The sequence below is a fragment of the Gymnoscopelus microlampas genome (genome assembly GCF_963454915.1).
Source record: "Gymnoscopelus microlampas genome assembly, chromosome: 17".
Taxonomy (NCBI): domain Eukaryota; kingdom Metazoa; phylum Chordata; class Actinopteri; order Myctophiformes; family Myctophidae; genus Gymnoscopelus; species Gymnoscopelus microlampas.
The window spans coordinates 25032900-25104988 of NC_139954.1; the positions used below are offsets into that span (position 1 = coordinate 25032900).

The 72089-nt window shown below is 42.6% G+C and overlaps 1 protein-coding gene across 1 annotated transcript; it reads left to right on the forward strand.

Annotated features, from left to right (window-relative positions):
• Window positions 1-33401: 33401 nt before the first annotated feature.
• ccdc80 (coiled-coil domain containing 80) lies at window positions 33402-56528 on the forward strand. The gene is made up of 11 exons (XM_084084829.1): window positions 33402-34065; window positions 34529-34937; window positions 35347-35544; window positions 36216-36757; window positions 37826-38164; window positions 40120-40276; window positions 47369-47505; window positions 50498-50649; window positions 51307-51410; window positions 54099-54182; window positions 55039-56528. Exons 1-11 carry the CDS (start codon window positions 33769-33771, stop codon window positions 55359-55361), a joined length of 2742 nt encoding a protein of 913 aa, XP_083940955.1. The 5' UTR covers window positions 33402-33768; the 3' UTR covers window positions 55362-56528.
• The last annotated feature ends 15561 nt before the right edge of the window (window positions 56529-72089 follow it).

Below are 72089 nucleotides of genomic sequence, written 5' to 3' on the forward strand. Positions count from 1 at the left end.
TGTCTACAAAGTCTTTCGAAGAGCCGCTGTCTACGTTGTCTTTCGAAGAGCCGCTGTCTACAAAATCTTTCGAGCAGGAGCCGCTGTCTACAAAGTCTTTTGAAGAGGAGCTTCTGTCTGCAAAGTCTTTTGAAGAGGAGCTACTGTCTGTAGACAGAGGATCCTCTTCAAAAGACTTTGTAGACAGAGGATCCTCTTCAAAAAAGTCTTGTGAAGAGCCTCTGTCTACAGTGTAGACAGAGGCTCTTCACAAGACTTTGTAGACAGCGGCTCTTCACAAGACTTACCTTAGTGTAGACTCTACACTAAGGTAAGTCTTGTGAAGAGCCGCTGTCTACAAAATCTTTCGAGGAGGAGCCGCTGTCTACAAAGTCTTTCGAAGAGCCGCTGTCTACGTTGTCTTTCGAAGAGCCGCTGTCTACAAAGTCTTTCGAAGAGCCGTTGTCTACGTTGTCTTTCGAAGAGCCTCTGTGTACACCTCCTGTGACTCTATCTATCCATGGATTTAGCTGCATGGGGGTTTCCTCTGAAGACGCCTTAAGGTAGGAACCTCTTTAGGGCTGTCACGATTATGACATTTAACTTGACGCTTGATTGATTGTCGCTCAAATAGTTGCGATTAACTATTTTAATTGCGTCATATAGCATTTTGAATAAAACTTTGTCCGGCTTTTTTAGGCTTCGTAAACAAAAGCCGAACTACAAGCTCAAAACTACAAGCTTTGAGCGTGTAGGTCGGCTATTTCCACAATGATTGGAAAATGTTTGAAATTGTATGAACATTTTTCAACATGGAAACGATTATGACTTATCTCCAAAAAAGTATTGCGATTATCTCAAATACTTGCGATTATGTAATAATTGTGACGGTCCTAAAGACAATGACAATTTTCCTTTTCCTTTGCTGGACGCTGCAGTTGCTTCATGCTGCAGTTTGTAATGGATGATGCTTGTGGTGTATTTCATAATGGATGATGCTTGTGGTGTATTTCATACTGGTTGGATGTATGAAATACGAATTGTCGGATGTCTGTTGATGTGGTTAAAGATGTGTGCTCTTTTTTTCAGATTTCAAGGCTGACGTTGAATTTAAGACTATGTTGGTAGTGTAGTTTGTTTAGTTTGCATTCAATATTTATTTTGATGTGGCAAATCCAGGATTTTGACCTGGTGGTCCATAAGACCAAAGGTCACTTTTTGGTAGGTACCAAAAGGACACTGTTTGGTAGGTCCCAAAAGTCACTTTTTGGTCGGTACCAAAGGTCACCTTTTTCTGGCTGGGATGGGGGGGAACTGTATAAATCCGGGCCTGGACCTGGTCATCTTAAAGATCACGTTGTTCAATTTCTAACCAATGCCACTCGCCCACCCGTGGAGTGAAATCACAGCAAGGTAACTATACACACACACACACACACACACACACACACACACACACACACACACACACACACACACACACACACACACACACACTCTAATAATGAGCATTTTTCTTTTTTATGTTTGGTAGCTTTCTTTCAGACGAAGAAGCCATTCCTGCACCCTCCTGTGAACCGACCCAGGCTGCACCCTCCTGTGAAACTACCGCTGGCTCCGCCAAAGACCTCGGCCCACGGGGGGTTTCCTCTGAAGACTGCTCAAAGTAGGAACCTCTTTAGGGCTGTCACGATTATGATTAACTTGACGCTTGATTAATTGTCGCTCAAATAGTTGCGATTAGCGTTTTTAATTGCGTTGTGGTAACATTTTGAACTTTTTTCTGAATTCGTAAACAAAAGCCGAATTACAAGCTCGACGCTTGATTAATTGTCGCTCAAATAGTTGCGATTAGCGTTTTTAATTGCGTTGTGGTAACATTTTGAACTTTTTTCTGAATTCGTAAACAAAAGCCGAATTACAAGCTTGAGCATGTAGTTTGGCTATTTCCACAATATTTTGAAAATATATCAAAATGTTTTTCAACATGGAAACGATTATGACAATTATAACTATTATCCCCAAAAAAGTATTGCGATTATCTGAAATACTTGCGATTATGTAATAATTATTTGTGACGGTCCTAATTTTTCCTTTTCCTTTGATGTATGCTGCAGTTGCTTCATGCTGCAGCATACAGCAAAGGATGAAGTGTTTGTGTTGGATGCTACTTGTGGCGTATGCTGTTCTAACCCTAACCTGCTGGGGTTTTTTTTCAGGTTTTTAGACATAGGCCTTTGTAAATCCGGGCCCCTACCTGGTCATTTGAAAAGGTCCAAAAGACCTGGTCATTTGAAAAGTCACTTTTTTTGGGTGTTAACTCACTGAGTGCCATTAACGTGTTTCACGTGTTTTTAGCGCTATGGCTCAACGTGCCATTAACGTGTTTCACGTGTTTTTGAAAAATTAGCATAAGTAAACAAAAAAATATTTTTTTTTTTTTCTTTTTTTTTTTTTGAAAAACATGTTCAGAACCCAAGATATCATCATCTGAAGGTGTGCAGCTCCATCCACTCCTTGTTTAACTTAGAACTGAAAAAGGCTGTATCTCGCTTCCTAAGCACTTTTTGTTTTCTGTGAAAAAAACTCTGGCACTGGGACAACATCATTTTTAAATATTTTTTGTTTATTCGTTTCTGTTCTTTTACATACTCATAGGTAGTAAAATTGAGTGCCAGAATTGCCAAACGTTTAAATAAAATAAAAAATTCTGGCACTCAATGAGTTAAGTCGCGGTGGGGGGGAACTGTCTAATTTCTTGCCCAAAGAAGAACAAGAATCACATGAAGCTGCTACATTTTATTTCTTGCCCAAAGAAGAACAAGAATCACATGAAGCTGCTACATTTTAATCAAGATGATCTACGTTTTTCCATTTAAAAGTTTTAATTTCTTGCCCGAAGAAGAACAAGATCAAGATCAAGAACATCATGTCGATGTGTCCCAACATACCTGAACTGAGTCAACGAGATGTACATTTTGAATGACAAATGTCTAACCAATGGAGCAACTATTTTGTATTTCTTGCCCACCTTTGGAGTTACATCATCGCAAGGTAGCTATACAATCCAATAGCAATACAAGTGATCAGCAGTTTGCACAAGCATACTGTGCTGTCTACCAGGCCCACTTCTTCATGTATGTTTTGAAGTGTCCAACCCCAGTACGCAGTCTGTTCAGCTAGGTCAATTTCCAGCATAGCAGATCTCCCTCCTTTGATGCCGTCTCCTGGGTCCCAGTGTAGCGGCGACAACGTGTGGGCCCATGCAGAAGACTCCCACTCCTGCTTCCAGGATGCCTCCATCCATGCCTTTGTAGGCAGGTCCTCAGGGATAGAACTGAGCATCTCTTGTTGTATGGGTGGCGGGACTTGAGTCTGTTTTGAAGGCAATGCTGTCATAGTGTTGTCATGCAGGATATGCCAGTCATCTTTCTGGTCTATCCTTGGGGCGAGGATGTGAGAGTAGCAGCCTCTCGTTAGAGGCCGGTTGAGGCAATTCCTGCTAGCATTGGGAAGTAGAATATAGGGGTGGGATTCAGGCAACCAGTTATAATCCGGAGAACATTGTTAATGGCAGCATCAACTTTTTTGGCATGTGGGCTTCTACACCAAGCTGAGGCACAGTGTTTGGCTGCAGCAAAGACCAGGGCTTGCGTGGGGATTCGTAGTACTTTGGCAGAGGAATCTCAGGACGTACCAGCGAGACATCAGATTGGCGAGACCTTTGATGACACTTTGGCCTCTGGGTGTTGCTTAGAAGACGGTGTCCTATCCAGGTACCTTGGGGCTTGCTGGAACTCCAAGTGATTGTGGTCCATGAACACGTCCAGTTCCCGTTTTGCTTCGCTGTTATTGACGTGATATGCTGCCAACACTGTCCTCCCAATGCTGAGCTGCAGGCGCCACCTACGAAGGTAGGCTCCTAAGATGTCCATGTGGACATGATGGAAGTCATTTGGGGTAGAGCGGCTGAGTTGGATTTTACAGACCAGGAGTGTTGGTATAGGTAGAGGCATGGCCGAAGAGCTTTGCCCATCACTCACTTCTTGCTGATGCCGAAGTCAAAACACAGTATTTCCCTCATTGTGATAGCTCTAAGTCTGCAGTACACCTGACTGGTGGCAATAGCCTGGTTGTGATGTGTATATGTGATCAAAATATTTAAAAAGACCACAAATGCCGCAACAAATATCTCAACTGTGGTGAGGTTTTAAAGGGTTTAAGGTTTTAAAGGTTTAAGGTTTTTAAAGGTCTAAGGTTTTTAAAGGTCTAAGGTTTTTAAAGGTCTAAGGTTTTTAAAGGTCTAAGGTTTTTTAAGGTTTTAAAAGGTTTAAGTTTTAAAAGGTTTAAGGTTTAAAAGGTCTAAGGTTTTTAAAGGTCTAAGGTTTTTAAAGGTTTAAGGTTTTTTAAGGTTTTAAAAGGTTTAAGGTTTTAGAGGTTCTAAAGGTTTGAAACATGTAAAAGGTTTAAGAGGTTCTAAAGGTTTGAAACATGTAAAGGTTTGAAAGGTTCAAAAGGTTTAAAAGTACAAATGATTTCAAAAATTCAAATGGTAGCCGACATGTCCTAAGTAGGCCAAACGTTGTAGAGTTGGAACAGAGTTTGTAGCTAAAATAATTAAGGGCTAGTTTGCCGTCAAAGAAACTGATGGAACGGGTGGAAAATCCTATTAATTTCAATGGTAAAATTCAAAGTGAAATATCTCTAAAAAATGCAACAACAAATTAGCTTATATCCACTGCAACGGCCAAAGAGCTTACCCTGATTGATCACATCTACGCATCACAACCAGGCAATTGCCACCAGTGAGGTGTACTGCAGACATACAGCTATCACAATGAGGTATATACTGTGTTTTGACTTCGGCATCAGCAAGAAGTGAGTGATGTGCAAAGCTCTTCAGCCATGCCTCTCCCTATACTAACACTCCTGGTCTGTAAAATCCAACTAAGCCGCTCTACCCCAATGACCTCCATCATGTCCACATGGACATCTTGGCAGCCTACTTTTGCTGGTGGCGCCTGCAGCTCAGCATTGGCAAGACGGTGTTGGCAGCATATCACCTCAACAACAGTGAAGCAGAAAGGGAACCGGATGTGTTCATGGACAACAACCAGCTGGAGTTCCAGCAAGCCCCAAGGTATCTGGATAGGACACTGTCTTTTAAGCAACACCCAGAGGCCAAAGTGTCATCAAGGGTCTCGCCAATCTGATGTCTCGCTGGTACGTCCTGAGATTCCTCTGCCAAGGTACTACGAATCCCCACGCAAGCCCTGGTCTTCGCTGCAGCCAAACACTGTGCCTCAGCCTGGTGTAGGAGCCCACATGCCAAAAAGGTTGATGCTGCCATTTAGCTACGTTCTCCGGATCATAACTGGTTGCCTGAATCCCGCCTGAATGTTCTACTTCCCAATCCTAGCAGGAATTGCCTCAACCGGACTCCAACGAGAGGCTGCTGCCCTCACATCCTCGCCCCAAGGAAAGCCCAGAAACATGATTGGCATATCCTGCATGACACCTCTATGACAGCGTTGCCTCCAAACAGACTCAAGTCCCGCCGCCCATTCAACAAGAGATTCTCCGTTCTGTCCCTGAGGACCTGTCTACAAAGGCATGGATGGGAGGCATCCTGGAAGCAGGAGTGGGGAGTCTTCTGCATGGGCCCACACGTTGTCACCGCTAGATCTGAGACCCAGGAGACGGCATCAAAGGAGGAAGATCTGCCACGCCGGCAATTGACCTAGCTGAACCGACTGCGTACTGGGGTTCGACACTTCAAAACGTGCATGAAGATGTTGGGCCGGCAGCACAGTATGCTTTAGCAGACGGCTGATCACATAATCACCTCTCTGTGTCCTCTACAGATCACCATCGGAGGCCTCTTTGATGTGGGACCTGAGACGAGAGCGTTGCTGCACGTCATTGAGCTGGACATCTGATGATGATACACGAAAGAAGAAGACGCCCAAGTCTCATACAATTATGAAATATCTGTTTGCTACGTTTGTAATAAATGTTTCATGTTGTCTCGTCCCAATTGTTGATCGCCCCCCTCCCCCCCCACTCTCGGCCTGCACCTTGTCGTGGTGAGTGGGCTTTAAACCAAGACAGGCCATTTAACCACAGTTGTAAGGTAACTAAGTACATTTACTCAAGTACTGTCTTTAAGTAAAATTGAGTTATTTTTTTTACTTTACTGGAGCATTTCCAATTTTCACTATTTTTTCTTCTACTCCACTACATCTCAAATGTAAATATTATATTTTTACTCCACTGCAATTATTTGAAAGCTTTAGATACTTGTTAATTTGTAGATTTTGATCATTACAAAACATACATTAACCACTTCAGCCCTATATACATTTTGGCCATTTGAAAATAGACGATCTAACACGCTCACAATATGCATTGTGAGCTTGTAGATCCACTATTTCCAAAATTATTTATATATTTCATACATTTGAAAACTTGTGACATTCTGCATAAATATTTTCAATAATTTCTATTTTTGGTACTTTGAGTAGATTTTTATACCAATACTTTTCTACTTTTACTCAAGTAAATGTTGAATTCCGGGACTTTTACTTGTAACAGTATTTCTGCATTGCAGTATTGATACTTTTATTTCAGTAAACAATCTGAGTAATGGGCACTTAACACATCTCTTCTGGGTGGAGCTCACTACAAGCTCACAACGCGTCGCGAGCTTGTAGATCAGCTATAGCCAAATAGGGCTGAAGTGGATAATGTACGTTTTGTAATGATGATCAAAATCTACAATGATAATCAAAATCTACAAAGTAACTAGTAACTAAAAAATGTAAATGATTGCAGTGGAGTAAAAGTATAATATTTGCCTCTGAGATGTAGGGAATATAAGTAAAGTATTGAAAATTGGAAATACTCCACAAGTAAAAAATACCTCAACATTGTAGGCCTACTTAAAGGAGGAGTTCACCCAAATAAATGACTTATTTTCTATCAATTGCACACCCCATGAAGCCTTGAATTCATGGATTTATTTATTTTTGGCATTCCTAAGCCAATACTTTGATGACCGGGTGTGTATCTGGTAGGAGACGCAAATAATCTACTTTGTGTCTCCTACCGGATACATTAGCCGGTAGGAGACGGGAATCAAATTATTGGCTTAGGAATGCCACAAAAACAATCATGGGGTGTGCAATTGATAGAAAATAAGTCATTTTTGGGTGAACTACTCCTACTCCTTTAAGAGAAGTTCCACTGCTCCTCAAAAGGACAACTTTATTTTCCATCCTCGATGACGAGCCTACTATTATTATTGCATGTGGAATAACTGCAAGCCAATGTTCAGAGGCATTGTCAGTATTTGTCTTAATTTCTTGAGTTCCTATTTATTTTATTGCCAATAATTCAACTGTAAGCCAGTGTTTTTGAGACATATTGTCTTTTATTGCTATGCAATAAATAGTAAAAAGAAATTCTACATGCATAAATAATAATACAAAAGCTAATAATAAAATCAAATGAAAATAGAAAAGTTAATGTTGAGACCTGTCTTGTTTTAGTAGTGCTGATGATGTCATGATAAACTGTATTTTGTTAGGTCAAAGCTATGCTAAATTCACCCTTGCCCACTATTAGCTAATATCCGATGACTAGTTCACTTGTGTTGCGCCATAAAAAAACAAACGCAACAAACCAAAACAACACAAAAGGCACTGGTCTGGTTCTCCTGGTTTTACTAAGACAGGGTTCAAATCCCTGTGGTGCCCTGCTCATGGTTTGCGTTGCATTTCCATTTCCATGGTGGATTAGAAGCGACTATAGTCCACATAGCACTTCAAACCTATTTGAGAATAGCCGATCTGTAAATCGGCTAGCTATTTTCACACAGCAATGCAGCTCTCCGGGGAAAAGCTCATTGTGCGTATATGAGCATGAGTGCGAGAAATGTGTTTGGATTAGGGGTTGTAATATTATTAATCTTAAATTGTATTTCCATATGCTGTATTTATTATGCAGGCAATTTAGAGTTGATTGGTAGTACCATTTGTAGTGACTTTTTTTGGTCCCTAACATTCATCGAGCTCTGGACTTAGTCAATTTATTTTTTCACCATTGGGTCACTACCGAAACGAAAGTTGGTCACTACCGAAACGAAAGTTAAATCCGAAAAAATCACTAAGTGTGGAGGCCAAAATCGTCCCCCCAAAAGCCTGTTAGGAGTACGTTCCAGGCAATTTAGAGTTGATTGGTAGTACCATTTGTAGTGACTTTTTTTGGTCCCTAACATTCATCGAGCTCTGGACTTAGTCAATTTATTTTTTCACCATTGGGTCACTACCGAAACAAAAGTTGGTCACTACCGAAACGAAAGTTAAATCTGAAAAAATCACTAAGTGTGGAGGCCAAAATCATCCCCCCAAAAACCTGTTAGGAGTATGTTTCAGGCAATTTAGAGTTGATTGGTAGTACCATTTGTAGTGACTTTTTTTGGTCTGTGGTCTGGTCATATGAATGACTTCTTAGTCTATTTTTAGAGGTAAGAAAAATAAAAGCACCTAATAACAACATATTCATTTTTATTAAGCAAAAAGGTAGGCAGAAGTATAATGTGTCATGACGTTAGCACGGAATAGCTGGTGTACAATTTATGGTACAGTTCTGTGGTAATGAGAGGTAATTTGTTCCTAATAACAACAAAATATTTTTTATTAAGCAAAAAGGTAGGCAGAAGTATAATGGGTCATGAAGTTAGCCCAGAATGGCTGATGTACAATTTACAGTACAGTTCTGTTGAAATTAGATGTAAAGTAACTTGAAGTAAGTGGAAATAACATTAAATAAAGGCCTAATAAAGAACACATTGTTCTAACGAAACCCTTATAGTACACTAGCCTAACATCACATCGTGTAGTTAGTAGTTGCGGGGTTGTAATGTGACGGTCAAGTAAGTGGAAATAACATCTTAATAGGCTTTGTTAGGTCTTATTATGCTTATTATGCTCTAGGAATTATGTTCCATAATTAGCGTATACCTGTGTTTGTTTGTTTCTGTCTAATAGCAGAGAACACCATTTCTAATAACGCCTTTTGTTACGTTTCATTCAATTTCTAATTAAAACAATTAAGGGATAATAGTGGAAAATAAGGGTATAACAACGTTTGTTTCTTTCTAATAAAAAAACATTATTGCTAATAAGAAACACATTATTTGTAATAACGGCTTATTATGTCAAATTAGTGTACCGTAAATTGTGCTGCGACCCTTTTTGTTTTGTTTATTTGAGCCATCTAGCCAAGGTACACTGTAGGCATAGGTTTTAACATTTATCCATATTGGCATATTTTAACTGTTTCTCTCCTCTGTTCTGTTAGTTTAATTCGTGTAACCCTGTTCAAGGTCGGGTCCGCCCTGCTGCACACGGCTTTCCTCTCAGCTTGGGACTGCACTGGGGACCCCTTTGGTTTTTATTGGTGTGTATTGATATAACCTGGCACTGCATGTTTTGTATTCGAATTTTGTATTATATTTCATGATATCTTTGAGGCCAGGCCTGTCCCCTTTTCTTTTCCCCTAGTTATTTTGGTATTCACTGTGTGCACGGGCCGACCCGCCCTTCCTTAGACTGCGAGAGGCAACTGTTGGATTGCCATTTTAATACTAAATACCTTGCCTTAAGGACCTTAATTGTCGTGCTAGTTTGTAATAGACAACAGTGATGTGTTTTGTAATTTCATGGTAATAAAGTTGTTATATTTTTCCACAAACTGCCTCTAGTAAAGTAATTGTTCCTGTTTAAGGGAAGTTGAACAGTGTAAGGTTTAGGGGTTCCTCCTGCCCCCTCCACAAGCGGGAGGTGGCGTAGTCAGGCATATTACAGTATTACTACTCAGTTACTACACATATATGATACATAAAACCATATTGACAACATTAAAGTCACAGCGCTCGCTACTGTTATGGTAAACTGAGAACACGATGAACTCTTGCTGCTCCATAGACTTCCATTCAAATTGTCTCTCCTATCTTTAACAGGGGATGATTGATGGTTATTCTGACCACCGATTGTCCAATAGGACAATCGGTGGTCAGAATAAAAATAATGACCTCCTGCACATCCAAATAAATAAGGAGAATTCAGTGATATAAGAGGGAGAAGCATTTAATAAAGTGTAAAATAGTTGAACAAATGTATTATTTTAAAAACCTTGGACTGAGAGTGCAGCACATTATTTGAATTCATTGTTAATGTATTATATTTCATTTTAACTAGAAGGAAAGATACATGACTATTTCGGTCCCCTACACCATATGTCATGGACCCCCAAATTGACTTTCATGGCCACCCATATACAAAGATTGTATGATACGCAAATATTGTTTGCTTAAATTAGATAACATTATGTAAATGCCATAACTGTACATGAGAAATGTTCTGAGTAAATCTCCTGTATCTGTAGTATGAAGCGGCTTGATGTGCAAGTACATCCCCCAGCCATGATGAACAAGTACACCCCCCTGGACATGATGCTAGTATGTCGCAGGTGCTTACCCCCGATCCAACCCTTGATGCTGAGTGCTAAGCAGGGTGGCATTGGGGCCCATTTTTATAGTCTTTGGTATGACCCGTCCGGGAAATGAAACCCTGACTTCCCAATCTCGGGGCGGACACTCTAAACACAAGGCCACTGAGCTCGTTAACGTAATGTTCAGAGCCACGCTGTAAAATGTGTAGGTATATTGAGGAGGTACTTCTGTGGCCTATTGGTAGTGTGCGCAAGAAAAGAAATGTGGCTTTTTGATCGATCCAGCGATTTGTGAGATTAGCTCTGGATGTATACACAGACAGACAGATCCTCTTATAGACAGCTCGCCTCTGTGGAGCCATGCTGTAAAAAATATCTCTCCCGTCCTCCACAATTTTCTAACTGAGCAGACACCACTGAAGTACTTAGTGTGAGTGTGTGTGTGTGTGTGTGTGTGTGTGTGTGTGTGTGTGTGTGTGTGTGTGTGTGTGTGTGTGTGTGAGTATGTGTTCATGTACGTACGTGCGTGCGTGCGTGCGTGTCCTGTCCAGATTTTTGTAGGCTTTACACCATAGTATAGTCCAGGTTATGTTGATTCTGGCCTCGTTCATATTTAGCTCATATGGTCTTTGAAGACATGGGTGTTGCATAAATAGTGTTCACATGGCAAAACAGAGCCCAAACCACTGCACACTGCAGAACTAACAGGTTACATTGAATGCATGTCTTTACCAGTTCAAGGAGTTTATTTCCAAAACCATTTATTTTCAAAACATTACCTAATGTTAACATTCAATTTGCAGTACTGTATATAAATGAGATAAGTTACTGACTGCCAATAAAAAGTACTGTGTAAAACAATCCATCATATTGTTTTGCTCTCAACTTTGTCAAATGATGAATTTCTCATTTTGGAGCACAACTTTTGCCATTAGACAAAATAGTGAAAAAAACACTGCTCATCTGCCAGTAGACTTGGATGAGGTGCTGGAGCCAAAAGGATACCAAATGAACACTAAAGGCAGCCTCTACAAAACAGCATATAGCAAGCTTTCGGTCATAGACCTTCTTCGATTACTTTTTGCCCAAAAACAGTGGATGCATTCTCGGTTTATATAGCAGTTTTTAAGGTCTACATTTGGAACTCTCTATATTTCACCCTGGCAACAAGTGGGCGGCTCCATCTGTGCCTGGGAATCTGGACAGCAGGACAGAGATGGAGCAGAAAACGGCAGAGTCCTTCTCCACCTCTCCTCAATCTGTCAGCCCACAACACACAGGCTCATTACTGAACAAGTCCACAAGATGCACATTTGCCAAAACAGCTGTGGAGCTGGCTCTCATTGTTCACCACGGTTTGAGTTACACACAGATGTCCATAGAAAAACACCCGGACCTGGTCGTGCAACATAACGCTACAAACTGAGCAGTGATTATAAAACTGACCCACAGTATTCCTAGTTAGCATTTCCGGCCTGTTCGTTCATACGCCTAATTGTCCGGGGGAAGAATCTATTTAGAAGAAGAAGGTGTCTTCTTATTTCTGAGACCAAACTCAACAATTTCATGCATACTAGTCACTACAGTGGAAAAGCCATTTTCGGTTATATGAGTTGCACTTGCACATTAGCCACCACAGTGGACGCTCAAAAATTGGTGTTTTGAAAAAACAATTTTTGAAATAGTTTTTGAAATAGACAAAGTTCCGTGTCTAAAGACAAATAAAAACAAATCCTGACTCAGGATCATAATTCATGCATTAAAGGGTAAAAAAACAACAGTGAGCATCCAGGCTTCATATACTGTACATCTCAGGACTTCTTGGCGTTTTAATATAGGCTATTCAAGTGCAAATGTTTGTCATTTCATCCTAGACTTTTTTTCATGACTGACAACTCCATGGTACTGTTCATTGTGTCAATAAGGTACTGGTAATTGTGTCAGCATTATGTCATTATCATGTCTGTATCATGTGACCATGATGTGGAGACACAATAAATATATTAAACTGGCATATAAGAAATAACAAGAAAGTAACTCAAACCCCCCCAACGCCCATGGGGGTTGGTACCAACCCAGATGAGAAACACTGCTCTGATGACATCAGAACTTGTGTTTACTGTGATGCTGATTAACAGTCCCATGGCTGCAGTGTATGGCTGTAGTGGCTACGATATCGCTTAACTTCCTCTCATGTTGAAGGTCTTAGCGTATATTGGCGGACACCCTGTTGCCCCTTTTCCTCCTCTCTTTACTCTATTTCTCTCACATTTGAAATTTCTCTCTCTCTCACACACACACACACACACACACACACACACACACACACACACACACACACACACACACACACACACACACACACACACACACACACACAGGCAATGCATGTTTTGTACAGTATGTTTGTTATGATCACAGGAGCAGCTGTGTGCTGTACTGACTGGCTTTCAAGGCTTTAGAGTACATGCTCCCATAGCCTGCCATTCCAATTCCAGCTTCCTCACTCGTGTTTTGATATTCTGATTAATTTCCGATGTTAATGTACCAAAAACATTACACACAAACACAACAGCATATAAAATTAAGTCTCTTCACTTCAGTTTAGTATCTGGACAGTCATGGAGGATAAAGGTCATTCTGACTGGCTGAGCCCAGGCTTCTCACACAATTCTGCCCCAGGAAAGAAGCACCCTGGGGCAAAGTATAACAGTGTCCCTGTAAAACTCTGTTAAAATTCCTGTCTTCATTCTATGTTCCCTCTTCTCTGCCTGTGTCCACACTGGACAGGTTGATTTCCGAGTGTGGGGGGGATGAAGGGGGGGGGGGGGGTACATCACTCCATGGAGTAGCAAGTGAATCAGAATCAACTTAATTGTCACATCACAGGTTTACAGCATAGACTGTAAAATATATGGACAAAGCGAGCCCCTTTGGTTTCTACAGACCGTTTTGAAGCCACTTAAATGTTTTAATTAATGGGACCATAATTAAACTATCTTTAAACTAGTGATTGAAAACATAAAGTGTTAACTACAGAGATAAGATGTACCGAATTGCGTGAGGTTTGTACAAAATCTGTAGGAATAGTAGCAAGAAATGTGTTTTGCAAATATCTGCCTCATGGTGACTCTCTGACTATAACAGGATGATTTGAAAAATTTGGGGTGGAGGTTCACCGAGCGGTGTGGCATTTTGTGCAAAATGCGCCACTCCCGCAAACTTTGAAAGCTAATTGTAGTCAATCGGAATGGAATCGAAAAATCTGACAAATACATCTTGATCACAGGACTATAGAGATATGGTGTAGCAATTTAGGTGAGGTTTGGACAAAATCGGTTGGAGTAGTAGCAAAACACAACATGGCGGAAAACTGGGCATGGCTTATTTGGGGAGTTGCGTAATGATCCAAGGTATCCAAGGGGAACATCATTTTGATTGTATGACCTATGGGTGAAGAGATGAAAAAAAAGAAAAATGAAGGGCATTTCGGGCTTCCTAGTGGGAAAGTGCGTGCAAAGTTTCACAATAATCGGACGCTGCAAAGCAGCATTTTGTTCCAAACGGGGCACTCCTGCAAACTTTGGAAGCCAGTCTTTGCCAATCAGGATGGAATATGAAAAATCTGACAGATCCGTTTTGATCACATGACTGTAGAGGGATAATCTGTACCGATTTGCGTGATGTTTGAACAAATTCTGTTGGAGTAACACAAAAATAAATAAAAAAGTGTATACCCTCATGTCATCAATGGCAATGGGAATAGTGTGTGCACACTGCACACTGTATTTATACAAACGCTAAAGCAGGTACTGTATAGGTGTACAGTAAGTATAAAGGTTTTGTGTGTGTTTCTGGCAGTCATGGGAAGTACCTAGAGGCATCCAAGCACTTCCCATGTCTGCAGCATGCCATGCTGCAGACATGGTAAAATAGGACTTCAATACCCAAGTTAAAACACACTCTAGAGTTGTAACTGTGTTTGGTGTTTTTTCACCCTACAGAAAATATCTTCTCCAAAAAATAGCCGATCTTCAGGCTCACAACATGTGAGCTTTTGGTCTGCTATCTTTGGCCAACGTTCCCCCAGAATACTAGCAATACTGGGGTTCAAGTGCTAAATCCTCTCAAGGATAAACTTGACTGTTAGCTTTGCCCACACCTCAGGTCATTCTGCACCAGACAGGATGTTCCTGTCCTGTGTAACTTCCTGAGATATGGAGCTTACAGTGTGTGCTTTAATGTCTTATCAGAAAGACTTCTAATTTGAGAACAGACTTGGAGCCAGACTTGTTATTCTATTTTTTTTGGGATAAAGGACAAGGTGCATGGCCAGGAGAAAGCATTCTGTTTCTGATATTCCTTTCATCTCGTGTCAACATCTGTAGTGTAAATAAATACAGTTATTTCCCTTGTGAATGAGCATGTATGTTTCAGGGTTACAAAGGTATTATTGTCACTTGTGTGTGTGCGTGCGTGCGTGCATGCGTGTGTGGCTGTGCGTGTTTGTGTGTGTTTGTGTGCATAATTCGGCAAAGTGATTAGAGTATGGTAACAAAAATGGACCCATACATCATGGCCACCTCTGCTAGCCTTCTTCAGATTCAAAGCGCTGCTGGCCTGCTCCTTTAAGTGACCTGGACAATAGGAGACACAGGAGAACGCTGAGGTCAAGAGCAGAGCCGCTGACAGCCAGGCATCATAGAGGAAATCTTACTCGAAGAGGTCCAGGACAGGAACGCAGAGGGCAACTCTGAGGTTCATGCACCTTTTCCTAAACCACAGTCAGGTACATATCAACCTTTCGTCAAACTGTCAGCAGTCAGCACGTGAGAAAACATACGAGTACTCCCTTCAACTGGGTACCCAAAGACAGAGAGAGTGAATAGAGAAATGTTTGAGGGCATGTTGTCTACAAGGAGCCGGCTTTATGCTGACTGTGTGTGGATATGCCGTGATCTGCAGTACTGCTGTATACTTCATTTTTTATAATGTACGTCTGTACAGGTACAGTATGTGTGCCAGACTGTACTGCCCCAGATCAGCGGTCTCTGGGGCGCATGGGGTCATTGCTACCGGTAGCTGTGCATGCAGGGAATGTTATTCTAAAGCCTGGCTGTGGAATGCACTGTTCAAACACCGTAGTCCTACCCACACACCATACTGTGTTCCATTCACAGGCAAACATCAGGGCTGCACCTCAATTATAGAAAAAGGCAACCTCCACTCTCATATGTGCTCCAATGGGTTAGTTACTGTTGAGTTGTATAATATTCACCTATGGTATACAGTATCATATTATTATGCCTGCCCAGCATGGGCATACATATTCATGCGCTATGATGATATAATGAAGAAGGACACACATCCATACGGTCTGGCTTTCCCTTCAAGCTACAAGCTCAAAACGTGTCGCATAGCGACGTATTGTGAGCTTGTAGATCTGCTATCCTATAATACATTGCAGATAAGTCCCGTCTTCCGTCATCATTCACTCATTCACTTCCGTTATCATTGTTTCCCTTCCATTAACACAACCACAACATATCACTGTCACTAACCACACAAGCCACAACGTGCACGATTAATTGATCTACTACTTTTCATTGATCACCACACATTTGCCTCCTCGGAGCATAATTAATTGCGAACAGCACAAACTGACAACATTTCGGGTACACCATTTTGTTCCCTTTAGCGTGAGCACCGCCGAGCGAAACCGAAACCAACACGACGTAGCCGCTATTGAAATCTCCCCACAACAACAACACACGCGACCACTTCGCTTCAACACGCGCCGTTGCTTTCACTTTAGTCATGTCTCCATCACACCACACTTTTCACGCCACTTTTGTAATCTCCCCACAACAACAACACACGAGTCGGCATCTGGGTTGCCACGTTGGGAAAAGACAGTGTTGCCAGATGTGCGCTAGAAACAAGCAACCACCTTCATGAAAAAAGAAAAAAAAACAGCCGAAGGGGTCCGCGATGTTTTTTTTTTTTTTACTTTTTTTTGGGATTTTTTTATCCCACGATTTTGGTACCCCAAAATAAGCACGCCCTCGCTAGAGCCCTGTGCGCGGCTAGCGGACCGATGGGCGCCCGGACCTCTAGTTTTCATACATTTTGAAAACCTGTGAAATGGGACATTCTGCATAGTGAATACTTTTACTTTTGGTACATTTAAATGCCAATACTTTTGTACTTTTACTCAAGTAAATTTAATTTTGATATTATGACTATCTCATCTGCAGTGGTTGGGAAGTTGTCTCTCTTCTCTTCCATTGAGAAATGTAGTTGTCGGAACACCCATCCCGGCCCTCCAATATACTGTATGTATCCAGCCACCTTAAGGCGTACTTAGTTTATCCAGTTCGCACACCAGTAGTACAACTGCCTCCAAACTATACACACACACACACACACACACACACACACACACACACACAGTTTCTTGGGATGGGCACATTATCAAATTAAATCAATATTGTTTTGAGGCAGTGGTTGCGGACCACTTAGGTCCACACCAATGCAGCTCCTTGCAACTCCTTGCAACTACTTGCAACTACTTGCAACCATTATCCCCAATAGCAGTTGCAAGGAGTTGCATTGGTGCGGCCTTAACATGTATTACAGCTAAGGTTACATTTATGAGGCATTCTGGACCTTAATGGGGTCTTAACTATACGGTTAAGCAACCCTTGATCTTGCATACTTTAAGTACAAAGTCCATATTCTTAACTCTGCCCTTTGGCCTCAGGTAAATGTTTCTGCTTGAGAGAGAGAGAGAGAGAGAGAGAGAGAGAGAGAGAGAGAGAGAGAGAGAGAGAGAGAGAGAGAGAGAGAGAGAGAGAGAGAGAGAGAGAGAGAGAGAGAGAGAGAGAGAGAGAGAGAGAGAGAGAGAGAGAGAGAGAGAGAGAGAGAGGCTTAGAGAGTACATTATGTTGATTGATGGTGTACTGGTGGTCTTCTGTGAGAGAGGACGTGTTATATGATGGATGGACGATGGAGTGATTGAAGAAGAGAAAGGTATGATAGAACTATACAGTGACATGACCCTGACCTCTGAACATTTACTCTATTAAAACTATCAGTACTCAAATGACACTCTGGGGGAAATTCTTGTATATACAGCAAAATATTTACAGCAGTTTGATTGATTGTTTAATTGATTGAATACTTTATTAGCAAGTTTAGGAAATGGTACAGCAGTGCAGTTACAAAAGCTATGCTAAAAGGATAACACAAAATGCCCCAGGGGGCTTGTTTCCATTGAGGTCCTTTATACTCAATTCATCTAGACATAAAATCTATTAATACATTTGGCTAATTCAGCGCTTCCTTTTGTGTCCTGTTATCACTGTCCTCTTTTCATTGTAGCTATGTTCTACCAAAAGAACATGTCAAATGTTCAGACAAAGTTCGCCACAACGTCCATCATACATATAGGCTTTGTTTCGTCTACTTTTAATTGTTCACTATACATTTGGCTCTTTGGGACATATTTATTCATACTTATTTTATTTCAGCAATATTTATGCCCATATATGGGCAATTTGGCATATACTCATGACATCAGGGATCTCCATACATGGGAATAAAAGGGACAAGGACTGACAAATACAGAGATCTCCATATATGGCCATAAAAGGGACAAGGACTAACAGACACAGATCTCCGTGTATGGCCATACCTGTCACATCGGCAGTGGCACGTAGGTGTTGAACTCTAGAGGTGAGAGCCGCATAGCAGCCCCAATTTCTAGTACATTACATATCAGCATCAACAATAAAAGCAATTCAAGATATCTTTACAGAAAAGAGGGGGGTGTGGGCGAGGGGCAGAGGATGACACTCCAATGGGGGTCCTTCCTACGGAAGCTTGCACAGGGAGTGTGTTGTTTGACTCTCAGGGGGCAAGACAGTAGGGGATAAGATTACTTCTACTAGTCAAGTTATAATTTGAGGAAAGGCATATTTTAGGTCAGGATCTGAGGTCAGTAAGTGAATGTGGAAATTATACTTTTAATGGCATACTGTCATAATGTTTACAGAGACATAACAGACAGTAAGGATGTTAGTGTGCTGACCTAGTGGTAAATTGGGACTTTTACTGTTTCGGTACTTACCAGCTCCACTAAGCTGAGTATGGAGATGTATTCTCCCTGTTTGTTTGACCAGCCCCAGCTGCACCACACTTTACCCCTGCCTCGTCCATGACCCAGCTGCACCACACTTTACCTCTGCCTCTGTCTCAGCAGTCAGCACCACCACAAAAAAGGCCTCCTCAAGACAAAGGAATTTGTTCATTATTCATCCCTTAGGAACTGTAGCTTGCACGGAACCAGAGACCTCAACTCTGGAAATATTAAACCGCAGTGTTTCTCAACGAGTGGGTAGATTGAACTAAATTGTGGTTCTGACCCAGTCAAGACCCACACGATGGGCAAAGAACAGCTTTATCAGAGTAGCTTTCTTTTAAGTCATACATTGGGGTATTTTATGGTCATGGCAAAATTCAAGTCCTATACTGTAGTTCAAAAGTAGTTGAAAACTCCATATGTAGTATTAATATAGTACACAACAGAGGCCGAGACTATGCCCGTCCGTCCGTGTGTCCGTGTGTGTGTCCGTCCGTCTGTGAACAGCTAATCTCCGGCACCGTTGGCCCGATCGACGTGAAATTGTGCGCACACACTCCCTGGATACCAGAGCAGAACCTCTGCCCCTGTTATAGCGCCACCAGGAAACCTAGTGGCACCAGGTTCAAAAGCCTGTTTATTTTAATAGTATGTTTGTCCAAACATCACGCAAATCGATACACATTATGTCTATAGTCATGTGATCGAGACGGATCTGTCCGATTTTTAATAGTCCATCCTGACGGCCTAAAATTGGCATCTAAAGTTTGCAGGAGTGGCTTGTCCCACAAATCAACATTTTGTGCAATAACTTCATCAACATTAACCCCTCACTTTCTACAGATTCCATTCAGCTCTATAATGAATGAATTCCGAACATTGCTGAACCACAATAACCTACTTGACCTGGCGGAGACCTGTGCTCCGAGGAGCTCTTTTTCTATTTTTTTTTTATAAAAAACACTTTGTCAGGACAGAGCACACCACATAACACATGCACTTGCTTGAACTAATCGCTAATCTCCTGGACACTCCTTGTAAAAAGCCTAGGAAAAAGGAAATAGTAGGGGATTCCCTGTCACTAACTTTCTCTCAAGCAGCTAGCAATGACTTAACATGTATCCTCGAGAATTTGGTTTCATCCATTACCTTGTCAGAGGAGGTGAGTTGGCAGATTTCCCCTTCTGAGTACATCTACAGTAAAAGATATGATGTATACATGCTGGTAATTTGTCCATAGTGAAATTTGAACATGGACAGAAATGTCCATGCTATACATGCTGCTACGGAGTCACTAATTCCTGTTTCCAAGAGATACTAGATGGTTCAACAGCCGCGCAGTAGATATGAATATCCTTACACACATCGAGGAAATTATATGCAACAATTAATTAAATAATGATGTGATGCTGAAATACTTTTGATTGATTGATTGAATATTTTATTAGACAGAAATACAAACAGTTACATGCTGAAATACTAACTAAGCTGAAATAGTAAACCGTATGGGGAAATTTAAAAAGGAAACATGAGGGCATGAGATGAAAATAATATATAAAGGCTGTGTGAGCACTTAAACAAATTAAACTGTAACTGTTGATGATCTTAAGGGGGCAATTCAACTGCATTGACTCTTAATATTAGAATGGATGATAGTTTTATTTTACTGTACAAAATAAAATGTAATTAAAAGCGTGGTGAAACATTTGTATTGTCTATCATTGTGTTACTATTTTCTTAAATGTGTGATTTTTTTAAAAAGAATTCTGCATTGAAATGGATTAATCATTTCAAAATAAATTGAATCAAATTAAGGTGATATTTAGAGATGTCATGATGCAATGAATTGTTTACCAAAGAATCATAATCAAACTGAATCATGGTGAGATCAGAGATTTACACCCCTACTAAAGTATAACAACCAGCAAGTAATAAAAACTAAGCCGTTGCCCGTTGGGAATGATGCGATGCCCTTTGGGAACGATGCCCGGTGGGAACCATGCCTTTTGGGAACGATGAAAGTACCGCACACACATGCGCAGAGATTTCGTGCATTTATAGAATGAGTCAAAACGAGGTAAAGTAAAATGGTACCTTGGTGGTGAGAGCCAGTAAGAAAGGAAAGTGCTAAAATATTTACTGGCCTGTTAATGATTTTCCTGTTAAACATAAAGTTCAAACTACTGTAAACATTAACCTCAGCTGTCCAGCCTGGACATTTCCCCCATATAGCTGAGTAGCTGTCATTAATATTCATCTGCATTGTATCACGTCTGTCATTTACTTTTGCAAGTAAGCTATGCGAGGATTTGTAAATGCTGAGTGTGTGTGTGTATCAAGAATTCCAAGTGCTCTCTGAACATGGAAGTCTGCTATTAATTATCCAATTTATGCAGCTGCATAATTAGACTTATGGGTATAGAAATGCAAACCATAGAACAGCGATTCCTAATCTGTGGGCTGGGCTGTGAGGATATTTCAAGTGACCCCCAAATAATTGGCAAAACACTAAGATTGTATTGATGACATAACATTAAAATCGGAAGTGATGACACAAAGAAATGAGCAGACAAAATTGGAACTGGACAAAGTTGGAACTGGAACACTATAAAAATGAAGCTGATAAATGGGTACTCCCTCCTGATTGGCTGAAAGTTTGTCACCTACCTGAAAATGAATTTTCTGTTTATTAAAGAGCTGGAGAGATGGGGAGACTTGTGTTGCTGAACAAACGCTCTAGAGAAATTATAACTATTAGAATATAGTGCTTTAACCAAAAACCTTTTTGTTTTAACCAAAAAATATCTTACCTTACCTTTAAATTGTCAGATGGGTGGGCCGCGATTTTCAGGTGGGCCTTGATCCAGATTATATAGACCAATTATTTGTTTACCAACATTGAGACTGAACGCACAGGAACCACTGCCATATAATCAACATCATCTCTTAGAGAAGGCTGTGATTCGCTCTGAGACAAATAACTCAACTTTCAATGGCAAATGACAAATGTGATTTTTCAGCTAGTAAGGAAATGTAAAGGCCATGTCCAATACAAAGCAAACTGAAGCGATATGCATCCTATGCAAATGTAGGCTACTTTATTTTGTTATTTTCTGCTCTATTCTATTTGGACAATTCAGTCTCCTGTCATCCAGAAAAACGCTTTCACACGTTTCACACAGTGCACCACACACGGCCATTAGCATTGCGGTAACAAAGCTGGAACTGATCCGTCTGTGGTGTCATGTGGACACGTTGCTTCTGTACACATGAGAGCTCAGGCAACAATAACATTCTTCTCCCACTCTCCCATTCCAAATCACTGGAATGCAGGAATGTGCTTTGTCCCCCTGGGTTTGGAAATACGGGTCATAACATTAATGTAAGTGTTTCTCCCGAGGCTCTGCTGAGGCGGTCTGGGGGTGGGAGTGGGGGGGTCACCCGGTTGACAAATTAATAAACGGAATCAAATCGCTGCTCAGTGTTTGCCTCTTGGGCTCCCATGACCCATATTGGAGGTTGAAAATAAAACACTGACATGTTCAAGTCAAGTCATACCAGTGATTTTACCTGTGGTGCAACGACTGTTGGGATCAAAGAGAAACATAACGTGTGTGTGTGTGTGTGTGTGTGTGTGTGTGTGTGTGTGTGTGTGTGTGTGTGTGTGTGTGTGTGTGTGTGTGTGTGTGTGTGTGTGTGTGTGTGTGTGTTAGCTTACAATGTGGTCATTTTCAGCCATTTCCCCCTCTCATCCTTTGTGGCTTTGTGACAAACCTCCTCCATAAGCTTTCATGTTCACACTTAAACAAGTCATTGCCATAATATGTCTGCAGTGCTGGGTGGAGGAAATGGAACAAGTGAGATTTGAGAGTTACACATGCTTGGGTCATTATGGGAAGCCTTGTTCTATAGGTAGGATCATGTGGGGATTGAGTCATGGTCTGTGCTTTTACACCACAGGACTTCTATGGCATTTTACTCGATAAAAGGCTCTCTATTGACATGATGAATGGGTCCAACCTCGTGGTGCAGTGCCCGGGGAAATAAGAGTCATGGCCAAGAGGTCATCGGTTCAGAGCCTGGTTTACACATAAACATAATCATCCAAATATACACCCGTATACATCCGCGGGTTGACACACTTAGAGGGTACTTAGCTGAGCAAACTTCACTGAAGAATCTATTCACACTTGTCAATGGACACGTTGTCTGCCATCATGAGGATGGATTTCAGTGAAAAGGAACTTTTAGAATGGTATTCTCTGAATGGCATCTGCACAACACGATTCAGAGTTTACAAAGGATCATCACTGCATACAGTGCAATTTGTCAAAATATGACCTCCGGTGAGAGAACAATGTTAGCCTCAACATTAGCCTTCTGTCTTTGTACAAATCTAGCTTCATACCTTGAACAGGTCAAAGTAAAAAAGCAGTCTTGTGGGTGATGATGGTGTAATGGTTAGCCACTTAAACCCTACTTTGTTGTATGTCAAATTGCAAATATTACCAATCTACAAGCTCACAATGTGTCTCATTCCGACGTGTTGTCAGCTTGTCGATTGGCTATTTTCACTGAATACCTATTATGACATGCCCAGAATAGGGACACAAGGGTTTATGTGGTTAAGGCCTAAGCTGGAAGATGGAAGACCATCAGAGACTTCCTCGTGTCTCCCCTTCACTGTCTCCATCTCTGCTTTCACGTGTCAATTGCAATACAAGAAAAGTACATAGGGGAAGACAACTCTCCTTCATAAAGAAATTAAACAAGTTGTGAGCTTGTAGCTATTTTGGGGCGAAGAGATTAGGTGTAGAGTGAAAAAAGGATAAACCACTGGAAACCACAGTCAACAAAGTACAGTATATAGGGTTTACTTGGTTAACCAAATAGCAGATCTGTATATTCTTGTACATAATGATGGATAATGTGCTCAATTTTGGTATTTGACTTCATTTCAAAAATGTACATCATGCTTGTTTGCTTTAGTTTTGTTTATTTGAATCCCCATGAGCTACTGCATCGCAGGAGCTATGATACATACCCGTTCTCTCAAACCGCAACATGCACACACACATACAAGCACATGCACACCTTCCCCTCAAACTAACACATCCCCACCCCAAACAAATAAAAGGGTACAGTACATAGTCATAAAAAAGTAAAGGATAATAGCTTAACCACTTAAACTCTATATACTTCGTTGACTGGGGTCCCCCAGAGGTCTATACTCATCAAATCTCTTTGCTGAAAATAGACGATCTACAAGCTCACAAAGTGTTGTGTTGAGACCCATTGTGAGCTTGTAGATCTACTATTTTAATAATAATAATATTATGATATGACATGCCTAGAACAGGGACGCTGAGGTTCACATGGTTATTTTTATTATCAGCACACTATTACTAGATGTAACATTTTCTGTGTTTCTGTGCAACTCCTGAGGCATTTCCTCTGGCCATGACTTCATCTCTCTCTCTGTCCCTCTCTGTCTCCGTCTCCGTCTTGGTCTCTCTCGGTCTCTCTCTGTCTCTCTCTGTCTGTCTGTCTGTCTGTCTGTCTGTGTGTGTGTGTGTGTGTGTGTGTGTGTGTGTGTGTGTGTGTGTGTGTGTGTGTGTGTGTGTGTGTGTGTGTGTGTGTGTGTGTGTGTGTGTGTGTGTGTGTGTGTGTGTGTGTGTGTGTGTGTGTGTGTGTCTCTCTCGCTCTCTCTCTCTCTCTGGAACAGTGTACAATGTTAAGGTATAATACAGTAGACATTTTCCAGTGGGGTTTCAGGGCGTGCTGTTTGCATAAGGTGTGCACTACACGAGTGGACGGGGTCTCTGCCCTCAGCAAAACACTGGCGGTTAGGTTGGAGCTCCACGCCCATCAGCCGCTACCACATGCACACCCACAAGTGTACACACACACACACACACACACACACACACGCACACACACCGATTCTCACAGTCATAGCTGGTGTATTCTCTCATACACCAGCTCGTGAGCACATATTCTGTGGAAATCCAGTGGAAAATGTGGCACACATTTAAATGAAGTGAACAATGGAGAGTGAGTGAGCGAAGTTGAAAGTACGTGTGTGTGTGTGTGTGTGTGTGTGTGTGTGTGTGTGTGTGTGTGTGTGTGTGTGTGTGTGTGTGTGTGTGTGTGTGTGTGTGTGTGTGTGTGTGTGTGTGTGTGTGTGTGTGTGTGTGTGAGAGAGAGAGAGAGAGAGAGGGGGTGAGAGAGAGAGAGAGGATACGAGATACTGGGGAGAAATAGAGGTAATGGGAGTTTCCAGATTTGAAACTTTTACTTTAATGCAGGCCTCTGATTCGTATCAAAGTCTGCACATTTCTGACTTGGGAGGTTTTATTTTGCAGTTCAACTGAGCTCTGCTAAATGATGGCATATGAAAATCATTAGGCTATTTCAGTCAAAGCACTGCCCTTCTATTTCTAAAGCACCTCTCTTTCATGTATTTCCAAGCTGAAAACGTTGCGGGTTCCTGCAGACAAGTAGTTTGCTTCAGAAGCAGGTTGATGAGACTACAGTATGTGAGGACATTAGACTAGTTAGGCTTAATTTATACTGCCTTGTATGATGGTGCTGTGTGCCGAAGATAGTCGATCTACAAGCTCACAACAAAAGCTTGTAGATCTGCTATTTTCAGCACACAACCCCTGTACAGCAACGTATAAATAAGGCTTTACGGCAAATACACTAGACATCTGTTATTCCTCGAGCTCTCTAATCAGCATTTCTTAAATGTATTATGTTTATATCTAATTCTATCAGTCATCTTTACTAACGTCAGTCGAGCTAGAGAATATGCTGGCAATGTAGAAAGCACTGAAAAGAAAAACAGATCATTGGATCGAGTTAAAACAGAATAGTTGGACAACAGACTGGTTTCCATAAACAGATTTTGAACTAAATAAAGGCTGTATCCATCTGTGTATCTCATGTACTCATGTTCAGTTTGGTACTACACTGTACCAGGAACTATGATAGAGAATACAGGTTGATTCATTTGTTCTCATGGTTAGCTTTCCCAAATCAAATAGAGAAGAATTCTGTACATTGAATGCAGCTCCATTTAGAATTGAATTGGTAATTAAAATAAATAAATGCATGAAAAATAAATGGTACGGTGGTGCAAGTGATATTTAATTGAAAAATTAAGTGTTAAATGGCTCTATATTCTGATAGTAATCATTGCTATAGGCTGGTCATGGGTTTCCCCATCTCTCCAGCTCTTTAGTAAATAGAAAATAAATGTTCAGATTGCAATGTTATGCAATCAGGAGTGAGAACTCATACAGGATACAGGATAAACAAGTGGCAGACCAAATTTGAACAGTAACACTGATAAAAGCTGATAAATTATCTTTGTGATGATTCTCTCCTAATTGGATACAATTGGTATCCTGACCTGAAAGTGCAGTTACAATAGAGCTGAGAGACCCCTGTTACTGAACTCTAAAATAATGAATGATAGTAATTTTAACCTGTTTTTAATACCTATATCACCTTGTCTAAGTTAAACATTCAAGTCTGTCTTCTGTTTATTCTCTCCTTGTTATTTTCTCTCCCTCTCTCTCTCTCTCTCTCTCTCTCTCTCTCTCTCTCTCTCTCTCTCTCTTTGTGTCTGAATAATCCCGTAAGTGATGGGCTGTGAAAGGCAGCCAGTTACATAAATACAAATATTCATTCATTCATTCATATATATATATATATATATATATATATATATATATATATATATATATATATATATATATATATCACATAGCCTACACCACATTTAAAATCAAAACTGAGCACTGAGTGTGCAGTATTCTTCTGTATTTGAATTCTGCGATTACAGTACAAGCATGTCATAAAGACTGTGGTGTGAGTTTATCTACTCTCTTACTCAATGGTCTCCCAATGCCAAACCCACGCCTAAACTCTGTGAGCGCATCATTTCCCAGCTAAGTAATTCCCCTAAACCGCTGTACAAATGTGCACATACTTGTGTGCACAAGTCAAGTGAATGTGGGTGTATAGGCCTATGTGTGTTAGCGTGGCTTTGTGTGTGTGTGTGTGTGTGTGTGTGTGTGTGTGTTTGTGTTTGTTTGTGTGTGTGCGTGTGTGTGCGACATGCATGCGTGCGTCCGTGCATGTTGGCGAGCATATGCTGAGTTCATTTATCCATTTATAACTTAAATTAACGTTGGAGATTTTATTGTGCTCTTGGACAGGCTGGGCATTAAGTCACAAGGTTGGGGCTCCCTTTCATTGACCTGTCAGGCTTCAGGCAAAATAGGGACAGAGTTGAGAGGTCATGGGGCAGGGGTCAAAGGTCACAGTGCTTATGAATGGTGCCCTAGACTGGACATGCTGTGTCAACAACACTTCATTAGGGTCAGGGTGTCACTGTGGAGTGAGACGATGTTTCCCAAACAACAGTGCATATTCCTAGCCGGGCGGCCTCCATTAGACTTGGTGCTTCTCTTTTTAAGCACTTAATTGGCTATATAGCTAAGTGCAATATATACAGCATCGGTGTCAAGTGTTATAACCCCAGGATGTTTAAGGGGATATGAAGTGGGTTATACAACATAAGAAGATTATTGTGAGTAATGTGGCTGTTGAACCAGAGGAAGGACGGAAACAACACAACAACTAAAGGTGAACTGAAATGTATCGCAAAGCTGTACAAATATACAAAAAAGGTACAAAGTTCTATTTACAAAATGACACACACTCAGCCAAACAGGAGTATGTGACTGGATCCAATAAGTGGCTTCAAGTGGATCTCGGACTTCATGTGGTGAATCTAGGACTGCAGTCATCTATGACTATATATGTTGTCTATTACAACATATTTGGGCATGGTTTCAGCCCAATTCGACCGCCATTCTCTTCCTTATAGACGACTTGGCTCTGAAAGAGTCTAGCCGATGACATCATCCATGCCCACATTTGGACAATCCAAGCCCCTTTATATAAAAAAAATCACACCCAGTGTGAAGTGGGCGGTGTGAGGTCATCACAACATGACTCACTTAAAAAAAACATAAATGTGTTTTTTTAAGTCCATACTGCTATTCATAGGGCTCCACATGTGTCATGTGTTTTGGTAGCCAATCACAGTACTGAATTTGCAAAGTCAGCCAATCACATTACAGCTAGTGGTGATGACAGTGGTGATGTAATGTGATTGGCTGACTTTGCAAAAGTATAGATTTGCATTGACTGTGGAAGGGTTAGCGTTGTAGACTGCGTTGTAGACTATTGGCCAATTACGGTGCAGGATTGGTCAGTGTCCAAACCTCACTTATAGGGGGCGGTTACACCGCCCCAAAAACTATAGAACATATTTGAACAAAAAAATGTGGGATTGTGACAGTGTGCACAACACATTTGTTGATTGGCTCCGGACAGACACACTCTTATAGATAGTTACCTCGTTCAGAGCCATGCCGTAAAAGCCTAAATACACTGAGTAGCATTATCCACTCCTTACCTTGGGTGTTCAGACAAAGACAGACCTTTCTGTTGCAAGATGCACTGGGATTCTTACCTACTCCATTTACCCATCACACGTAAGTTTACAGTACACAGGCTGCAAACAATACTCACAGCCTATAAAGGGTTATGCTATCAGTTAAGCTCAGAGTTACAGTCACACAGAGAGAGTCAAATTAGTGGGTAACAGCAAACTAACTGCCTGGGAGAAAGCAGAGATGGGCCAGGATGTTCAGCTACATTTTAAACAGGAAGGTCACCGGGAACAGCTCGACCATGGGCGTAGCCACGCATTCAATCTTCATGCAGTTGGTGAACCACCTCGGCCATTGGGGGCCCAACCGTCACTATGACTCAGACATAATTAACCATATATAGAGTTCAGTTCACAATTGCACTATGACTCAGATGTATAACCAGTTAACCATATATAGAGTTCCCACTGTATGATGATGAACAACACCGATTTGCGAATGTGTCCACTGGGTGCCTCTGATACGTCCATATATGGGCATATTAGTCGGATCGGCTAAGGTGTAGGTGTGAGGGCCGCGTAGCGGCCTGAACTGTACCGTAGATGTGAGGGTCGTGTAGCGGCCCGAACCTCTAGTACTGTAAAAAGACCAATCTGTCCTCCCAATATACAGTTGTCAAGGCAGAATTACCCAAGTACATATGTTATTATTATGTGCTCAATCAGTTATCGTTGTCTAGGCATTCCTAGACAACTAAGATTCATTCCTCTCTGCTAATCATTCCAAGCAGCTGATACCCATCTCCTCAATTCAGCCGTCAGTCAGGTAGCCCAGGTAACCTATGACATTCCTGTCCTGGACATTCATTGCTTTTTTCACATGGCTCTTACCTTTGAAATGTAGTTCAAGCCTTGAGTGACATCTCTCAATCAATCTGAATCTGGAATCTTCTGATTATCCGGTCCATACATTACATGGAGCGTGACAGGGGAACGAACCAATCAAAGGCAGGAACCTGGGGACAAAGGATGGTATAAAACCGAGTGTCAGAGAGAACAGGGAAGACAAAACAAAGTAGGCAACTACAGTACCAGCACAAATGCTGGGATGTAACAATAACATAGCTTTTTATTAAAACCATAGCAACGGATCATAATCCGTCATACCATCCCATTTTCTTTTCCCTCCTTCAGACATGGTTCAGTCAGGTTATAGTGTTCTATCCTTGATAAGGCAGATATATCCAACATCTCAGAATAGTAACTGAAACTGACCAGCTGGATCTGCTCTCAGTTTAGACAGGTACTGTCTAAACAGATATTACTGATCCCTCACCAGCTATTTCTGTTGAAACTGAAAACTCAGTGGTACAGAAATAGGGTCTCTATTCTCCATATCATATGTCACACCGTCAAGCCAAACCACAACAAACATACATTCCACTGGGAGTGAAAAGGGTAAGACGATTGAATAATATTCGTCAGGATCAAACAGCGAGCTGTGACCATTTCTGCAGAATCTTAACCATCTTAAAATGAGGTATGCTGCAGGTTTCTATGGGTCCATGCACCGCTAGCCAATTTAATTGTTTTATTGAGAATGTGAGAGGAGACCTACCAAGCTTTTGACATGCAGTTTTATTCACAGGCACTAAATCTGACATCCATCACGCACATCCAGAAAACCCTTTGAGCATAACATGTGTACAGATGACTGAGAGATTTGTGTGGGTTGGCGTTTTTTTTGTCAATGGTTTGACAGGAAAATGGTCGTACGCAGAACCAAATCAAAATGCCAAATGTTTTCTTCAACCCATTTGCTAGTCAATCAGAATATAGAATTAAGTCTGATAAATGAGATATTGAAATTCACTGAGAGCTTAGTATAGCACCATATAAGCAACTGTCACACAAACAGTCATGCACGGCTACAAGCAACCATACACAAACACATATTATACGCAAACACCGTTTTCTGGACAGCCGTTCAACATTAGTCAAGTCAAGACAACAGGCATCCATACATACATCTGCCTGACCCCTGATACCTCCTGACCTGTGGACCTGGAAGTGAAAGGCCCATTCGAAACACCTTATCCAAGGACTTCTATTAAGAGAAGAGAGCAGAGATTGCCATCTGCTGAGTCTGTATTGGGGCTCATCATGAGTTATGGCCTTGTTGTTGTGTGTGTTGTGCATGTGAATACCACATGTAGCAAGTGTTTAAAGGACATATTAAAGCTCTGGCAAAGCCCATTCATCTGCTTCCTGAATGCAGTCTGTGGTGTGTATGTGTGTGTGTATGTGTGTGTGTGTGTGTGTGTGTGTGTGTGTGTGTGTGTGTGTGTGTGTGTGTGTGTGTCCGTGCGTGTGTGTGTGTGTGTGTATGTCCGTGCGTGTGTATGTCCGTGCGTGTGTATGTCCGTGCGTGCGTGTGTTCGTGCGTGCGTGCGTGTGTGCGTGTGTGTGTTCGTGCGTGCGTGTGTGCACCGTATACATATGTATACACATGTGTGTGAGCGAATGCTTATAAGAGGCTACTGGTTCAAGTCTATGACTGTGATAATGGTCTGTAATAAAGATCTGTCCGGATGGAAATAAAATACATGGTTTGGTTAGACGTTCTGTAAATGATTTGGATGCTGGTTGATGCAGAGTGTGCAGTCTGTTTTAGTGGGCAGAGAGCACTACAGTGTTTCAGCACAGAGACTGTAATTACAGCGTAAGTCATGGAGAGAGCTCCGCTGATGGCCTCCGTATGTTCAGACTGGTCTGAACCCATCTCCCATCATTCAGAGCAGGAGGCAGTAGACAGGCAGCTGGCTAGGAGCTACAGTATGTGATTTTGACAGCAACACCTAAATTTAGCCCTATTGATACTTGGTCACACGGCAGGGTAATGTGTGAAAATAGCCGACCTACAAGCCGACAATGCGTTGCAGACGTGACGTGTTGTGAGCTTGTAGGTCTGCTATTTTCAGATCAATTTGTAACAATACAAGTTTTAAATTGAGCGGAACTAAGAAATTGCCTCATGGGAAACACAACCCAGCCCAACAGAACATGACCCTTGTCTCTGTGGGTCTGTTCTCAAGTTTAAATATACAGCAAGAATATGAGAAATAATACTTGATCCTCTCTTCTGGGTCTTATCTGCTGACATCAGGAGGAAAGGCAGGATGCTTGAGGCCCTTCTCACTGGAATATCAGCATTATTACTGCCGCATGTGATTCTGATTATCTGTTAAATGAGTAGCATCCATTGTTTTCTGTGCATATAACCCGGTAGCCTGCAGGGCTAGTCTGTCATAATATACTGTAATTGCGAGGCCAACATCCTCTTGTCCCCTCCTAGAGGATGTTCATGAGGGCTAAAGAGAGTACCAGGTGGTCCGCCAGTGACTGTGTGTTCATGGTTCCTCAGTGAGTTTGCAGGTTCAGTGCGGTCGTGCCGGGGATGCGTGGAGCTGGGCTGCATGGTCCATGGGGTTAAAGGTTCCCTATATGCAAGTTTTAATTAGTTCAGCTTCAGTCCTAAAGGCTGACCCGGAATTTTCATTATTTCCAGCTGTTTCAAATTTGTTAGCACTTCTCAATCTCCTGACTTATGTAGAGAGAATAATAAATCCTTGCACCATATGAGAGCCAATGACTTTGTTGGAAGATAGAAACGATCAATAAACTGCATACTGCTAGACTTCAAACATTCTGAAAGCTATGCTTCATTAAAACAAGCATCTTGCCATACTGCGAGCACACCAATGTGCAGTAGACTACAGAACTTGCTGGGGAGTCCTTGAGTCAGGATGGGCCCTAATTAGAATGTTTCAAACTGGGAAATGTTACTTTTCTTTGAAGAAAAAAGAGGAAACAGAAAAGGTCTGATGTGGGCTAAAAGAGGGATTATAAAATGGTATAAACAGAGATTGTAATTACGTTTTGTTGTCAATAAACATCAGTAAACGCATCCCTTCACTTACCCTGCCATGCTCACTGTAAAATGGTAGGGAGATAGTAAACAGCTGTCGAGCTCTGTCTAAATATACACCAGCTCTCAGTACTTTTCTAAATGACCCGTGTCCTTGGAGCTCTAATGCACCACAATATGGCAATCCCTTTTGGACAAGGTGCAATGGGGAAAGTATGGTTTATTTTTGGGATATCATCATGTTGGATGTAGGGGAGGTAATTAGGGGGTGTTCCCTCTCAAGAGGAACATGGTATCTTCCCTGAGGAAAGTAGGGTTAACAGTGTGATTGTAACTGAAACCGCCACAACATACAGTGAACATTTCTTTTCAACTCGTAATACTAACTTGTTGCTTCTATAAAAGTTCAAACCTCCCCGGAAAGAGGATGCCAAGTTTATTACAAATACATTTCCACCAGTGGTGGAAAGTAACCAAGTACATTTACCCAACTACTGTACTTAAGTACAATTTTTAGGTATTTTTTACTTTACTGGAGTGTTTCCAGTTTTCAGCACTTTTACCTCTACTCTACTGTACATCTCAGAGGCAAATATTGTACTTTTACTCCACTCCAATTATTAGAAAACTTTTGTTACTAGTTACTTTGTAGATTTTGATTATTATTACAAAACCTACAGTAACCACTTCAGCCCTATATACATTTCGGCCATTTGAAAATAGCCAATCTACAAGCTCACAATGCAGATCTGCTATTTTGATCTGCTATTTTCAAAAGGTTTGTATAGCCTACATTTTATACATTTGAAAACTTGTGAAACGGGACAGTCTGCATAATGAGTATTTCTACTTTTGGTACTTTGTATATTTTCATAACAATACTTTTGTACTTTTACTCAAGTACATTTTTGAATTCCGGACTTTTTGTAACAGAGTATTTCTACATTGCAGTATTGATTCAAACTTAAGTAAAGAATATGAGTACTTTTTCCACAACTGATTTCCACTAAAATGGGGGGTTTACAGTCTGAACTGGCAACCACCCATTCAGGGGCAGGTCCTGTTGCTCCCGGAGGCTGAGGTTTGTGTGGACATTTCTGGGAAAGCCTCCAGAGTTCAGGCTGGGAAAGTGCGGAGCCGCGTCTTCCTTTACAGGCGCTCGATCAGTAGGCTTTCTAGCTGAATTCCAACCCAGACCTATAACCTGCGTAAAGTTCCATTATTTTTTTCTGAATAAGTGATTTTTTTTTACCTTCAAAAGATCAGGCTTACTGTCTGTTGGAAATAAACATTGCTCTGTATTCACTGATGAATAGGATGGGGTTAATCATCATCAACCTGATTGGATATGTGATGAGATGCTACAGTAAAACTTGATTGCCTTCCATTTTCATTATTTTTCCCCCCTCTCTGGGCTCAATTATTCATAGAATTCTGGATGTTTTGGAGACAGTGGAGGAATTACATCCCGCGAACGTGAGTGAATCTATCTGTTAACACTTCCACCTCTTCAGTAAAGAGCAGACTGTTAAAAGTGGATTCTCTTCTGCTGCCGGCATCATGCTCTGAAACAAACCAATGCGCAATTGCACTGTGCGGTTCATCACTTAAGAACAATCACCAGACAGACGCTCAAATGCACTAAAAGACGCACTGAGATCCCATCGGTCCACCACTGGATCTTTCCTTTTCCTCTCTGAGTGTGTACCTGATCGGACATCTAACCCAGTTATGCGGGGAGCGTTTGCACTTGTTTTCGCTCTGATATGCCTGTTAACATGGACAGGAGGTGAGGCAGACAAACAGAGCAAACAGGGTCACTTGAGACGCATGTCGTGGCGCCTACGCGCTAAAAGGGGACGTGGTGTCCAGGCGGGCGCAGCGGCCAGGGAACGCTTCACCGTTAACGGTGGCACACGTCCTGGGGCAGCGTCCGCTGTCTCGGTGCTCAGCCCTATAGAAGCAGACGATGGGGTGCAGGCGGACGACAGCTTTGTACCTCCTGTTGTCAGGACAAGACATGTACAGGTAGGGCTGTCACGATTACAAATTTAAGTTGACGATTTAATTGTCACTCAAATAATTGCGATTAACGATTTAATTGTGTGTTTTTTGACATTGAACATTATTGGAACATGTGAATAAAATGTTTATTTCTGTTTGCCTTTTAGGCTACCTAATAAAAAAAATGCGCGGGGCAGATTATGACAAATAACTTAAATATACAAATAAAGTATTGACATATTTAATAATTTTATACATGTAAAAATAGCAGAAATAGCTGATCTACAAGCTTACAATGTGTCACAAAGTGGTGTGTTGTAAAGCTTGCAGATCTGCTATTTCTGCTTTTTTAATATTTGAAAATGAGAGAAAAAATGTCAACATGATTTCAACACGATTATGATGATTATGCAAAAATAATTGCGATTATCTCAAATAATTGCGATTAGACGATTATGTAATAATTGTGACAGGCCTATGCCTACAGGGAAAGGGAGGACGTCCCCGGCTAATGGCAGGGAGAGGCGTAGCTGGACAGGGTGGCATGATGCCCCAAAACGATGAGGGCACTCCTGGGGCGAGGGCCAGGGTCGCCCGAATGCCAAGCGGCGCTGGTTCGCCGAACCTGCTGGCGAGCTTCGCAGGGAAAAACCGCGTCCTGGTGATCTCGGCGCCTCACGACTCGGACGGCTACTATCGGCTGATGATGTCTCTCCTGAAACCCGACGTGTACTGCGAACTGGCAGAGAGGCACGTGCACCAAGTCGTCATGTTCCACCAGGAGGGGGAGATGGGCGGCAAGGTGAGGAGGGTCACTCCAGAGGGCAAGGTGATGGAGGAGCCCCTGGACACCGCCCTCATCCCGAGACTGATGAGCTTCCTCAAGTTGGAGAAAGGTAAGGAATGATGTTACACTAATTAATCTACATTATGGAATTTTTGCAGACAAGGTCAAGTTCCGTGATCACAACAAACACGTTTATTGTGATCACAGAACCTGACCTGTCTGCATGCCTCATATCCACCTGTTTCCTAGGCCTTGTGTTTTCCACTTCCTGTCGGATTTCATTGGATATCATTAGTCATCTGACCGGTTTCATTGGATTTCATTGGATCAAAAGACAGGAAGTGGAACACAGTGAAAAGCCTAGGAAACAGGTGGATAGCCCACTGTATGTGTTGTGTCCACCTGGCATTCCTCTCAAAACTAAATTCATCTGTTGAAGATTCAAAATTGAACACAGAAACATACATCACACCATTTAACCTTTCATGGCTGTGATCTGATCTCCTGCACCCGGACAGGTAAGTTTGGAATGGTGTTGCTGAAGAAGACGTTGCAGGTGGAGGAGCGATATCCTTACCCTGTGAGGCTGGAGGCCATGTATGAGGTCATCGACCAGTCACCCATGCGTAAGCTGGAGAAGATCCGGCAGAAAGGTTTCGTCCAGAAGTGTAAAGGAGCAGGTGTGGAGGGACAGGTGGAAGAGGGTACGGTCACAGGTGAGAGGGAAACATGCCAAGCATCAATGTCATTTCTATCTGTGCCAGAGGTCCTCTGACTGGTCATTGAGCCCACAAACACTTTTTCAAGGTTCTTGTGGTAATTGAAAAAAACTAAACAATTCACTTCAGACTTAGGCCATAACAGTCTGAGGCCAACGGAGAGTCTGTGAATGGATTTGGTCATTAATAATTTTTCGCTGAAAGTAAGTTAACTAATGATTGAGAACAGTTTAACGTTATGATATTTAGAATATTTACCTCCAATCAACCATCACATTATTATTATTATTATGATGATAATGATTGTAGACCTGCTAAAATAGCTGCATGTCAGAACAGTGAGCATGTCGCTTTTGGAATGAAACAATTATATTCTCTCACTCTCTCTTCCTCTCTCAATTAAATTCAGAATGCTTTAATGGCATGATACAATGTGTTTTACATTGCCAAAGCATACACATAACATAACTACAACATTACATATTTACAGTTAGGCTACCTAAAGACACCTCTCTCTCTCTCTCTCTCTCTCTCTCTCTCTCTCTCTCTCTCTCTCTCTCTCTCTCTCTCTCTCTCTCTCTCTCTCTCTCTCTCTCTCTCTCTCTCTCTCTCTCTCTCTCTCTCTCTCTCTCTCTCTCTCCTCTCTCTCTCTCTCGACTTCCTAACAGGGGGGCCAGTAGACACACCAGTAGAGAGGAAACCAGACAGAAAGGAGGTCATAAGGAAACCAATCAGGAGACCTACACAGACCACAACAGCCACCACTGCTGCCACCACCACCACCACCACCACCACCACCGCCACAACAACAACAAGGCCAACCACAACGACAACTCAAGCTACCACCACTACAACCAGACCAACAACCACAACTAAAGCTACCACCACTACAACCAGAAGAAGCACCACCACAAAGCGCCCCACCACCACTAGACCTACCACCACCACCACCACCACCACCACCCAGAGAACTACCAAGGCCCACACCACGGCTCACTGGCTCCCAGCCCCCAGGACCACCAGTGATCCCTACTACTACAACCGTAGAGACAGGGAGAGATTCCAACCCAAGACCACACCGTCTGGAGATAACCGCACTGACAAGGAGAGCAGAGAGCCCCACAGCCGCAAGCAGGCCGGCCTGGTGCCCACCACCACACATAAACCCACCAAGGCTAAACCTTCCAAGAAGAAAAATGGACTTGAAAAGGTGATTCAGTACACTTTATAGTAAACTGTTACATTATGTTTAATAGAAAATATATCTTTTTTTTCTTCTTTATTTTGTCTCATACACTTACAATACAGCTGTGGCAACATTACAGAGAGTTAAATTATTGTTCTTATAGCCTCCTCAACAGTGTGACAATGATATACAAATACAATAAGAAGATAGAAAAAAGTATGTATGTAGATATTAGGGATGTGACCGATTAGGGCTTTTGCTAATCTATTATTCGTTGTCAGTAATCTAAAATCAAATAGATTTTTATTAGTTATTTTTAATGAACTCTCTCACACTCATGTTTGAAATTCATGTCAAAGCCCTAATGCTTCAAAGCCATAGTTAAAAAAAATGAAAGGCTTTATTTAAAGTAAAGATGTGTTTAGGCTACATGACAATTCCTAGTCATGTCTATTCATAGTTATAACAATACTGTGCTGTTTATTTGTTTACGTGTTTCTGAAATGTCGGGGAGAGAGAGCGGACAGCGAGGCTCGCTATTAATGCTGAAATCGCGCATCCCCCACGACCACATGGAGCTGCAAATGTTGCATATTTTTGCACTGCACTGTTTTTTTCATCCAACATCACACAAGTTGCTAGCAAAGCAGAATTTTGGCCTGAAGGCAGCGCTAGAAGAAAGGTCATGGCATCACTCAAATTGTCAGGATTAATCCATCAGGAAGCATGAATGAGTTCAGCAAGTGACACGACAATCCGCCCTGTCGATTTTGAGATATCTTTTTTCCAATTAGAAATGTCAGCACTAGAGGACCACAGTCATTAGGGGTACAGTATATCCTCCGGGGAACATGAATGTGCACAGTTGATAATATGGAAATCCAAGTAGTTTTCAAGATGTCTTGTTAAATTGGGACTAATAATTAGATGGATTGATGGTGCATCATTGCCGTCCTTAGAGCCCCGCTCTAAAACTGCATACAAATTAACATTGTAAAATAATTGATCATAGTGAAATTAATAAGTGATCTGTTTTTGGGCTTAACGATATAAGCCGCTGACCTTCTTCTTTGCCACACCCCTTGTGTGTAGGTGCTGACAAATGAGTATGAGGACAAGTTTGACCTGGGTAAGCCCACGGTCACTGACCCTGAGGACACCTACGTTGACCTGAGCCCTGCCAAGAGGGGCAAGGGCAAGCATGACAAACATGACAAGACGAAGAAGAAGAACGACAAGGCCGTCAAAAAGGCACAGAGGCGAGGCGGGAAGGCGGGGAAGGATGGGAAGAATGGTGGAAAGAAAAACGGGAAGAAGCTGACGAAGCATCAGGGGAAAGAGGAGTACCTGAAGCCCACTAAGAAGCCGCCTCCCCCCAAGGGATCTCTGGCCTCCTTCCTGGAGTACTTTGAGAACAGGAGACGGCTGCTGGTGAGAACATGACATCACACTTGTACAACATTAACTACCAAGGGGTGGAAAGTAACTCTTTACAACTCTCATCTACTGTGAAATATTGACTAGCTTTTTCCATTGTGTCTGTCCAGTTTGCACCTAAAACCAGTCATTCTACTTTCACTTACCGTGTGTAGATGTCTGATGCCATATTGTACCCAACTACTTTTGGAAATGCAAGCATTACAGAGTAGTGTACAATTATGCTGTTATGGAACAATCAGGAGGAGATTCCATTGAAGGTTGCCTTTTTACCCTCATGAGGCAATCTTTGAGAAACCTTTCTCATAAAGAAAAGAGCTCACTACAGAGAGCTTCACTGACTTGGAGAGGGATTGGTTTGTAGTGTTAAAAATCACACCCAGTGTGAAGAGAGTGGTGCCTATCATGAGTTCATTTCATTAAGCTATTATTAGCCTAAGACTGGCCCCCAAGTATTTTTACTCAATTTAGTAACTTTCAAGTGCTTTGACTTGATTGAGTTACTTTTTACAGACTTTGATGACTTTAAAGTATTTTTACTCATTTTAAGTACTTTAAAATGTTTCTACTGACTTTTATGCGTTTTTACTCATTTTAACATCTTTTACGTATTTTTGCTAATTTTAAGTATTTTTACTCAGTTTAAGTATTTTTACACAGTTTAAGTATTTTTACTCAAAAGTGTTGTGTGTGTGTGTGTGTGTGTGTGTGTGTGTGTGTGTGTGTGTGTGTGTGTGTGTGTGTGTGTGTGTGTGTGTGTGTGTGTGTGTGTGTGTGTGTGTGTGTGTGTGTGTGTGTGTTGCACTCCTGTTTGTGTATAATTAGTGTAACTGGTTGCATCTTTGTGTTGCAATCAGCTGCAGCTGTTGAGGTCATGCTCAGGTCGTGCTCAAACATACATACGGACAGACACACACACACACACACACACACACACACACACACACACACACACACACACACACACACACACACACGGACAAAGTCAGTCCTTGGAGTGGCTAGCACCACTCAAAAAATGGTTATGGTCAAGATGCCACACTGGCCCTTTTATGGTGATCATATGTAACTAAGTAACTACTGAATACTGTGTACTGGATACTACTGTAAGTGGAGCATCACAGTAGTTCAGGCAGGTACAGAACTCAAGCCGGTCCCACGCTCATACAACCTCCAATCACATACTGCCATGATTGTAATGGTTCAGTCTATCCAGCCTATTTAAGCAGACTGACATTCACTCTTACATGCTCAACATCTCTCGTGTGAACCTTGTTCTAATAGAGCAGTCCACAGATGATGTATTTTTGTAGCCGGAAGGATCAAGTTGGTTAGTTAGTTCACTGACAGCTTGTCAGTGAACGAGCTTCACTGACAGCTTGTCAAGGTTCAAGATTGTGCTTTAGTGTTACATCTTGTGTACAGGTACATAATAGTAAAACTTATTTTTGTTTGTCAGTTTGCTGACACAGCGTTGTCAGTGAACAAACTAGCTAACTTGATCCTTCCGGCTACAAAAAGACTTAATCCCTGGACTGTTCTGTTAGAGCTCAGATCTTAGAGGTTCAGATCTCCTACTAGCTATTAGGCTGCACTGCAGTCTGCAGACAGAGTATAAATGGCAGTGTTTTGCAGCCGGTCTAGATTCTTATCACAGCAGTGCTCAGGGCGGGGTGGGAAAACATGATGGCCCCCATCCTCTCCCTGCAGCTTAATGTAAACAACACCACATCCGCAGAACACACCGCCAATGTGTGCATGTATATGTGCATGCACATATTTCGAATTGATGTAATACCATAAAGTTCTAGAAAAACACCCGCCCGGGTACACAGCAAAATCTGGAGTGTTAATTTAAGTCGTATAAAAATTTAAGTCTAAGCTAATTCTACATTTTCTCTTTTCTCATGTCTTCCTCTGTACGTATGCCCCCCCCCCCCCCCCCCCAGCTGATCACCTCTCCCTATGAGGACAGCAGTATGTACGCACAGCAGAGAGACGAGTACCTGGAGACGGTGTGTGAGATGGCCATCAGAAAGGTGACCATCATCACCATCTTTGGCTCGCTCACAAACTCCACCATGAAGATAGACCACTACCAGCTGGGTATGTGGCTAACACAACATGTTCTGTTATTCTCTACTCTCCTCAATCTATACTATCTGTCCTGTATTAAGATTTCTTGCATCATCTTGATCACTACAAACACACCGCGATGGTCTTATCTGATCCCTTTTACTGTATCAAGTACTACTTGATACACTGCTGCAAAGTTCAAATCTAGTTCAGTGGCAACTTAATCCACATGTTGCTGGAAAGGGGAAAGGCACTGTTGGTGTCATTTAGCACCTCTACTGTCCTGTCCTTACTTCACCTCCCTACACAAGAAGAATTCCAGGTGGCCGTGTGAACACCTGGATTCAAACCCTTGTCTCCCACATTGGAAACCAATCATCTACCTACCGCTCATCCAAGGGGGATTTCTCCCTTAGCCAAGGGAGACATTAGGCCTCTGGGCTACAGGCAGGGCTACTTTACTACATTCATCCCTTCTTTGACCGCCCCCATCAGGAAACCAGATCTTAGTCAAGGCACAATTGTAGCTAACTGAGTTCAAAACCGGGCCTCCCTCATGGGAAACCAAACTTCTCAGTCAAAGTGGAATTCCTCCCCGGCCAGGAGGAATTAGGCCTCTTGGCTCCAGGCAAGGTTAGTAGGTTACTCTGCTACACCTGCATTGTGTAGGATCTCAGTCCAGATGCTTAAAGTGAGTGCTGCTGATACAATAACATTGTGAAGACTCACTGCCAACCAAAGCCACACCATTGTGTAGTAATCTTTATAGATGATACTAGACAGTGTTGACAAAATATCTGTCTCTAAGCTGCACTCGTCAACTACTGTGCCGGCCTGAGTGTGAACATAAAAGTTCTTCCATACTGAGTACGTGTTTTCTGTATCCGTTTTTTTTTTTATCCTTCATCCGATAAAAATCATTATGCACAGCCACCTTGTACACAGTGTCTGATGTGTATTATTCTATTGGTTGAGAAATTTTCGCAGAACAAAACAAAACATTCATCAAGCACTGAGGATGTTTGTGTGGTTCTTTCAGTTGTAAACATAAAACATAAAAAAGGGGAAAGGGGAGCCTTTCCTGAATCCGCAGATAGGCTTCATTCTTCAGGATACAGCCTCAAAACACTGCAACATACAGACAAGATGAAACGCAGAAAATCAAACCTGGCCCGAAAACGTTAATGACGGATGACAGTTTCCGAGGCGGTGTCTAAACATGATTTACACAGGTCGTATTTATTTTTTAATGTGCCACAATTTCAGAAGAAAAATACGGACTTGTGTACAAGAACTCTGGATACTCTAAAACTGTGCTTCTTTTGTACACTCTCAGATTCACATGAACTTATGCTTTTATTGATAGGATAGTAGTCTGACAGGAAATGGAGAGAGAGATGGGGAGTGACATGCAGCAAAGGCCGTCGGGATCGGGACACGAACCGGCAACGCACTGTCAGGCTACTTTGAAGCCAAGGTGCCTGGACCACTATGCCAGTGGTCCAGGCCGACCGTGAATCTAAGTGGGAATCTCCACACTGATTTTACTGTGGAGTTCACAGTGTTCACAGTGTACTGGACCAGTGTATTAGTTGTTATTCGCACACATGGCTGCAAGACAAATTTCCGGTCTCATAGTAGTACCAATATTTCTTTAAGTGGCAATTCATACATATAATACAGTGGTTCTCAACCTTTTCTGGATCAGGGCCCACTTGAAAATGTCCAAAGCGTTTGCGGCCCACCCAACTGACCACATAACACGGCAGCCGAAACCTGCGTGGATTTTCAGAGGATGTTTATTTTAATGATCAATCAATCGATTGTGTTCCGGCTTGGATCAATGGAACTAGCATAGTAGGCCTATACTTGAAGCTCCTATTCATAGGTATCACAATGAAACTCATTCTTTTAAGGTTTTAACCCATTCAAATCTGTGTTATTTTAGATTTTAGCTATTGCCATTATTTTATACTTTGGCTATTCAAAAATAGCAGATATACAAGCTCACAGCACTCATGAAAATGTGTGCGAATCATTGAATATATATATTTTTGAAGCTAACATTTGTAACTCAAATCTTTTCTTCTGGGGGGTCCCTGAAACAAAATATTTTGAGATGGGGGTCCGCGACCAAATACATATCGTTTTGGGTGGTCCTTGACATGAAAAAGTTTGAGAACCACTATAGCAACATATGGTTTTCAGAAAACTGTTGGGATTTAGTAAACATTTGTAGATGCGTTACCGGATTGAATGGGTGAAAGAAAAAAAAACGTAATCATTTTATATTCATGTTATATTATCATTCAAATTGTAGTGTTTTGCCAATTATTTGGGCCCATTTGCAATACCCTCGCTGCCCACAAGTGTTCCCCGGCCCACAGGTTGAGAATCACTGGTATAATATACTACATTTAGTGACAAGGTAGGCATGCCCAGTGTGTCTGTTTGTGTCTGACATCTAGTGTAAGTTAATGGGGCTCAACCACTTAAACCCTAAAAAGATTTTGTACGTACATCATTGACCGCTGTCCCCCAGGGGTCCGTATTTGGTCCAGTCCTTTTTACCCCACTACACCAAATATTTTCACCGAAAATAGCCGATTTATCTCACAAACTTGTAGATCTGCTATTTGCACAGAATGTTTGCCAATTTTGTATGAATGAATGTTCGCCTACTATGATATTCCCAGAATTGGGATGCTGGGGTTCAAGTGGGTTAACTTGTAACGGTTTAGCAGCAGATTGCTACATTCATAAGCTCATTTCATAATCCATGGCACAGACACACTGATTAAAACAGTGTGTCTGTGCCAACACACACACACACACACACACACACACACACACACACACACACACACACACACACAGACGTGTATGGGGGTAGGAGTACATACCTTTGTAGTTTATCATCCCAGACATGAGTTAAGTGTGCTTCCTGCGTAGCGATGGATACGCTGTAGACAGACAATTAGTTCATCACACCCACACATGGTCTCTCAACATCCTAAAACACACACACGCGCGCACGCGCACGCACACGCACACGCACACACTCGATTAGATCACCATACAATTATTAAGGCTTTTAGAGTCTCCCTTTTATTAAATGACCTCAAGCTGCTAATATAGAGGGAGCTAAACCTCTGTACTATTAAACCCTTTTTATGAGGACATGCTTTGTCATTTTGAGCTTGGCGGCGTTGTATTTTGAGATATTTTACAGTTTTCTCCGTCCCTGGGCCTTGGTTAGCGCGTGTTAATTTCAGGATACACAAACCCACTTTGTAAAACTTTATTAGTCTGTCACTCCACATGACAACAGGCTTCTATCCAGATGGAATGCTGGAAAGGGCTCTGAGGTGAGGTCACACACGCACGCACGCACGCACGCACGCACGCACGCACGCACGCACGCACGCACGCACACACGCCCCCACCCATAGTTAGACTCTGACGCTGGTTACACTTTTGTTCCACTCACTAGCTGGAGGGTCAGTGTATGCATGTACGTCTAACTGTGTGTGTGTGTGTGTGTGTGTGTGTGTGTGTGTGTGTGCGTGTGTGCGTGTGTGTGTGTGTGTACAAACAACTGGTTCTTTCAGTCCTGTATTATGGAAAATGAATTTCCCATTTGATGACCTAACCTAAAGTAATTGAGCTCTAACATGGTAGATATTATGTGCATATATAGTAGGCTACTGTGTGTTTGTGTTTATTTTGTGTTGTCACGATGTGCAGTCAACCGCCTACCCTACTGTGTCCGGCACGTGCCGGGGCTTTCCTGACGTTTCCTCACATACTGTATGTTCCATAGGAAATGTGTGAGTGTCTATATGTGTGTGCTGCGTGTGTGCTTTATTTGTACTATGCATCTATGGGTGTGTGCGAATGTGCAAGTGCATCGGTCAGTGTGTGTCTGTGTGTGTTTGCGACCGCCTGTGTGTGCGTGCGCGTGCACAGGCAGCGTGATTAAAGGCTTTGGCTGCGGCCTGTATAAATGCTAGCTTCAGTAAGACTCTCGTCTAAGCCATCTTATCACTCAAACAGAGAGCGTCTCCTTTCAAACCCCAATGGTTCTAATCAGCCCCCCGCCCACAGGAGTGGCCCAATTCTCTCACAACTTGCTACAAAAATCCCTCATGAAAAAATATATAATCTCCTACCTTTCATTTTCAACCTTCACATGTGTCTCCTTCTCTAATAATCAAAAAGTGCTATATATTTCATCTCGCAATTTACTTCCGGATGGTTCGTTTTGCACTTTTTTTGCCACATCGGTCACGGGAAAGAAATAAGCGCTGCCGTGGTCTATGGAAACGAGCCCAAAAGTGCACCCAAATAAGCCCAAAATCGCTTACACAAACAGTCAGACCTGGCAACGCAGCCTACGCCAATCATGCGTGAGAGATCTACAAGCTATGGGGCAGAGACGCCACCGTATCTTAGCAACAACTACAGCGCTCACTCTCATTGGTCGTGTCACGCTAAGAGCAGTCTCCAGACAATGGCATCGCAGACAGCTTGCTGTTACTGCTGTAGCCATCACAGTTAGTCCCAGCGACGAAGGACAGGGCGCTGTGATAGCTGCCATGTCGCTAACGCTAACGTGGTTGTCATGCCTGCAGCGGCTGTGCAATCACTTTGTCAACAATGCACGTTCGTGTGGTGAATGTCAATATTGCTGCTCAGTTAGTCCATTGTAGATGGTGTATGTTTGTGTGTGTCTTCTGGAGAACTATGTAGCTCCACAGCAACTACAGTAACTAACGTAATGGCAGGACCGCCCCGTGCAACGCATGTTAGGCTGCATTATGGTCATGTAGTAACTTCAGTTAATTTCGCTCCGATTACAGCAGTGCTTATCAACCCTTTCACGCCGCCCCCCCCCCCCCCCCCCCCCCCAAATAAACGAACTTGATCTGGGGACCCCCCCATTCTGTTTGACTCCGTACCCCCCCATTCTGTTTGACTCCGTTCCACAAGTACATATTGTGAAAATAGCCGATCTACAAGCTCAAAAGGCCTCACGTTGAGAGGCTTTGTAAGCTTGTAGATCGGCTATTTTCTACATGACTGCCTCTTTCTTACATTCTTTGACAATGTGGCCCATGTTTTCATAGTATAGTTTGTTGACTACTTTTGGTGCAGAAATGCTCATTTCCTTTACTTTCCTTTTTTTATTGTCTCCGCCAGGCCGAAAGGCATGGCGCAAGACTATGTTTCACCCCCTGTCCGTCCGTCTGTGATAGCTAATCTCTCACATCGTTGACTTGATCGCAGCAAAATAACAGCCCGATGAGTCAGTGAGAGCTGGATAAACGAGGTAAAATGTGTCAACAGGAGTCTGTACGGCTGTCGATAAATGAACACATGACGTTGGTGGGAGAGGAGATATTGTGTCTTTTGGACAAACAGCAGCGTCGTGCTGATGTTTGTTGTGTGAAGCAGCTTAATGTCAGAGTGTTTGTGTTGGAGCGCCTCAGTGCGGCTGCAGAGTTCATGTGCAACCTCTTCCAGAGAGAGACAGAGACACTAGAAACTCTGCTGGGGAAAAAAAACACTGCTGGGCATTGACTTTCATATGGATATTGATCTACACACTGCAGGTATATCTGCTACACACACAACATCAAACTACACACTGCAGGTATGATGCAGCGTTTGCATTACAGCCAGCATGCCAGCGTAGTTCCCATATGGTTTCAAGGTGGGCTAAACCATATGGACCCCATGTCAGCAATGTCAGCGGCATCCACTTCAGTCCCAACTGCGATGCCCATGCAGGCTATACGTAGCTTCTACCTGGCCCTTAGGTGGGCCCCAACTAGCCATGTTTATGTGGGACCAAGGCGGGTCCTACCTGGGTTTGCCCATGCAGGCTTTAACTGGGTTCTACCTGGGCCCTAGGTGTACCCTAACCAACCACAGTGCAGTGCCCATCGCTCCAATTGTTGTGACGTCAGGGCTCTCAATACTGCACATTGGTGGAGGAGGAGGGGCCGCAGGGCGACCGCACACATCGCTGAACCAATGGTAGCCCACGGATGTTTCCTCTGGGGATTTACAATCTGCCCCTCTATGCCACATATCATCCGCACTACAGGGTCTTCACTGACCGAGCCACGGCCCCACTGACCCTCATGACGCTACGCCACTTATATGAGTTGCCAAGTGGCCGCGGGCGCTACGTGGGCGTGGCCGCGGGCTAGACGCGAGCCCCCGCGTAGCGGGGGCGAGCTTCTAGTTAGACCAATGCCAGATCTCAGCCGGTGAATAAAAGCTTGTCTTTGTGAGTCTCTAGTGTGTCCCTGATTCACTCTGCAAGCTGACATGCTGCTCTTCATTGTCAAGCTTAGTTCTCAGCCTCGTTAGAGGGGGTTTTCAGAGATTCATTCAAAGGGATGTTCTTCCAAATGTGGCAAAAAATGAAGCAGCCAATCTTTGGCTCTGAAACATCATGACCCCTCTTTGCCGTCATAAATCATCTTCTTGATGTGCTGCTGCCTACAGTTAAAACAAAGACAAGTTACGTAAATACTGTTGCTGCACACATGTCAGGACTGGTACTGAAACCTGATATTTTCAATCTTCCATTCTGAGAACAAACCACAAATTAACATATTTTGGGGACAAAGATGGAATGAGATGATTTCTCTTCTGTTCTGTTCTCTATTCTAGTGTGTGTGTGTGTGTGTGTGTGTGTGTGTGTGTGTGTGTGTGTGTGTGTGTGTGTGTGTGTGTGTGTGTGTGTGTGTGTGTGTGTGTGTGTGTGTGTGTGTGTGTGTGTGTGTGTGTGTGTGTGTGTGTGTGTGTGTGTGCGTGCGTGCGTGCTTGCATGTGTTCGTACCGACATTACCATTGCGTATGTTTTGGAATTAAATAAATGAAAAGGAAGCAGGACGTCCACTCCATCTTGTATTACTGTACTACTCAGACAGTCAGAAAGCTTCAACATTCAACAGACACAATAATTTGTTCTTAACTTTGTTCTTAACCCACCATTTCAAATAAGTATTAAACATACAATACAGTATATAATGAAACATATGCAGTACTGTACCTTCTTGACCGAAACACATGCAAAATGTGACCAATGGCTCTTCCGATCTCCAGAGAATGACAAAACCATGAAGGGACTTCGTCAGGAAGATCTGGTGAACCAGGACCTGATCACTGAGCTGAGGAAGGAGTTTGGCATGACCCACAATGACTTCTACATGGCCCTCACTGACACAGACATGAGAGTCAAGGTAAGTCTTGATCTACAGCAGCTGGTCTGCCTGCTTGGGTATAGTCCGGTGTGTGTGTGTGTGTGGGTACTATGTATGTGTATGTGTGTGTGCGTGCATGTGTGCTTGCGTGCATGTCTTTACTCTTTGGATCATACTGGCGTCAATACAAGTAGAGATGTACAAAACATTTCCTTCCTGACACCGATTCCAATACCCATAACTTGGAATCGGTATCAGTCGATACCGAGTACCGATCCGATACCAGTGTGTAATTTAAAAATAATCTAGGACGGTGGTTTTCAAAGTGGGGTCAAGGGACTCTTATGGGGGTCCTTTAAATTAAAAGGTTTGAAAAACAAATCCCATTAATAATTGTTAATGTGCAGCTACAAGTTAGTACAAATATACTGTAAATAGTACAGTAAGAGTATAAAACAGTCGTGCAACATTCAAAATAATGATCATGTGATAAATGACGTGGTATCAGAATGGCATAGACTGGCATACTCGTCGATACCGATACTAGCATTTTAGGCAGTATCGGCAGCTTTTCCGATACTGGTATCGGTATCGGAACAACTCTAAATACAAGTCACTGTCTATTCACAGCTTCAGATAACAGTATACTGTATGATTTTTTTAAACATTTTTTCTCCCCAATTTTGTCATTATGCCAATTCTCCCCATGTTTGTATAGTCCCTGTCACTGTTTGTTGCAGCGCCTAGCGAAGCCGGAGGCACTGTGGAGGAATCAAATCCCAGTCTCCACGGGACGCCCCCTCCAAGGACAATTTTTGGCTAGACTTTTCAAATCAATCCACACTTTAAAATGCAACAATAATGTAAAACGTACAAAAACAGTGCAGTGAAATGTTGCGTGTTGGATCATGTATCTCAACAAGTTTCAGGTTTCTTTGAGCCAATTGTCATTCCGCACTGAAATGAATGGTATGGCTTTGTGCTTTGGAAAGTGATTGTCAAGTATAACGTGAGTCATAGTCATTGGGCTAAACGTAGACCTAGATTAACTAGGTTATTAACTCAAACTTTTTGCAAGGACCCCCAAAAAGACACTTATTAGCCCACGTACCCCCATTTGAAAAGATAAGGACCCCATAAGAGAAGATTTTTACGGCTCTAGCAGTGATTCTCAACCATTTTAATTTCAAGGACCCCCAGTTTGACGTCCATTAGGCTGCGGACCCATTTAATGGCCTTTCTATCTCTGGGACCCCAATTTATATTGTACAATCAGTGTTAATTTAACTCTGAGAGTGTACAAACGGAACCAAATAGACAGGTCCATTTGGTTCCATTTGTACACTGTCTGAGTTACAGACCCATAAGGGTCCATTTTGTTCCTAACTATCTATCATTTAGCTGGGGACCCCCTGGAACTCCCTCAAGGACCCCTGGGGGTCCCCAGACCCCACTTTGAGAACCACTGAAGTAGAGCACAGGTATTGTTCTGTAATGACCTTCTTCACATGCTCCATCCTTAGCTAAACATAGAGACCTAGGTGTACTAGACCACCAGTATGGTCCTTGAATGCTGTTCTTTACATGCTCTATACTTCCATTAGAACGTTCTGCCCCTTTCTCCCCCCCACGCCCACTCTGTGGAGGTGGGCTAGCTCCCTGTCATGTCCACTGACCTGTCCTTGTACTGTCAACATCCTGCCTTGACCAAACACTGTTTTAATTCACACAACATGACGTTTGCCCAACAGCTGTGTGTGTGTGTGTGTGTGTGTGTGTGTGTGTGTGTGTGTGTGTGTGTGTGTGTGTGTGTGTGTGTGTGTGTGTGTGTGTGTGTGTGTGTGTGTGTGTGTGTGTGTGTGTGTGCCAGGGTAAATCGGCAAGCTGTTTTCAGACAGATTTAACAAAGACACCAGTGTTCATGCTGCTGCTGACAGAAATACTGGGAAGTCTATGAAACTACAGGGCACTGGGTGTGGGTACGACAGAGAGAGAGAGAGAGAGAGAGAGAGAGAGTGTGCAAAGGGGAGAGACAGAGAAGGAGGTGTGAATTAATTGGAAGCACCTACGCAACGGAATCAGCACAACTGCAAATTGTGGCTGTAAATGTATGTGTTTTTGTGTGAGTTTGGCAACTGAATATTCACATATTTACAAGTAAGACGCGCGAACGCGGGAAGCAAACGGAAAACAAAAAAATAATAATGAAAAAAAAGATTTAAAAAAAAGTAACCAATATATTTTTTTTTTAAACCCCAAAAAAATCTGCGTTAAATGGAGCATCTTAGAAAAATACAAATTCCCCAAAACAATTTTTTGAATGTTTTTGAACAATTCAACAAAATGTTTGAAGTGCCTGTTTCACCCACTTCCGGGGGGCGGAGCCAAAATCCGAGGCCGAAGTATTTGTTCGTAGACCCCCACTTAGGGGGGGTAGAAAAAGTTTGGGAGCGATTCGGGCACTTTTCATTTAACATGGGGTTTCAATGGGGAGTTTTTAGGAGCCTTCTCCGGGGCGTGGCTTCCGGGGGAAGGGGCGGGCTTAAACACAACCTTGACAGGTGTGTTCAGTTTTCAAAGACCTTTCATTTGATGTATGGTACGTCTATATTGGACATTTACTTGGCTGCACACAGGCAGTGCACACATACACACAGAGAGACAGACAGAGACACTCACAAGCCGAGCACGGTTTCATAGTAAGCTCCACTTGCGCGGAGGCGCGCCTCCTTCCGCTGCGTTCGCAATAACTTTTCATGCTGAAATTGCTTAAAGCATGGGCTATTTCTTAAATCAAGTTTGATGTTGTGCTACGTTGAACCCAGTGCCTCTCTAATTCCCAGAAGTTATTATGAAGAATGCTTGGGATGTGGCAAAGACTATTTTATTGAAAATACTTTCACAGGAGTAGAAATTTGAGCCTATTTCTTTGTCCACTGTGGCGTTCCCAGGGTTTATTTCACAATTTCATAATTCTGCTTCATCTTCCAATAAACTCTCGAACTCCCCCCATCCCTAATTCTCCTGACAGCAATCCTACGAGGTTCCCATCGCCATGAAGGCCGTGTTCGACTATGTTGATACCTTCTCCTCTCGCATCCGAGAGATGGAGCAGCAGAAACGAGACGGAGTGGTCTGCAAGAAAGAGGACAAACCCAGGTCACTGGAGAACTTCTTGTCCAGGTAGAGTTGTCCAACTAGTAGACCTAAAGGATACTGCATGTCCTTTGACTCAGATCCTCTGGACGGTTGACCACAATAGACCCAGCTTGAAACAAATGTCACTGTGTGTTGATATCAAAGATAGGCTCCCATCAAAGATAGGCTCCTCGACTCCTACACTCACACTAATCAGCTTGACCACAATTTACAGCATTCTTTATAGGCTTCACTCGTGTGTGTGTGTGTGTGTGTGTGTGTGTGTGTGTGTGTGTGTGTGTGTGTGTGTGTGTGTGTGTGTGTGTGTGTGTGTGTGTGTGTGTGTGTGTGTGTGTGTGTGTGTGTGTGTGTGTGCGTGCGTGCCACCCACTTGAGCATGTGTGTATGTTAAAAGCAGCACAGCCACAGCCACTCTTCTGGGTTGATTCACTGCTCTCACATATTTTCCCTGAGATGTCTAAAACAGACAGACTGTCCTTTGTTTCCATGGAAACCAGAATTCCAGTTTGATGACAGCGCAGAGATTTGGCAGGTTTTTGACCATAATTCCGGGCTGTCACCATCTGGCACCGACAGGACGGGAACATATATTGGTCTCTGGGAACAAACTTGTATGTCGTACAGAAGTTTCACTGCTGTCATGCCACTTAGATCTCGTCCAAAATGCTCCCCTGATTGCAGGTTCCGATGGAGGCGTCGCCTGTTTCTTATCTCCTCCCCCAACGACGAGGAGTGGGCCTACCAGCAGCAGCTCTACGCCATGTCCAGCCAGGCCTGTAACCTGGGTGAGCTATCAGAACCAATCTGATTACTGCCTGAAGTCGGCCCATCGTGAGCACAGGATAGACTTATTTGGGGGTCTGTTCTAGGGTTGCAACAGTTAAAGGTAGGGTAAGTGATTTTCTTTGGTTAAAATAAGTGTTAAATATCTCTATATTCTGATAGTACTTATTGCTATAGAGTGTTTGTTCAGTAAAAGGAGTCTCCTTGTCCCTCCAGCTGTTTATAAAACAGAAAATGCATTTTCGTTTCAGTTTCAGTTTAATTTCAAATTTTATCCAATCAGGATAGAGAACTCAATCAGGATATAGATTAAACAAGTGAAATTGGAAGTGATGACACTAAGAAATGAGCAGGCAAAATTGGAACTGGAACACTATAAAAATGAAGCTTAAAAATGGGTACTTTCTCCTGATTGGCTGAGATTTTGACACCTACCGTAAAATGTATTTTCTGTTTATTAAAGAGCTGGAGAGACAGGGAGACTCCTGTTACTGAACAAACACTCTATAGCAATGATTACTATCAGAATATAGTGCTTTAACCTTTTAACAAAATACTTTTTGTTTTAACCAAAAAATATCACTTACCCTACCTTTAATCAAACTAATTGATTCAATCGATGTCACCTACATGTACAAAAATGTATCATGGGTGGACTAACAAAAAAGCCTCTTGGAGCTATGACCTAAACCCAACAGGAAGTTAGCCATTTTGGGTTTATTGTGGCATTTTATGTCATTTCATGCTTTAACATCTCCTCCTAGGAGGATAACCAGATCCACCTCAAACTCGCTCAGTCTATTTAAAAGACCTTAAGGATTAAAATGTATCAAAAGCATGAGCTTTTGTGAAACGGCATGTCTGTGTCGAAGTGGTGAACGCCCATGTTTCGCCACCAAACGGTGGAGGTTTGGTGGTGAACTGTAACTGCCCAATAAAATGTGCTGCATAGAAACCACTGTTTTATCCTAGCAACCACCGGGTTTACCCTAGCAACCCCATATTAGACCCTAGCAACCACCTATTGTACCTTAGCAACAGCCTATTGGACAGTAGCAACCACCTTTTTTACCCAAGCAACAACTTTTTTAATCAAAGTGAGTGAACCATAGTCTTACCACCGCCTACTGGTGACTGTAAGTTATTGTACATATGTATACTTTTACAAACTACTACTTTTGGAATCACATTGCTCCAGGTGCGAGGGCCTGGTCATCACTGCTTGCAGCTTTAATTATTTATTTATTCCCCCAAAATTGATACAAGCTCGCAAAAAATAAACACTAAGATGATAATTGATTGTTGCAGCCCTAGTCTGTTCTCCTTTTCATCACATGTGGAAAAGCAAAGCAGAAGACTCTCACACATTCCATTGTCTATGTAGAAGAAACAATCATATTGTGATGTTTCACAGTGACCTTAGATTTACCCCGGTGTGAGGCTGTGTCCTCTCAGAGAAATCCAAAACATTAGTCGAACCACTTATAAATATGTTAATGGCTCCACCACAGGGAGTGCTTGATCACACGGAATGTTTCTGTTTACAGCATTTCTCCAGATACAGGAACTGAGTGCATGTCACTGTTTGCCTATGAATGTGTTTTCGTGAGTGTGCATATATCCCTGGCTGAGTGTGCGCTGTGTGCGTGCGTGCGTGCGTGCGTGCGTGCGTGCGTGCGTGCGTGCGTGCGTGCGTATAAAAATGCAATGCAGAGAGATCCCAGATGACAGTACTGGCACATGGCGGCTCTGTCTGGGCATAACAAGCTCTTTCCTTCACTGACAATAGACTTTTCAGCCTGCCAATTAGTCAACTTTTCCACAGTTTGACTCAAATAGTATTTCCATAACATCTCCAAAAGTGTCTTATTTATGTAAACGTCACAAATCTCAAGGATTTCACTTGTCTGAAAGGTTTATGTTTCATACACTTAAGTGTACTGCAAACAAACTTCCCATCTCAGTAAAGTCCAATAATGTTGTCATCTGTATGCAGTCCTGTTCCTGCTGCAGATACAGTTCATACATGATTATTGTGGGGACATACTGTATGAGTATTCATTACAACTATGACTCTGGACCTTAGACTCATTACAATTGGTTGCATGTACTGTTGAACTACTCATTAGTACCCTGGTATGGGTGTCTTTCTATATTATCTGGCCGTAGTTGGGACAACAGTCAGGTCTTAGCCTTGCTTATCATCAGACCCAGACCAGAAGCTATGTGGACTGTTTACCCTCCCGTGTAGCTCTTGGCTGGGAATAGTCCCAGGGCTGTACCCTCCCTCTCTCTCCCAGACAAAGGCCTGTCCTGCTGACTGGGCCACGGTCCTGGCAGGTTTGATCTGGGTATTCAGCACTTGGCTTTCACCTAGGCAAGCCAGTGTTCTCGTGTGGTTGTTGTGGGTTCGCTCTCCTCTGAGGAAAGTGTTCTTTGGCTGCGCTCTCCAGATCACCACATTCTCCATTGCATTACCTGGAAACCAACGCTAGGATGGTTCCAATAATAAACAGGCACCATTCAAAATCAGCTAGGGATCAACAGAAGGATGGATGGATAAGAAACAGGTGGTCTGCCTACTGTATATAGCATCTGCATAATTGGTTTTCTTTATCTTTCAAAGATATTTAGTTATCTCTGATGTCTGTCTTGTCTTGTATATAACTGGCATTTCCATGGTGACCCAGGTCTGAGACACATTTCCATCCTGAAGCTGGTCGGCACAGAGGCTGCAGATATGGGTGGAGTCTTGGAACTCTATCCAATCAATGGTAAGTAGATTAGGACTTGGCTATAACAAGCATAAACATGCCATTGCATGTCTGCCGCATACAAGCGCTCTTGCACGCACGCACAAGCGTGCGTGCGCACACACACACACACACACACACACACACACACACACACACACACACACACACACACACACACACACACACACACACACACACACACACACACACACACACACAGTTTTTTATGAACTAGTCTTTGCTTAACTACTAAGATCAACAGCCTAACAGAGTATATACAGTATTTCACCTTCAAATAGCTGCTACAAGTCATACATACTGTACCTGCAGCCCTCCTTATTTAAAACCATTCTGAATCAAATCCCCTGCTTGGGCCCCAACCCCTGAGTCTCTACACCCCAGTCCCCTCCTTTCATCACTATTCTCCCGTGTTGCCTGAGGAACTCCCTGAGTTTGATCATCTCAGGGAGCCAACCTCAACTATACACAGACAGACCATCTGCATACAGCCTCACAGCTGCATAAGCATGCATAATACTGCTGTGGTTGGGGGTGTCAAAGTGGAAATATGACAGTCATCCCTTTCATTTCAAATGTCCTGGTAGAGCCTTACCTTTGGGAGCTCTTAACCAAGACAGGCGTTGCCTTTCTTGGTTGGAGATTCAGGCTTTGCTCGATTGGAGAGAGGGGAGATTCAGGCTTATGCAAGAGGGTAGAAACTAGAGTGACTGCAAGGTTTTAGAGAAGACAAGTTAAAGTTTTCTCATGATACTCAAATACTGGATTAAGCTAACAGTTCAAGTAGCCTAGACTTGGTCATCATAATATTTGTTTTAACAAAGATATCCCTATTCCATACCTCTGCCCCAATCAGGCAGTGCCACAGTGGAGCGTGAGGGTCTATCAGCCCCTCTGGTGAAGGACATCCGAAACTACTTCCAGATCAGCCCTGAGTACTTCTCCATGCTGCTGGTAGGGAAGGATGGCAATGTTAAGTCCTGGTACCCCTCGCACATGTGGTCCATGGCCAACGTCTATGACCTGGTGGACTCTATGCAGCTACGGAGGCAGGAGATGGCAATCCAGCAGTCGCTAGGCATGCGCTGCCCCGAGGACGAGTACGGCGGCTACGGTTACCATCAGCACGGATACGAACACGGTTACCAGGACGGTTATCACCAGGGCTATGGTTACTAATCGGTGTGTGTGTTCTGTGCTGAAGAAGGGTGATTGGTGTTATTTGCCCAGTTTCATTTGACCCATAACCCTTAAAAGGTGGTTGGCTCGGTGGGGGTGAAAGCCCGGAGAACATTGTAGCACTTAATGGAGGTCTCAGTTTTGCTGCTGTTACCTGTCTAGTTCTTTCAGAGCTAGTGTATATGTTGAAAGAGAATGGTGAGGCTTGTAATGGTAACTATTTTGGTCAGAAAATGTAAAGGGTTCAGGGATCTTATTCTTTTCACATCTCAACTTTCCAACGCACAGTCTTTTGCACGTCACATTATTCATCTCCTTCACTTGCCCTTCAGGCCAAATTTCCATTTTCACCTTATCCTTAAAGGAATAGTTCACCCTAAAATGAGAATTCTGTCATCTACTCACGCTCATGCCAGTTGTAGGTTTCTTAGTCTGCACAACACACAAGGAGATTTCTAGCTAAGATTTCGACATTCTCTAACACAATTGCTTGAAGTCAATTGTGACCAGTTCCAAAAATGGTTAAATAAAAAAGTCTATAAAAATGACTTTATACAACTCATGTAGCATAATCCAAGTCTTCTGAAGCAAAACCCATGTGTTAACGCTCTGCTCGATAAGAACAGAAACAATGCCACATTTTGAGTCCAACGCTATGGAAAGAGCTCCATGAGGCCTGGGTGTGTACAAGCAATCCCATTAACAATGGCTGTTTTAGTGCGATTATTTGGTTCAGGAGACTTGGATTATGCTGTGGAATCATTTTATGGTCATTATTGGCAATATTTTTTAACTATATGAACTAGTCACCATTGACTTAAATTATTTTGGAGAAACCTATTTTTTTCTGGCAAACTTCTTGTGTGTCCTGTGGACAAAGAAGCCGTATCCATGTTTCAACTGGCATAAGTAATTAATGACACAGAATGTTCATATTTTTGGGTGAAGTATTGCTTTAAGAACCTTTATTTTTGTAGATAATGGGCTAAAATAAGTCATACATGTATTTATTGGACATCTGTTGCGTTCAAGGTACAGCTATCCATTACCATATGGAAAGAAGGCGACATGTTATTTCTCTTTTGTAAAGTTCCTGTTGCTATACACTGTTCTTATTTATACTCTATTGTTCTACATGACAAATAAACTTGTGTTTACTACCAGTAACCGCTTCTGAACTGGTTATTAATTGTATCCATAAAATATCACCAAGGGGCAGGCTTACAACTACATACTTACGCCTAGTAACCTCATTCATAATTTAAAATGTTCATCTTACTGTGGACATGTTTGCCTGAAAAGGAATCTTTGAAATGTTTAATAGTTTTAGAATTGTACTCCTTTAAAAGTTCAGAGATTTATAATGGAGGTCGATGGAAGAATTTGGGACCTAAAAAAAAAACAAAAAACGCTTTCACCTATAAACTCCATTCACAGTTCAAAAATTCCACCTTACTGTGGACATGCATGCTTGAGATTTTTTCTTTGAAATCATTTGTAGTTTGGGAGATATTTAACTTTAAGCACCCCATGCATTGTGGATGCGGCAAAGGGAAACGAGTACAGGCTACTAATCCTACATACTTACTGCTAGTAACCCCATTCATACTTTAAAATGTTCATCTTACTGTGGACATGTTTGCCTGAAAAGGAATCTTTGAAATGTTTAATAGTTTTAGAATTGTACTCCTTTAAAAGTTCAGAGATTTATAATGGAGGTCGATGGAAGAATTTGGGACCTCAAAAAAACACTTTCACCTAGAAACTCCATTCACAGTTCAAAAATTCCACCTTACTGTGGACATGCATGCTTGAGATTTTCTCTTTGAAATCATTTGTAGTTTGGGAGATATTTAACTTTAAGCGCCCCATATATTGTGGATGCGGCAAAGGGAAACGAGTACAGGCTACTAATCCTACAGACTTACTGCTAGTAACCCCATTCATACTTTAAAATGTTCATCTTACTGTGGACATGTTTGCCTGAAAAGGAATCTATGAAATGTTTAATAGTTTTAGAATTGTACTCCTTTAAAAGTTCAGAGATTTATAATGGAGGTCGATGGAAGAATTTGGGACCTGATAAAAACACAAAAAACACTTTCACCTAGAAACTCCATTCACAGTTCAAAAATTCCACCTTACTGTGGACATGAATGCTTGAGATTTTTTCTTTGAAATCATTTGTAGTTTGGGAGATATTTAACTTTAAGCGCCCCATACATTGTGGATGCGGCAAAGGGAAACGAGTACAGGCTACTATTCACACTTAGTGATTTTTTCGGATTTAACTTTCGTTTCGGTAGTGACCAACTTTCGTTTCGGTAGTGACACAATGGTGAAAAAATGTTAAATTTACTAAGTCCAGAACTCGATGAATGTTAGGGACCCCAAAAAAAGTCACTACAAAATACTACCAATCAACTCTAAATTGCCTGAAACGTACTCCTAACAAGTTTTTGGGGGGACGATTTTGGCCTCCACACTTAGTGATTTTTTCTGATTTAACTTTCGTTTCGGTAGTGACCAACTTTTGTTTCGGTAGTGACACAATGGTGAAAAAATGGTAAATTTACTAAGTCCAGAGCTCGATGAATGTTAGGGACCCCAAAAAAAGTCACTACAAAGTACTACCAATCAACTCTAAATTGCCTGAAACGTACTCCTAACAGTTTTTTGGGGGAACAATTTTTTTTTCGTTTTGGTAGTGACACCATTGTGTCACTACCGAAAGGGAAAAAAAATGACTAAGTCCAGAGCCTGATGAATGTTAGGGACCAAAAAAAAAGTCACTACCAATCAACTTTAAATTGCCTGAAACGTACTCCTAACAGGTTTTTGGGGGAACAATTTTTTTTTCGTTTCGGTAGTGACACCATTGTGTCACTACCGAAACGGAAAAAAAATTACTAAGTCCAGAGCCTGATGAATGTTAGGGACCAAAAAAAAAGTCACTACCAATCAACTTTAAATTGCCTGAAACGTACTCCTAACAGGTTTTTGGGGGAACATTTTTTTTCCCGTTTCGGTAGTGTCACTACCGAAACGGAAAGAAATGTACTAAGTCCAGAGCTCGATGAATGTTAGGGACCAAAAAAAAAGTCACTACCAATCAACTTTAAATTGCCTGAAACGTACTCCTAACAGGTTTTTGGGGGAATTTTTTTTCTTTTCGTTTCGGTAGTGACACCATTGTGTCACTACCGAAACGTAAAAAAAATTACTAAGTCCAGAGCTCGATGAATGTTAGGGACCAAAAAAAAAGTCACTACCAATCAACTTTAAATTGCCTGAAACGTACTCCTAACAGGTTTTTGGGGGAACAATTTTTTTTTCGTTTCGGTAGTGACACCATTGTGTCACTACCGAAACGGAAAAAAAATTACTAAGTCCAGAGCTCGATGAATGTTAGGGACCAAAAAAAAAGTCACTACCAATCAACTTTAAATTGCCTGAAACGTACTCCTAACAGGTTTTTGGGGGAACAATTTTTTTTTCGTTTCGGTAGTGACACCATTGTGTCACTACCGAAACGGAAAAAAAATTACTAAGTCCAGAGCCTGATGAATGTTAGGGACCAAAAAAAAAGTCACTACCAATCAACTTTAAATTGCCTGAAACGTACTCCTAACAGGTTTTTGGGGGAACATTTTTTTCCCCGTTTCGGTAGTGTCACTACCGAAACGGAAAGAAATGTACTAAGTCCAGAGCTCGATGAATGTTAGGGACCAAAAAAAAAGTCACTACCAATCAACTTTAAATTGCCTGAAACGTACTCCTAACAGGTTTTTGGGGGAACAATTTTTTTTTCGTTTCGGTAGTGACACCATTGTGTCACTACCGAAACGGAAAAAAAATTACTAAGTCCAGAGCTCGATGAATGTTAGGGACCAAAAAAAAAGTCACTACCAATCAACTTTAAATTGCCTGAAACGTACTCCTAACAGGTTTTTGGGGGAACAATTTTTTTTCCGTTTCGGTAGGGACACCATTGTGTCACTACCGAAACGGAAAAAAAATGACTAAGTCCAGAGCTCGATGAATGTTAGGGACCAAAAAAAAAGTCACTACCAATCAACTTTAAATTGCCTGAAACGTACTCCTAACAGGTTTTTGGGGGAACATTTTTTTTTTTGTTTCGGTAGTGACACCATTGTGTCACTACCGAAACGGAAAAAGAATGACTAAGTCCAGAGCTCGATGAATGTTAGGGACCAAAAAAAAAGTCACTACCAATCAACTTTAAATTGCCTGAAACGTACTCCTAACAGGTTTTTGGGGGAACATTTTTTTTTTCGTTTCGGTAGGGACACCATTGTGTCACTACCGAAACGGAAAAAAAATGAGTAAGTCCAGAGCTCGATGAATGTTAGGGACCAAAAAAAAAGTCACTACCAATCCACTTTAAATTGCCTGAAACGTACTCCTAACAGGTTTTTGGGGGAACATTTTTTTTTTTGTTTCGGTAGTGACACCATTGTGTCACTACCGAAACGGAAAAAGAATGACTAAGTCCAGAGCTCGATGAATGTTAGGGACCAAAAAAAAAGTCACTACCAATCAACTTTAAATTGCCTGAAATGTACTCCTAACAGGTTTTTGGGGGAACAAATTTTTTTTCGTTTCGGTGGTGACACCATTGTGTCACTACTGAAACGGAAAAAAAATTACTGGTAGCACTTTACAATAATGACCCGTTATAAAGCATTTATAAACGTTTATAAGTAGTTTGTAGACTATTAACAAATCATTAACAACCTGTTTGTTGACATTTGTAAATGATTACTAAAACCTTTATAACTACAGTTACAAATCATTTGTAAAGTATTAGTAAGTAGTGAACTATTCATGAATAAGCCATTTATATACATCTGTAAAAGATTATTAAATCATTTGTAACGACCAATTCTAAAGCATTTATAAACGTTTATAAGCAGTTTGTAGACTATTAACAAATCATTAACAACCTGTTTATTGACATTCGTAAATGATTACTAAAACCTTTATAACTACGGTTACAAATCATCTATAAAGGTATTAGTAACTATTCATGAATATGCCATGTATAATACATCTGTAAATGATTATTAAATCATTTGTAACTGATGTTACATAATATATAAAAGCTATTGGTAGCTTGTTCATGTTTAACCTATGCTTTGTTAAACATTCCGAAAGTATCTATAAATCCTTAGTACATGTTATTATGTGCCCTATAGTAAAGTGAAGACAGTTCATCATTTACAACTGTCTGTTAATGTGTTTGTTCATGTTTAACATGCTTTGTAAAACATTCCTAAAATATCTATAAATCCTTTGTACATGTTATTATGTGCCCTACAGTAAAGTGAAGACAGTTCATCATTTATGACTGTCTGTTAATGTGGACTTTCTCCTTACCTGTTGCAAACTACCTGGCTTTCATGAATGCAGACACCAAACAATTACTAGAATTATCATTCATGTTAAGCAAATGATGCGTAAGACATTCGTAAAGAGTATGTAAACCATTTGCAGACGTTATCATGAGCCTGAGCCTAGTTGCTTCTTTTGGGCTTGTTTTCATAGACCTGTCCGCTTGTTTCTTTTGCAAAATCTGGCAACACACTGATTACCTGCATTACACCTACAGTAGCCTACTAGGGAGGAAGTGAACAGTGATGCAGTTGCAGACTGGACAGAAATATGTCTAATTCATGTTTTATGTGTTTTAACTGTCTTGTTGCAGGTGATCGAGGTAACATAAAATGGCTAATCTTACACACATGAAGTAGCATTATGACTAGGGGGTATTTTGATGGTGGCTGTTTGTATCTGTGACAAGGGTGAAATGAGGGGTTCTTAAAACTTTTGTAATTTGTTTTTATTGGTGCTTAATGTGTATAATTGCCTCATTTAACCCCACCATCTTATTATTTTTGTACCAATTATTATTACGCACTGTATTGTTTATAATTGTTTTCCCCATGATCCCCTGGTCACATGTATTGAGAGACATTGAGTGGCAGAGCGGCAGTCACGCGGTCACGCCCAAGGCCACGGTCATGGCCAATGTCCCCAGACAGACTGTCACCACGGACAAATGAAAGAAGAGGGAGGTGTGGTTTGGCAGGTACAAAAGCGGAGGCGGGACCGTTTGAAAGAGAGAACAGAGCACCCAAGTGACAGAGGCGTCAGTGAGGAGAAGGACAGCAGAGGGGAAGGTTGTGCCGAGACACGGAGTAGAGGAGTGCATAGATGAAGTAGACATACCAGCCACCTAGGAGTTTGGAAGCCGAGGTGTGCCTACATTCAAAGGAGAAACCAAGAGGAGAAAGCGATCGAACCGAAGGGGAGGAAGAGGCGAGTGAGACCAGACCATATGAGAGACGAGTGAGACCAGACCATATGAGAGACGAGTGAGACCAGACCATATAAGGAGCGCTGAGACTGGAAAGTGGCGATAACGTTGCATACGCAACCAACTCAGCGCCAGGTGTAAAAACCTGGCTGGCGAGTGAGTATTCGAACAAGCAACGTTGAATCCCTGTATAACCACTGCCTGAGACAACGCAAATGTATCGTGTAAATGCACAGTGAACTGGTCTAGATCTCTATAATTGCAGGCGGAGAGAAAGAAGAGAGAAGACGAAGACGACTGGCCTCAAACCCTTTCCCATCTTACCCCCATATATGGACATGCAGCATTACCCCTGAACAAACCGTGTTGAGTATCTTGAAGCACTTTATTGGCACAGCACTTTACTTGAAAAGTATTTGTTGCACAGAAACCCCCCATGCTAAGGAACCCTTGTGATTAAGCCCCGCGTAATTTGCACAACTTTATAATTTATTTTATAGTTGTTGTGTAGATTAATTGTGTTTTGTATGTTTATATAGGTTTTATTAGTATAGTGTTTATTTGATTGTTTTTAAGGCACAGAAGCCAATGTATTAGGGACCCAATAAATATGACTTACCTTTTTTTGATACACTGTATTCGTGTCCAGTTTCTTAAAGGGATATTCTCATGCCAGTGTTGTATTCTCAAAACCAAAAGTATTGAAACTTACCAGTTAACCTCGAACCTGTGAAAGCCTGAAGAAGAAGTTAAAGTGTATTCAAAGGGGACTTCCCTCTATAACAAAAGTGGCGTAGTCGACAAACAATTAGTTCAGATAGGACTCACAGTAATTACGCACCCAGCACTTTATTGTGCATTTATATTTTATTGTTGTGAGTTTTATTCTGGATTATTTATTAAAGGAGAAGAGTGCAATAGTACAAACAAATTGCAAGTCAAATGTGATACAATTTCGGCCCTGTTCACATATTTGGCGTTGGCGGCAGGACTGGTTGAGAACAAACACATGAGAATACCCTTAAGAGAAACTGTACTGTTTTGTTGTTTTTGTTGCTTTTTGTTTTTTGCTTTACGGATTCAGAATGATGATGATGGCGGTGTATCCCGGTGCCCCATGGTTACCCACCTTTGGTGGAACAGAAGGCGAGAGTAAATATAGGGAATGGAAAGACCAGATTAGAGGATTATTAAGTACCCAGGAACTACCAGAAATCAGGAAAGTTGCTATTATAATTAAAACGCTAACCAACGAAGCTAAACGGCAGATTAGTGTGGTTGAGGAGGGCGAACGCGACACAGTGGCAAAAGTTTTTAAATACTTAGATGCTTTATATAAAGAAACTGTCTCTGTCGCAGAAATGCGCTCACTATTCTATCGGTGCGCACAGCGCGCAGGAGAGAATGTACAAACTTACACCCTGAGACTTAGAGAGCTGTTTTGTGGGCTGCGGCAGCACGACCCAAGCACCGCTCCCTCCGAAGCCATTCTTCGTGATCAGTTTGTTATGGGTTTAGCTGAGGGCCCCCTGGGCCAAGCCTTAAAAATATATGCTCGACGACACCCAGATGAAGATTTTGCTGCTTTACGCGAAGAAGCCTACCTGTTAGCTGCTGAACATGGAACTACTGAAATAACGTGCCACGCTGTTAATCCTATTTCTGTCCCCTACCCTTCTCAGGACCCTGCTTGGAGAGAAAAATTAAAACAGGAAATCATGGACGACGTAAAAACTCAAATGCAAGGATTCACGCAGGAACTCATGAAAGAAATCAGACCGCTCCTCCGCACTGGCACCAATGACGCACGAGCGCGCACTCCACCGCCACCTGAGCGACGGTATACGGCCTCTCAGCGCTACGAATGGGATGAAGGAGGTAGGCCGATATGTAGCCAGTGTAGACAGGCGGGTCATATAGCGAGATTCTGTAGATCCGACCGAAGTCAGTTAAACTAGTACGCCCTGTCGCCGAGGTCCGGGGGGCAGAGGTGCAACGTTCACAAAAAAAGTTAAGGGCCAATGAAGTGTTTGTGGGGGAATGTCCGACAATTGGGATAACAATGGGGGGAGTCCAAATGAGGGGTTTATTAGATACGGGGTCTCAAGTCACATTGATGCAGCAGAGTTTGTTTAACGAAAAGTTCTCGCAAGATAAAATGGAAAATGGGCCTCTGGTGTTTAGCCTACGGGCAGCAAACGGCCTTGATCTACCCTATTCTGGCTATGCCATATTCGATTTAGAATTAGAAGGACTGAAAATACCGGGAAGAGGAATCGTAATTGTAAAAGATGAACATTGTATTGAGCCGCTGATCATTGGGATGAACGTAGTCCACGCAGTGTGGCATGCATTATTTAAACTCTCTGGGAGGTCTGTGTTTCCATGCCAACAGGAGAGGACACCATGGAAAAAAGCATTCGCCGCCTGTAGGAGAGTGGAGGCAGTGACCCACGAAGACGGAGCATTGGGCTATGTGTGGCCTGTCGGCCGACGGAGAATCCGAGTCCCCGCCCGCAGTGAGTTAGTAGTATGGGGCCGTGCCTGGAAAGGTCCGAATGGAGCCGAATACGAGGCCCTGATGGAGGCCATGCCGGAAGGAACTGATCTGGGAGTGGCCCGAGCGTTGGTCACCGTGCGTAATGGCCGAGTCCCCGTGCGCATCTGCAACCCCCACGCGTATAGCGTGACCGTGGGCAGACATCAAAAGTTAGGGAAGCTATATCCAGTGGAGGAGGCCGACGTCCGTGGACGACGAGACCTGAACCTGTCCCTAGGAACCGACGGAGCCGTGGAAGTGTCCCTGGTGAGCATCGAAGACGAGGGACCCGTGAAGACCTTACCTGAGGAGATGGAGGCGTTGACCCGGCGAGATGACCTACCTGACCAGCAGAGAGAAGAGCTGCATGCGATGATGTGTAAATGGAAGAAGGTGTTTGCAGTCCATAATGAAGATTTTGGGCAGACGGACGTGGTGCAACACCAAATACCAACTGGAGACGCGGCACCCATCCGCGAGAGGCACCGACCGCTGCCGCCCTCCATGTATAGAGAAATGAAGACCTTATTGAGTGACATGCTGGACAAGGGAGTGATAAAAGAGAGTTGCAGTCCCTGGGCAGCGCCCATTGTCCTGGTGAAGAAGAAAGATGGCAGCTGGCGTTTCTGTGTCGACTACCGTAAACTGAATGCCGTGACGCACAAAGATGCCTTCCCTTTACCTCGGATTGAAGAGACTTTAACAAGCCTGACCAAGGCTCAGTGGTTCTCCACACTCGACCTGGCCAGCGGTTATTGGCAGGTGGGTATGGACCCTCGGGATCGAGAAAAGACAGCGTTTACCACCCCTTTAGGACTGTTCGAGTTCCAACGTATGCCGTTCGGTTTATGTAACGCCCCCGCGACCTTCCAAAGATTAATGCAGCGATGCTTGAGTGGCCAGGTGACAGAGTCATTATTAGTGTACCTCGATGACATTATTGTATATTCACCTGACTTTTCCTCTCACATGCAGCACCTTGACCAGGTTTTCGAGCGGCTGTGGAGACACGGATTGAAACTGCGCCTCGATAAATGCAAGCTTCTCCAACCGGAGGTAAAGTTCTTGGGCCACGTTGTAGACAAAGAGGGAGTGCGCCCGGACCCTGAAAAGTTGGCTGCGGTAAGAGACTGGACCCCACCCTCGACTGTCCGCGAGGTCCGCGCTTTTCTAGGTCTGGCTGGTTATTATCGCCGCTTCGTGTCCTCATTTGCTGCCATAGCTAGGCCGTTAAATAGTTTGTTGATCGGAGTCCCGAATGATGTGAAGTCCCATCAGTGTAAAATAGAGTGGTCCCCTGAATGCCAAAACTCGTTTGATGCTCTTAAAACTGCCCTTACGCAGGCTCCAATACTGGCTTATGCAGATTATGATCGACCGTTTGTAGTGTATACTGATGCGAGTGGCCGCGGGCTCGGCGCCGTTCTGGCACAGGTCCAAGATGGCCAGGAGCGAGTAATCGCCTACGCCAGCCGAAGTCTACACCCTACCGAACAAAATGATGCAAATTATAGCTCCTTTAAATTAGAACTCTTGGCACTTAAATGGGCAGTGACCAAAAAATTTAAAGATTACTTAACTGGCGCTCATTTTACGATTTATACAGATAACAATCCTGTTGCGCATCTTCAAACAGCTCGACTAGGCGCGGTGGAACAGCGCTGGGCAGCCCAGCTAGCATCATTCACCTATGATATAAAGTACCGACCTGGAAAAAGCAATGCGAACGCAGATGCCCTGTCTAGGTTCCCTGTTCAACCTGTAGGAGTGGCCGTAGTGGAGTTGGCACCGGTGGAGAGAGAGGACGGGTGGGCTGGAGCTGAGTGGCGGGGAACACAGGATCGAGATCCGGACATCCAGATGGTGAAGAGTTGCGTAGAGCGGAGGAAACTGCCTACCCTTATGGAGAAGAGGAGTTGGTCACGGGAAGCCAGGCAAATGTTACGACAGTGGGACCGGTTGCGCATCAGAGACAATGTGTTGTATAGGCAAGTGATTGATCAGCATACACAAGAATGTTACTTACAGCTTGTTTGTCCAGGGGCGCGACGAGAGGAGGTGTGGAAAGGACTCCATGAGGCCTCGGCACACGCCGGAGTGGACCGGACTTTGGCGCAGCTTCGGCGCCGGTTCTACTGGCCGGGCATGGAGGGGGCGGTGCGACAGTTCCAGCGAGGTTGTGTTGCCTGCAGCCTACTGAAAGACAGGATAGAGCCCAGGGCCCCCTTACAGCCATTCGAAGTATCGTATCCTATGGAGGTAGTGGCTATTGATTTTCTCACATTAGGTAGGCCGAATGACGCATGGCAGAATATTCTTGTAGCAACCGATTTATTCACCAGGTACAGTTGGGCTATTCCAACGCGTGACCAAACTGCGCCCACGACTGTCCGTGCGCTTTGGACACATATTATTCAGCCATTCGGTTGCCCGGCTCGTTTCCATTCGGACCGAGGCCCGAATTTTGAATCCGAATTAATGCAGCAATTGTGTCATACATACGGTATTACTAAGAGTCGCACCACCCCTTACCACCCAGCTGGTAATGGGGGGGTGGAGAGGTTTAATCAAACACTGTTAAACATGTTGCGCTCTCTAGATACTGATCGCCAAGGCAGATGGAATGAACACTTACCTGAGTTAGTACACGCTTATAACAATACTGAACATGGTGCGACAGGTTATGCGCCTGCGTACTTAATGTTTGGTCGCCACCTGAGGCGTCCGGTAGATGTAGCATTAGGAGTACCGTTGTCACAAAATCGAATGGGAGTGGGAGATTGGGTGCAAGATCACCAGAAACGAATGGCCACAGCGTATAGGACAGCCGAGAAAAAAATGGTGCATATAGCAGGACAGCGTAAACAGGTCTATGACCGCCGAGCCGGTATGCCACCATTGTTACCTGGAGAGAGGGTGTGGGTACGAAACCGGAACCGACAGGGACAAGGTAAACTGGGCCCATGGTGGGACCCAGAACCTTTTGTGGTATTGGAGAGGGTGGGGGATGCGGGCCTAGTATACAGGATCCGACCTGAAAAAGGAGGGCGAGATAGAACGATCCATAGGAATGCATTAAAAGTGTGTATAGCCCCCAGGTCACCGATGGAGAGCCCCGAACCTGCCCCAGTAGCCGAACCGGTGGGACCAATATGGCCGCCTTATGTAGGGTTTTTCCCCGGTCCTAGGGAACCTGAAGGTCCGCGGCGCTCTGGAAGAGCGAACCAAGGACAGCCACCTGAGAGGTACGGGCATGACGTTTAGAACCAGTTGCCAGGGACTGCCAACGAAAAAGTAGGGGGGAATGTGACAAGGGTGAAATGAGGGGTTCTTAAAACTTTTGTAATTTGTTTTTATTGGTGCTTAATGTGTATAATTGCCTCATTTAACCCCACCATCTTATTATTTTTGTACCAATTATTATTACGCACTGTATTGTTTATAATTGTTTTCCCCATGATCCCCTGGTCACATGTATTGAGAGACATTGAGTGGCAGAGCGGCAGTCACGCGGTCACGCCCAAGGCCACGGTCATGGCCAATGTCCCCAGACAGACTGTCACCACGGACAAATGAAAGAAGAGGGAGGTGTGGTTTGGCAGGTACAAAAGCGGAGGCGGGACCGTTTGAAAGAGAGAACAGAGCACCCAAGTGACAGAGGCGTCAGTGAGGAGAAGGACAGCAGAGGGGAAGGTTGTGCCGAGACACGGAGTAGAGGAGTGCATAGATGAAGTAGACATACCAGCCACCTAGGAGTTTGGAAGCCGAGGTGTGCCTACATTCAAAGGAGAAACCAAGAGGAGAAAGCGATCGAACCGAAGGGGAGGAAGAGGCGAGTGAGACCAGACCATATGAGAGACGAGTGAGACCAGACCATATGAGAGACGAGTGAGACCAGACCATATAAGGAGCGCTGAGACTGGAAAGTGGCGATAACGTTGCATACGCAACCAACTCAGCGCCAGGTGTAAAAACCTGGCTGGCGAGTGAGTATTCGAACAAGCAACGTTGAATCCCTGTATAACCACTGCCTGAGACAACGCAAATGTATCGTGTAAATGCACAGTGAACTGGTCTAGATCTCTATAATTGCAGGCGGAGAGAAAGAAGAGAGAAGACGAAGACGACTGGCCTCAAACCCTTTCCCATCTTACCCCCATATATGGACATGCAGCATTACCCCTGAACAAACCGTGTTGAGTATCTTGAAGCACTTTATTGGCACAGCACTTTACTTGAAAAGTATTTGTTGCACAGAAACCCCCCATGCTAAGGAACCCTTGTGATTAAGCCCCGCGTAATTTGCACAACTTTATAATTTATTTTATAGTTGTTGTGTAGATTAATTGTGTTTTGTATGTTTATATAGGTTTTATTAGTATAGTGTTTATTTGATTGTTTTTAAGGCACAGAAGCCAATGTATTAGGGACCCAATAAATATGACTTACCTTTTTTTGATACACTGTATTCGTGTCCAGTTTCTTAAAGGGATATTCTCATGCCAGTGTTGTATTCTCAAAACCAAAAGTATTGAAACTTACCAGTTAACCTCGAACCTGTGAAAGCCTGAAGAAGAAGTTAAAGTGTATTCAAAGGGGACTTCCCTCTATAACAAAAGTGGCGTAGTCGACAAACAATTAGTTCAGATAGGACTCACAGTAATTACGCACCCAGCACTTTATTGTGCATTTATATTTTATTGTTGTGAGTTTTATTCTGGATTATTTATTAAAGGAGAAGAGTGCAATAGTACAAACAAATTGCAAGTCAAATGTGATACAATTTCGGCCCTGTTCACATATCCACAATGTTTGTTTTGATGTGTAGGCTAGTAATGTCCTCCATGCTTAGCAGTTTAGCTTAGCAGCTAAAGCTAACTTGCACTGGGAGGTGGTGACTGCAGAGGCTCCAAGCTGCTACTCTGTGATTTTGTTGTGATTAATTTCTTTGTTTAAATGTCAGTGTGTGTGCTGTGGCCAAGAGTTGCTACATTTTATATCTTAATAAATTGTTGTATACTTGTATACTATATAACGTTACTTTTGCCACTTTTTGATGTCACATGTTTTACTAATCACTGTTAAACATGAAATAATAATGCATAGTCTTCACTTTACAACAAGGCCCATGATAACGTTAGCAAATGGTCAACACACTCTTTACGAATGTCTTACGAATCATATATTAAACATGAAAGATAATTCTAGTAATTGTTTGGCATCTGCATTCATGAAAGCCAGGTAGTTTGCAACAGGTAAGGAGAAAGTCACATTAACAGACAGTTGTAAATGATGAACTGTCTTCACTTTACTATAGGGCACATAATAACATGTACTAAGGATTTATAGATATTTTACTCTACTCAGAGTCATAAGTTTACAAAATGTACTAAAGTACAGTGAACGTCTGTGCAGTTTGTCTTCATCACTGAAAATAACGTACATGTAAACTGATATAAAACTGCTGTCATGTGCAATTGGGGTGAAGAAACACAACCATTTCACTCCTAATAATACCTATTTGATATGACATCCTGACTTGCTGCTGTAGCTGAGGCTTGAACCTGTTACCTGCGGCTCATTAGTCAGTGACTCTATCCATTCACCTACAGCTGTTTCCTTGGAATCTGTGGTTCTGAAACGTTTTGTTGTCAACCCCCCAAATTGACATGTATTTGGGCAGTGGACCCCAATGTGAAAAGATGTAGTGTCAGGGCCCCCCATGAAAAAGATTCATATTTATGCTGTAACACATTTTTATAAAGTTATTTGTCTTGTTTGTTGTTCAAGTCAAAGCACCAGGAAGGCTGTACTTGTCAGCCATCTGTTAGCTCAATGGGTTGAGACGCAGTATTCATGATCCAGAGGCCATGAGTTCAAATCCCATTGATGTCTTTCCTATGATTCTTTCCTTTGCAGACTGGCTTCCAGAAGATCAAGTGAAAACTACCAGGAAGGCTATATTTGTCATCCAACTGTTAGCTCAATGGGTTGAGACGCAGTATACATGATCCAGAGGCCATGAGTTCAAATCCCATTGATGTCTTTCCTATGATTCTTTCCTTTGCAGACTGGCTTCCAGAAGATCAAGTGAAAACTACCAGGAAGGCTGTACTTGTCAGCCATCTGTTAGCTCAATGGGTTGAGACGCAGTATACATGATCCAGAGGCCATGAGTTCAAATCCCACTGGTGTCTTTACTGTGATGCTTTCCTTTGCAGACTAACTTCTAGAAAAACAAGTTAAAACCACCAGGAAACCTGTAACTCTCAGCCTACAGCATAGCTCAACTGGTAAAGCGTCTGTCCAATAACATGACTTGACTTGACTTGAGTGGGTTCGATTCCCACTCGAGTCAAGTGTCCCCGGTATCTTGGGGCAACGGATAAATTGACTGATATCCTTAGTGATGCTTCCCTTTGCAGATTTAACTTCTAGAAAACAAGTTAAAACCACCAGGAAACCTGTAACTCTCAGCCAACAGCATAACTCGACTGGTAGAGCGTCTGTCCAATAACATGACTTGACTTGACTTGAGTGGGTTCGATTCCCACTCGAGTCAAGTGTGGGAATCGTTATCCGCTGCTCCAATTTACCGGGGACTTGACGTTAGTGGGAATCGAACCCAGGACCGCTCGGTCCTGGGTACTGGATTTGAACCAGCACACTCCTACAAGTTATTCTACGGATATCAGTCAATTTATCCGTTGCCCCAAGTTACCGGGGACACTTGACTCGAATGGGAATCGAACCCACTCAAGTCAAGTCAAGTTATTGGACAGACGCTCTACCAGTTGAGCTATGCTGTTGGCTGAGAGTTACAGGTTTCCTGGTGGTTTTAACTTGTTTTTCTAGAAGTTATTCTGCAAAGGGAAGCATCACAAAGGATATCAGTCAATTTATCCGTTGCCCCAAGTTACCGGGGACACATGACTCGGAGTGGGAATCGAACCCACTCAAGGAAAGAATCATAGGAAAGACATCAATGGGATTTGAACTCATGGCCTCTGGATCATGAATACTGCGTCTAAACCCATTGAGCTAACAGATGGCTGACAAGTACAGCCTTCCTGGTAGTTTTCAGTTGATCTTCTGGAAGCCAGTCTGCAAAGGAAAGAATCATAGGAAAGACATCAATGGGATTTGAACTCATGGCCTCTGGATCATGTATACTGCGTCTCAACCCATTGAGCTAACAGTTGGATGACAAATATAGCCTTCCTGGTAGTTTTCAGTTGATCTTCTGGAAGCCAGTCTGCAAAGGAAAGAATCATAGGAAAGACATCAATGGGATTTGAACTCATGGCCTCTGGATCATGAATACTGCGTCTCAACCCATTGAGCTAACAGATGGCTGACAAGTACAGCCTTCCTGGTGCTTTGACTTGAACAACAAACAAGACAAATAACTTTAATAACACTACATCTTTTCACATTGGGGTCCACTGCCCAAATACATGTCAATTTGGGGGGTTGACAACAAAACGTTTCAGAACCACAGATTTCAAGGAAACAGCTGTAGGTGAATGGATAGAGTCACTGACTAGTGAGCCGCAGGTAACAGGTTCAAGCCTCAGCTACAGCAGCAAGTCAGGATGTCAAATCAAATAGGTATTATTAGGAGTGAAATGGTTGTGTTTCTTCACCCCAACTGCACATGACAGCAGTTTTATATCAGTTTACATGTACGTTATTTTCAGTGATGAAGACAAACCGCACAGACGTTCACTGTACTTTAGTACATTTTGTAAACTTATGACTCTGAGTAGAGTAAAATATCTATAAATCCTTAGTACATGTTATTATGTGCCCTATAGTAAAGTGAAGACAGTTCATCATTTACAACTGT

Coding starts and splice junctions, on each gene's coding strand:
- ccdc80 (XM_084084829.1), top strand. CDS start 33,769: ATGCGGGGAGCGTTTGCACTTGTTTTCGCTCTGATATGCCTGTTAACA. Junction 51,411..54,098: donor CAGCCAGGCCTGTAACCTGG/GTGAGCTATCAG, acceptor ATGGTGACCCAG/GTCTGAGACACATTTCCATC. Junction 54,183..55,038: donor GGAACTCTATCCAATCAATG/GTAAGTAGATTA, acceptor TGCCCCAATCAG/GCAGTGCCACAGTGGAGCGT.